This window comes from Malania oleifera, chromosome 5 (assembly GCF_029873635.1).
Source record: "Malania oleifera isolate guangnan ecotype guangnan chromosome 5, ASM2987363v1, whole genome shotgun sequence".
In the NCBI taxonomy this organism is placed as follows: domain Eukaryota; kingdom Viridiplantae; phylum Streptophyta; class Magnoliopsida; order Santalales; family Ximeniaceae; genus Malania; species Malania oleifera.
Genome location: NC_080421.1, coordinates 4,325,776 through 4,397,864, shown reverse-complemented (window position 1 = coordinate 4,397,864; position 72,089 = coordinate 4,325,776). Strand labels below are relative to the sequence as shown.

At 36.1% G+C, this 72,089-nt stretch overlaps 3 protein-coding genes across 4 annotated transcripts; all 3 read left to right on the top strand.

The window, feature by feature from the left end:
• The first annotated feature begins 23,197 nt into the window (after positions 1-23,197).
• Positions 23,198-42,960, top strand: LOC131156664 (peptidyl-prolyl cis-trans isomerase CYP21-1). Of its 2 annotated transcripts, none has more exons than XM_058110519.1 (7): positions 23,198-23,546; positions 24,929-25,010; positions 27,175-27,222; positions 40,766-40,789; positions 40,906-41,088; positions 41,244-41,319; positions 42,488-42,960. In XM_058110519.1, the coding sequence occupies exons 1-7, from the start codon at positions 23,448-23,450 to the stop codon at positions 42,648-42,650; spliced, it is 675 nt and encodes a 224-aa protein (XP_057966502.1). In that variant the 5' UTR covers positions 23,198-23,447; the 3' UTR covers positions 42,651-42,960. The 2 variants fall into 2 exon arrangements, with proteins under 2 accessions (XP_057966502.1, XP_057966503.1); XM_058110520.1 differs by having other exon boundaries at positions 23,215-23,546; positions 41,268-41,319.
• A 1,593-nt stretch (positions 42,961-44,553) lies between these two features.
• On the top strand, positions 44,554-51,990 carry LOC131156662 (uncharacterized). Its single transcript, XM_058110517.1, has 3 exons — positions 44,554-45,852; positions 51,026-51,371; positions 51,570-51,990. Exons 1-3 carry the CDS (start codon positions 44,825-44,827, stop codon positions 51,828-51,830), a joined length of 1,635 nt encoding a protein of 544 aa, XP_057966500.1. The 5' UTR covers positions 44,554-44,824; the 3' UTR covers positions 51,831-51,990.
• A 6,289-nt stretch (positions 51,991-58,279) lies between these two features.
• LOC131156661 (actin-depolymerizing factor 5) lies at positions 58,280-59,873 on the top strand. The gene is made up of 3 exons (XM_058110516.1): positions 58,280-58,403; positions 58,558-58,817; positions 59,564-59,873. Exons 1-3 carry the CDS (start codon positions 58,383-58,385, stop codon positions 59,712-59,714), a joined length of 432 nt encoding a protein of 143 aa, XP_057966499.1. The 5' UTR covers positions 58,280-58,382; the 3' UTR covers positions 59,715-59,873.
• Positions 59,874-72,089: the final 12,216 nt, after the last annotated feature.

Below are 72,089 nucleotides of genomic sequence, written 5' to 3'. Positions count from 1 at the left end.
GTGATGGTTATGTAATTTACAGTGATGCGTCTTTGAAAGGGTTCGACTGTGTATTGATGCAGCATGGTAGGGTTATAGTTTATGCCTTCCGACAGTTGAAAGAGTATGAAAAGAACTACCCTACCCTACCCACGATTTGGAATTGGTTATAGTGGTACACGCGTTAAAGATTTGGAGGCATTACTTGTACGGTGAGAGATGCGAGATATTCTCCTATCACAAAAGTTTGAAATACTTTTTCACTCAAAATGAACTGAACATGAGATAGAGAAGGTGGTTAGAACTTATTAAAGATTATTACTGCACCCAGGGAAAGCAAACGTGGTAACTGATGCTTTGAGCAGGAAATCAGTGGGACCAGCACTAGCAACTATGGAGGTTCATGTTCTGATCCAAATGGATTTGGAGAGACTTGGTGTAGAGTTGTTAAAGAGTGATCCCCAAGCATTTATTGCCAACTTGGTTTTGCAGCCTACTCTACAGGAAAGGATTAAGACAGCTCAAAGAGATGATGCATAACTAACGAAGTTGATAGCTAAGGTGCAGGACAGACAGAGAGATGAATTCAGTATTTCTGATGAAGGGGCCTTGAGGTTCCGTTTTAGGTTATGCGTGCCAGCAGATATTGACATCAGGAGGACGATCTTAGAAGAGGCTTATAGATCATTGTACATGGTTCATCCTAATAGTATGAAAATGTATAGGGATCTACGTGAGTCTTACTGATGGAGCGACATAAAGAGGGAAATTACCGAGTTTGTGCAGTTGTAACGACCCAAAAAATAATGATATTTAAATAATAAAGAGGGAGAGAAATGGAATCAGTAACAGAAGGAGGTAGCCGACTTCGTTGACGAATACAGGGGTTCGTTGACGAAGGTTCTTCAGGACCTCGTCGACGAGAAAATACCGAGAGAAGAATTTGGGTTACTCTGAATTTTGTCGATGAAGGGTAAAGTTCGTTTATGAATTTCATTAAGGACTCGTCGATGAGATGACATGGTTCTTTGACAAATCCCGCAGTATAAATAGCCCTAAACTGATTTTAATCGCCAAAATTTGCCGCAGTCTCTCTCTCTCTCTCTCTACCACTACGGCCCCTCCCTCTTCCTCCTTCGATTTCGGCCCCATCAGTCGCCGAATCGACAATCTGAGGTCGCCACGATGTTCCTGGAAGAGTTCTCTTCAAGTCTGCCAGAACGAATCGTTGGTGAAACGAAGTTGGAATTCATCCCAAATCCAAGGTAAGGTCTTTTATTCAGTTTTTGGCTTTCTGGAAGTTGTAGGAAATAATGTAGGCCAAGAAATATTGATGATTCGTTCTGGGATTTATGGTTTTCAGGGTGTTGAGTGGAGAACCCTGTAGGTGTTGGATCCGTTATAGTAAGGGATTTTTAGCAGGAAACAGGTAAGGGAAATATGCTATGCTAGGTAGTTCTAAAATGATTTCCAGTATAAAATGTATATTTTTGTCAGTTTATTATTCACAGCAAGACATTATATAGATTATTAATTATGAATACTATGTATTAAATCATTATGTGGCTTGAGAATATAAATACAGTACACAAGTATGTTTTACAGTATTTTCAGGATATGATTTATAGAATGCCATGTTTATACAGTTTATACTACCATGATTATACAGTTTATAGTACCATGATTATACAGTTTCCAGTACCATGATTTACAGATTACAATTCAGTTCAGAAATACAGTTGACACAGTTATAGTTTATTTCAATATCATGGTTATTACAGTTATTTCAGAATCATGGTAAATTAGATAGTTGTATATAGAGATATATTATATAGTATCAGACCCTGTTGGACCAAACAGTTACAGAGCACGGTACCGTAGTTACATATAGTTTATAGAGTGCAACCACCTATTCAGATAATACGTGGTATAAAGGTCGATAGCATAGAGCCCACGAGTGGACAGACTCCCCATCAGACATGGGTTAAGGAGGGTTGATCAAACTATGGAGTATAGTGATTTATTCCTAGTCGGCCAGCCAGGGTAAATCCCGCCTACGGGCCGCACAACCCTATCATGAGGGGTTAAATCATGACTGTAAGAACCCGAATCGTGATAACTGGGTTTAAATAAATAAAAGAGGGGCAAATTGGGAATTTGGCAGATTTCTTCGACGAAGCCTTTGTTCTTCTCGTCGACGAAATTCAGGGACTCGTCGACGAGGAGAAGTCGAGGAGTCTCAAAAAAATCGAAGATGCTAGATTCGTCGACGAAGTCAGTGAAAGATTCGTCGATGAAGGCACCATTTTGTCGACAAATTGGGTCGGGTCAAAGGGCTATAAATAGGAAATTTCATTACTTTTTCACTAAGAAACTTCAAATATATATATATATCTCTCCCTCTCTCTCTAAACCTCTCCCTACTCTCTCTCTCTCTCTAGATGTCTTCGCCGATCGTTGATGGAATCGAAAATCTGAAGTTACCACGAGGATCGTGAAAGGATTCTCTACAATTTCTACAGATCGAAATCTCGTTTTAGAGTTTTCGGGTTTTTGGCGTAAAATTGAGGCAAGGCTCGATTTTTATTTTTGATTCGGTAGTTTTGTAGAGGATGGTCTTGTGAGTATATTTATTACTATGAATTGTAGGTTTTGGAACTCGGTTCGCTGTTTAGGGGCCTTGGAGTTCGGGATTTGGTATCCAAGGAAAAGGTAAGAGGAACTATGTTTATATTGGTTATTTTTGAAATCGGACTCGGTGGAACTGTGGTCCATGGTCCTGTGTGTGTTTTGGCTACTCATTTGGGAGGATCTAACGGGGAAAACTATGGGTTTTTCATTATTATAGTTTTGAAAAAAAGGGGGTGACAGGCTGAATCCCGGGTTTTGTTAAAAACCGAGGATATGTGTGATTTATACTATGATATTGGGATGACCGTGTCTTGACTTGTTTAAACTGTATTTGTTTGAAAAGCCATGATTTAGATTACCAAATGGGTGTGGTTTGTTTGGTTATATGAGCATGTATGTGTGTGTGATATGTTGAAATGCTAGTAGAAACCGAGTTCTGAACTATTCCAGGTACTAAGAGTGTCCAGCTCTATATTTGAGGGCGTGTGTTTATCGCCTGCCACATAAGCAAGAGTGTCCGACTCTATATCCAAGGGCATAAGCCTATACCGGTAGATCAGGCCGAAGGGTGTGGATCCACCAGTTATGCGCTGGTACGATGCCATGGGAGTCGGGGACAAGCCATATGTCGGTGGCGCCGTGCTTCGCGGGTTGGCCAGGCCAACGCCGGATTGTCGTGGACCGACTTTGGGCCGAAGAGTGTGATAACACTGTGGATTAATGATCATGTGTATGTGTGTGAGTGCGTGTATGCGCTGTGGAAATTAGTATTGGAATGCATTTAATTGCGTGTATGTTGTATCATGATAACACTCAAATGTCACACACCGATATAACCTATGTTCTTCCTTACTGAGAGGTGTCGCATCCCTATTGTACGTACATTTTTACAGGTCCTTCGGGTAATCGGAACCAGCGTCCTGGTGTAGGGAGAGTAGTGGCCGGTGTACCGCGTTTAGCGTTGGGTAAGTGCTAGGACTGTAATTTTGGTGGGTTGCCATTTTGGGATATGTTGGGCACCCGTTTGTACATTTTGATAGAGCATTGCGTCTGCTTTTGTATAGACTCTGGTATGATACTACATATATATATATATATATATATATGGTTTTTTCGTTGTGTATATGATTGTGTTTGGATGTGTTTAGGGTGCCTAAGAACCCCATGGGGTTGGACTCTCATCCTTTGTACTGTATCTGTGGATGATTTGTATGATATAGGGACAGGTTAGGTTACATTATCACCCTTGGGTCCCAATTCGGGGTTTGGGGCGTGACAATGACACACAGTTATCCATAAGGAGATTTACAGTTATTATTATGTTTATATAGTTTCACAGAAACAGAAATATATGTGTATATATATTAGCAGTATTTTGAATAGAAACCTAAAGTATAGAAATGTTAAGCAACAAGTAATAGATTTTCACAGTATTGTAACTCATTTGCCACACACTAGTAATAGCATATTTCATCTTATTGAACTTTGGCTCATCCCAGTGTTGGATTATTTTTTAGGTGAGCTAGTTGGGCGAGCAGACCAGGCTCGCAGATAGAGGGGTCACAGTACTACCCTGTCAGAGAGAGTGAGTATATTTTTGGGATTATTTTTGTATAGCCTTCACCAATTAAGGATATTTGGGGAACAGTCATATATGTATATTTTGGAAAACCTGTTAGCACTTTAATATTGTATATAATTATATATGGATATGTTTATTTGATTTCCGCTTCTCGCTGCTTAGGTTGATGATTGGGTTCAATCCAGTGTGGTATCAGAGCATGCTAAATGTTATAGTTTATAAAATAAAATAAAAAACCATTTAAATAGCAGGACGTTACAATTTGGTATCAGAGCTTAGGTTGCTAAGTTCTGTAGACTTTAGAATGCAGCAGAAGCAATACCAGAGTATAGGAAAATGATTTGAGGATTGTTCGGTTGTCTGGATACAGGATTTCCGTGGTGGTTTTTGCGTTTTTCCTAGGGTGACGATTTCAGGAAAACCATAGTAAACTATTGTCGGGTCGTGTGTCTAGGTGACAGAACTGGATATTGAGTTAAGGTCAGGGAAGGTAATTAATTTTGAATTGGTACAGGATAGGTTCATATAGGAGATAAAGTGCTTAAGTGTGTTTCTTGTTTTCAGGATGGACCCAGGAAGCAGTGGCATGAATGCTGGGGAGGATAGGCCAGGACCTTCCAGCATAGGTGGAGGAGATACAGATGTTGTACTGGGTAGCGTCACTCAGTAGGTGATGATTGAGATGGCCAGGAGTTATGGGGAGCGTAGCTGTTTGATCGAGCAGTTTACGCAGATGAAGCCCCCATCCTTTGCTGGAGGAGATGACCCGATTGTAGCTAAAAATTGGGTCTAGGATATCGAAGAGACATTGGCGGTACTTCCATGTTCGGATGAGCAGAAGGTAACATTTGCAACATTTGAGTTGATAGGGGAGGCAAAGCACTGGTGGAGAGCAGTGCGACTGATAGAGGAGCAGAGGCCGATTCCAGTGCCAGTGACTTGGGACTGATTCAAGGAGCTGTTCTTCGAGCGGTATTTTCCTGCGATCGTTCAGAGCGCGAAGGCAGCAGAGTTTCTGCATCTGGTACAGGGACAGATGACCGTATCCCAGTATGCAGCTCGGTTTATCGAGTTGTTGCGTTTTGCTCCACATATGGCACCTAATGAAGAGAAAAAGGCAAGGAAGTTTGAAGAGGGACTGAGGCAAAATTTGTTTAAGCAGGTAATTGGTTTCAAGGCTCAAACATTCACAGAGGTTGTAGACAGAGCTGCGATTATTGAGAGTGGCATTCAGAGGGGTATAGCGACTCAGAGTCAGCGGAAGAGGCCCGCGCCTCAGGGTTTTCAGGCTGACTCCAGTAAGGGTCCATGGAGAGGAGGTCACGATATGGGAGACCAGAGGCAGATGGTAGGACCTCTGGGAAATTAGGGTGCGCTGATCGTCCCGGTGTGTCAGACGTGCGGGAGATGTCATCCGGGGGAGTGCCGGGTAGGGAGTGATGTATGCTATCGATGTGGAAGGCCCGACCACATGGCACGTGCATGTCCAGGTCCGTCAGACCAAGTCCCAGCTCCCAGGCCCTATCGAGGAGGATATCAGGCAGCTCGAGGAGGATACCAAGCACCTCGTGGTGGCCAGCAAAGGAATGTGGCCCCAACACGAGTATACGCTCTGACGCCAGGTGATGCAGAGGCTGCTACAAATGTGGTGACAAGTACATTTACTGTTTCATCATATCTAGTTATTGTTCTTTTTGACTCAGGTGCTACTCATTCTTTCATCTCTGCATCTTATGTTAAATTATCTGCGAGTAAGACCCATTTATTAGATATAGCTCTGTCAGTAGCTACACCATCAGGGTCAGTGATCAGATGTTAGAGGGTATTGAGGGGCTACCCGATAGAAATTCAGGAAAAAGTGTTACCAGCTGACTTGATTGTGTTTGATATATGTGGGTTTGATATAATACTGGGTATGGATTGGTTGGCTGCCAATCACGCCAGCATCGATTGTCATCAGAAAGAGGTAATTTTCAGACCCCCTGGTACGCAGGAATTCAGATTCGTTGGTTCACGGGTACATGCTCCAACACAGCTGGTGTCAGCCGTACAGGCGAGCTGATTACTCCTGGACGGAGGTCAGGGGTTTATAGCGTTTGTGAAAGAAGTACCCGAAAATGAATTGAAGATTAACAACACCCTAGTGGTACAAGAATTTCCAAATATTTTTCCAGAAGAGTTACCTGGATTGCCTCCTGTGCGTGAGGTGAATTTTCCTATAGATTTACCTTCAGGGACTGCGTCGATCTCTAAGGTCTCGTATTGTATGGCTCCAGTTAAGTTGGGAAAATTGAAAAAGCAGTTGCAATACTTGCTAAATAGGGGATTTATACAACCCAGTGTATCACCGTGGGGAGCTCCAGTGTTGTTCGTAAAGAAGAAAGACGAGTCTATGAGGATGTGTATCGATTACAGAGAAATCAACAAGGTTACTATTAAGAATAAATATCCTCTACCCCGCATAGATGATTTGTTTGATCAGCTCTAGGGTACACGGGTGTATTCCAAGATCAATCTCAGATCCGGGTATCATCAAGTGAGAGTAAAAGCAGAGGACATCGCGAAGACAACCTTCAGGACCAGGTATGGGCACTACGAATTCCTTGTTATGTTTTTGGTTTTACGAATGCCCTAGTCATGTTCATGGACTTGATGAACAGAATTTTCCACTAGTATTTAGATTAGTTTGTAGTAGTTTTCATTGATGATATATTGGTGTATTCGAAGAATTTTGAGGATCATGAGGTGCATTTGAGGCAGGTGCTGCAGATACTCAAAGAGGAGAAACTTTATGCCAAGTTTAGTAAGTGTGAATTTTGACTTGAGAAAGTTGCATTTTTGGGCCATGTAATCTCATAAGACGGTATAACAGTGGATCCTAGCAAGATCGATGTAGTGGTAAGTTAGGCCAGGCCGAGGAATGTGCAGGAGGAAGTTAAGAGTTTTTTAGGACTGACAGGTTATTACCGTCGTTTTGTTGAGGGGTTTTCAGCTTTGTCAGGACCACTCACACGATTGACTTGGAAAAATGCCAGATTTGTGTGGGATGAAGAATGCAAGCAGAGTTTTCAGGAATTAAAGCAACGACTCATCACTGCACTAGTACTGACGATTCCATTGGGAGGTGATGGTTATGTTATCTATAGTGACGCGTCTTTGAAAGGGCTTAGTTGTGTACTGATGCAGCATGGTAGGGTGGTGGCATATGCGTCTAAGCAGTTAAAAGAGTATGAAAAGAACTACCCTACTCACGATCTGGAATTGGTTGCAGTGGTGCACGCACTAAAGATCTGGAGACATTATTTATATGGTGAGAGGTGTGAGATATTCTCTGATCATAAGAGCCTAAAGTATTTTTTCACACAAAAAGAGTTGAACATACGACATAGGAGATGGTTGGAACTCATTAAGGATTACGATTGTACCATCAGTTACCACCTGGGTAAAGTAAATGTGGTAGCTGATGCTTTAAACCGTAAATCAGGAGACACAGCACAGCTAGCAGCGGTAGTTTAGCATCCGATTCAGATGGACTTAGAAAGACTCGGTGTGAAATTTGTGGAAGATGATCCTCAGGCGCTTATTGCCAGTTTGGTTGTACAGCCTATGCTTTGCGAGAGAATTAAAGCTGCTTAGAGGGATGATCCAAAATTAGGAGAAGTGATAACAAGAGTACAAGATGGTCAGGGGGAAGAATTCAGCATTTCTGATGATGGGGCTCTAAGATTCCACACCAGATTGTGTGTGCCTGCAGATGACAACATCAGGAGGACGATTCTAGAGGAGGCACATAGATCTCTATACACTGTTTATCCTAGCAGTACGAAAATGTATAGGGATCTGCGAGAATATTTCTGGTGGAGTGGCATAAAGAGGGAAATAGTAGAGTTTGTTCAGCAGTGTTTGACGTGCCAGCAGGTTAAGGCTGAGCACCAAAGGCTGGTTGGTCAATTGTAGCCACTTTTCATTCCCGAGTGGAAGTGGGACCACATATCCATAGATTTTGTTACTGGACTGCCGCCAGCGTTGCATGGTCAGAATGCTATTTGGGTGGTGGTTGATAGATTGACGAAGACAACGCACTTTCTGCCTATTAAGGTTAGCTACCCTATGAACAAGTTAGTAGAGATTTATATACAGGAGATTGTTCGACCCCATGGAGTCCCAATGTCCATAGTTTCGGACCGTGATCCATGTTTTACATCACGGTTCTGGAGGAGCTTGCAGGAGGCATTGGGGATTCAGTTAGCATTCAGCACTGCTTTCCACCCTTAAACAGATGGTCAGACTGAGAGAACAATCCAAGTATTGGAAGATATGCTTCGTGCCTGTGTGTTAGACTTTGGAAGTTGCTGGATTTAGTTTTTGCCGCTAGTTGAATTTGCTTATAATAACAATTATCAGACTAGCATCGGCATGACACCCTATGAGACATTATATGGTAGGAGATGCCGATCTCCTCTTTTCTGAGATGAAGTAGGTGAAAGGCGAGTTTTTGGTCTAGAGATAATTCAGCAAGTGTGTGATAAAATCTGACTTATTCGAGACAGGATTAGTGCAGCGCAGAGTCGGCAGAAAAGCTACACAGATATTCGCTGCCGAGAACTGAAATTTGAGGTGGGTGATTATGTATTTTTGAGAATAACTCCACTGAAGGGGATCTTGAGGTTTGGGAAGAAGAGTAAGTTGAGCCCTAAATTTATTGGCCCATTTGAGATACTTGAGAAGATTGGGTCAGTAGCCTATTGGCTAACTTTACTGCCATCTCTATTTCGAGTTCATGATGTATTTCATGTTTCTATATTAAGGAAATACGTCCCAAATCCTTCTCATATTATCAGTCATGCGGAACTAGAAGCTAGTGATGTAACACCCCAACCCCGAGGGGCCTGGGATATTAACTTTTTACCATTGATTTACAGCGGAAGCAAATAAACTCAATTTTTATTAAATCAGAGCGCTAATTATCCATATTACAATAACTTATTTTAAAAGAAGAAAATTACATAAGTATAAATATCTGGCATCATACTAATATTTCTAATAAATCTTTATTTTTTTAATCCCCACCCGTATGCTTGCTAAGCTTGATTTCCGACATGCCCTTCAGAGTTATCTGAAATAAAAATATGATTGGAGTGAGACGATACTCAGTAAGTAAAGAAGATTATTATTAGTGTGTGGCCAAAATGAGTTTTTTAAAAAATTTCGTAAAACAATATTTAATACTATAACTTCAAAATTTCTTTTAGAATGAATATAAATTTAAAAATTTCTGCATAAAACTTTTGTCATTAATTACAACAGTAAAATTTTATAATTATATACTATAACTGTTAAATTAAACTTTTAACTTTAAAACTGTAAAAATATTTAATGATAAACATACATATACTTTTCCTTATACGTTTTCCTTAGATCGTCATTTAAGCACCAAAATGATCCTTTTCACATAAACTTACACTTTTCCTTCAAATCATCAATAACTTTGTACACGTAATTAAATATGTATAAACATATATTATAAAAATCACCCTTAGGCCTGTTTGCCATAAGTCATGTTTACCCCCATGACTGGGTTGTGCAGTCCGAAGATTGGACTTAGCTGGCTGGCCGACCAAACTAAATCAATATACGTAAACTTTAAGTGAGATTTTCCTTATTAAGTCTTGGTCTGGAACCAGGTGTGCACTCAGGAGAAATCCACTAACATAAATAACCACTCTGTAAACAGTGTGGGTGCACTCTAATCTATATAAACTTTAAGCTGCGGTACTGAGCATCTGTAACTTTGAACTTTCGTTACCATAAGGGGTTTAAAATCATCTTATTATAATTTATGCAATTTAAAATAATATCGTGAAAATCTCATCTTTACTCATATTTTCATAAAAAATGTAACGTAAAAATAAACTCATGCCACACAATTTTTGTATTAAAAATATATATAATTTTATTTTTGAATAGAAATAAATGCTGAAAATTTACCCGAGGGGATTAGAACATTTCTTAACTTAAAAATAGATGCAAGTATATTAAAGATAGAACTGGTATAATCAAATACGCGTAAAAATAAACTCATGAAAATTTTGTGGAACTAATTAACATAATTAAAATTTACTTATAAAATAAACTCGGGTATGAATTTTAAATAAAAAAAAACTAACATAATCAAAATTTACTTACCTTCTTCCTTACCAACACTGTAACTATCTCTAAGAAATGAGATCGGAAAGAGTGGGTGACTGAGAACTTATTCAAAAATTCTCTCTCCACCACAAATTCTTTCACTCACTAATCCTTCTCTTCTTTGGAAAATTGTTGTGAAAAATGAAGGTTGAGAGCTCCCTATTTATAGGAAAATTTTGGGGAAGAAATGAAATTTATAAAAGTGTGAGGAGATGGATGAAATTATAATTTTTTAAAAATTAAAGAATGGGCAAGGTATGGGTTGAGTATGGGATGGGGATGGAGGCCATGTGAGAGTGCTTGCCACCATTCCCATTAAATAAATTTTTAATTAATCACTTACCTAATTAATTAGTCAATTAGTTAATTAATTATTTTATTATTTTTCTTAATTATTATTATTATTATTATTATCATTATTTTTACTTTTAAACTATTTTTAGTATTTATTTATTTTATTATTTATTTTTGAATAAGAATTAAATTTGAATTTTGAAAACTCATGTGGGCCCCACATGGTCTTGTGGGCCCCACACAACTTGGAGACCCGAATGGATCCTACGTAATTCGAATAATTCTTATACAATTTTATGCATCCTACATAGCTTTGAGACTCGTGTAAACCTCCATACGGCTTCGGGACTCATGTGGGCCCCACACAGTCTTGTGGGCCTTGCATAAGATACCTATATTATTATTATTTTATCATATATTTCTACAAATTATATCAGTCAAAATATTATTTTATGTACTTATTTACGTATATAAACAGTGTCTTATGGCTCCGGGACTCATGTGGACCCCACATAGTCTTGTGGGCCCCACATATGATACCTATATTATTATCATCTTATTATGTATTTTTACAAATTATGTCTGTCAAAAACACCATTTTATGTATATATACTTATTTACGTGTACAAACAGTGTCTATCCTGTTTATACTATGAAATTCCATTTTGACCAGGCCGACCTCCAGGGAGCGACTGAACCGCAATGGTCTCTGAGCACTTGCTTAGACAAGATCTTTCTTAGGCATCAAACATGGAATCAAGGATCCTACAGAAAAACACTGTTGTATTAATATTAACTCAATGACCATTTTTATTATTTTATTATTATTGTACTTTAATCATGTATATATTTTTGGGTCATCATAAGTGAGGCTTTAGCATATGAAGAAACTCCAATGCAGATCCTAGATAGGAAAGAACAAGAATTGCACAATAAGAAGATACAGTTGGTAAAAGTCTTGTGGAGGAATCACACAATAGAAGAGGCTTCATGGAAGCTTGAAAGCAAGATTAGACAGAAATATCCCCACTTGTTTAGTGGGTCATAGTAGTGATGTATAATTAAAGTAATAGTAATTTTATTTTATTTAGTATGGTGGAATTGTAATATAGTGTATAGGATAGGTAGTATTTCGGTTTTGGGAGAATTTTATTTTATGGTTGTAATCTCCCATAACTACCTATGTAACCACGGTATTCCTCCACCATAAGTGAGGGCAGGTAATAAAATAAGTAGACAATTTTCTTTACTGGATAATGGAGTGTATAGATAGAGATACAGATAGTAAATTTCGATAACGAAATTTTATAAGGGGGGGGAGAATGTAACGACACGAAAAATAATGATATTTAAATAATAAAGAGAGAAAGAAATGGAATCAGTAACAGAAGGAGGCAACCGACTTTGTCGACGAATATAGGGGTTTGTCGACGAGAAAATACCGAGAGAAGAATTTGGGCTACTCTGAATTTCGTCGACGAAGGGTAAGGTTCGTCGATGAATTTCCTTAAGGACTCGTCAACGAGATGACATGGCACGTTGATGAATCTCGCAGTATAAATAGTCCTAAACTGATTTTAATCGCCAAAATTTGCCACAGTCTCTCTCTCTCTCTCTCTCTCTCTCTCTCTCTACCACTAGGACCCCTCCCTCTTCCTCCTTTGATTTCGGCCCCATCAGTCGCCGAATCGACTATCTGAGGTCACCACGATGTTCTTGGTAGAATTCTCTTCAAGTCTGCCGGAGCGCATCGTTGGTGAAACAAAGTTGGAATTCATCCCAAATCCAGTGTTAGGTCTTTTATTTAGTTTTTGGCTTTCTGGAAGTTGTAGGAAATAATGTAGGCCAAGAAATATTGATGATTCATTCTGGGATTTATGGTTTTTAGGGTGTTGCGTGGAGAACCCTGCGGGTGTTGGACCCGTTATAGTAAGAGATTTTTAGTAGGAAACAGGTAAGGGAAATATGCTATACTACGTAGTTCTAAAATGATTTCTAGCATAAAATGTATATTTTTGTCGTTTTATTATTCACAGAAGGACATTATATAGATTATTAATTATAAATACTATGTATTAAATCGTTGTGTGCCTTAAGAATATAAATACAGTACACAAGTATATTTTACAGTATTTTCAGGATATGATTTACAGAATACCATGTTGATACAGTTTATAGTACCATGATTATACAGTTTATAATACCGTGATTATACAGTTTCCAATACTATGATTTACAGATTACAGTTCAGTTTACAGTTGACACAGTTATAGTTTATTTCAGTATCATAGTTATTACAGTTATTTCAAAATCATGGTAAATCAGATAGTTGTATATAGAGATGTATTATATAGTATTAGACCCTGTTGAACCATACAATTACAGAGCACGGTATCATAGCTACATATAGTTTATAGAGTGTAACCACCTATTCAGATAATACATGGTATAAAGGTCGATCGCATAGAGCCCACGAGTGGACAAACTCCCCATCAGACATGGGTTGAGGAGGGTTGATCAGACTATGGAGTATAGTGATTTATTCCTGGGTTGGCCAAGCCAAGGTAAATTTCGCCTATGGGCCGCACGACCCTGCCATGAGGGGTTAAATCATGACACACAGTTATCCACAGGGAGATTTACAGTTATTATTAGGTTTATACAGTTTCACAAAAACATAAAATATATATTAGCGGTATTTTGAATAGAAACCTAAAGTACAGAAATGTTAAGCAACAAGTAATAAATTTTCACAGTATTGTAACTCATTTGCCACACACTAGCAATAGCATATTTTGTCTTACTAAGTTTTGGCTCATCCCAGTGTTAAATTATTTTTTAGATGAGCTAGTTAGGCGAGCGGACCAGGCTCGCAGATAGAGGGGTCACAATACTGCCCTGTCAGAGAGACTGAGTATATTTTTGGGAGTATTTTTGTATAACCCTCACCAATTGAGGATATTTGGGGAACAGTCATATATGTATATTTTGGAAAACTTGTTAGCACTCTGGTATTATATATAATTATATATGTATAGGTTTATTTGATTTCTGCTTCTCGCTGCTTAGGTTGATGATTGGGTTCAATCCAATGTGGTATCAGAGTATGCTAAATGATAGTTTATAAATAATAAAAAAAACCATTTAAATAGCAGGACATTACAACAGTAGTGTCTGATGTGTCAGCAGGTAAAAGTTGAGCACCAGAGGCCTGCGGGCCTATTGCAGCCACTTTATATCCCAGAGTGGAAGTGAGATCATGTATCTATAAATTTCGTGACAGGTTTACCGTCGGCACCGTATGGTTAGAATGCTATTTTTGTGATCGTTGATAAATTGACGTAGACCACTCACTTCATTCCTATTAAATTCAACTACTCCATGGACAGACTGGCAGAATTATATATTCAAGAAATAGTATGATCACATGGTGTGCCAGTGTCTATAGTATCAAACCAAGACCCACGTTCCACGTCACGACTTTGGAGGAGCTTTTAGGAGGCTCTGGGTCTTAATTATCCTTCAGCACAACGTTTCATCCTCAGACGGATGGTCAGACTAAGAGGGTGATTAAGACATTAGAGGATATGCTACGGGCGTGCGTGTTGGATTTTGCGGGTAGTTAAACCCAGTATATGTCGCTAGTAGAGTTTGCATATAATAACAGCTATCAGGTCAGCATTGACATGACACCTTATGAGGCGCTCTATGGTAGGAGATGTCGATCTCCTTTTTACTAGGATGAGATTGGTGAAAGGTGAGTTTTGTGACCAGAAATTGTGTAGCAGGCTTTCGATAAAGTTCAGCTCATTAGAGACAGGATCAGTGCGGCCTAGAGTCGGCAGAAAAGCTACCCCGATACGCACCGCCGGGAGTTGGAATTTGAAGTTGGAAACCATGTATTTTTTAAGATAGCGCCATTGAAGGGAGTTATGAAGTTTGGGAGGAATGGAAAGTTGAGCCCTAGGTTCATTGGCCCTTTCAAGATTTTTGAAAGAGTAGGGTCAGTTGCCTATCGACTAGTTTTACTACTAGCTTTATTTAGAATTCATGACGTATTTCATGTTTTCATGTTAAGGAAATACGTCCCAGATTCCTCCCATGTCATCAGTTATGTCGAGTTAGAACTCAGTGATACTTTGGCTTATGAGGAAACTCCAGCACAGATTCTGGATAGGAAGGAACAAGAATTGCACAGTAAGAGGATTCCATTAGTAAAAGTCCTGTGGAAGAATCACACAATGGAAGAAGCTTCTTTGGAGTTTGAGGAAGAAATACGATAAAAATACCGAGATCTGTTTAGTGGGAAATAGTAGTAATTGGGAAGAGATACAAGTAGATATGTAATATTTCTTTTATGCAAGCTAGTTAGTGCACGTAATAATTTTCAGTTGTACGTAGTGTTTTGGTTTTGAGAGAATTTTATTTTATGTATTTGTAATCTCACAGAACCTTGAATGTAACTATGGTATTCCTCTGCCATAAGTAAGGGTAAGTAATAAAATAAATAGTCTATTTTCTTTAAAGGATGATGTCAATACGAAAGGTAAATTTCGAGGAAGAAATTTTTATAATAAGGGGAGAATGTAGAGACGCAGTGAAATATAGCAATTAAATAATAAAGAAGGAGAGAAAAAGGAGTTTTCTTAAGGGTTTCTGCAGAGACTCGTTGACAAGCGCATCGCGTTCGTCGACGAACAGACTTATTGGGATCATCGACGGGGTTATGTGTCTCGTCGACAAAGAATTACCGAGAGGGGTGTTTCGGGACCTGAAATTTGTCGACAAAGAGTAAGTGCTCGTCGACGAACCTCCTTCTTACGCTCGTCGACGAGATGACGTGGCTCGTCAATGAGCCTACATTTTATAAATATGCTAAACCTGGATTTGTAGCGAGAAAATTTTGCATGTGGAGTTTCTCTCTCTAAAATTTTCGCCCTCCTCACCTTTTTCTGGCCAGATTCTTCCTCAGATCGATGATCTGAAGCTACCACGCTACTCCTGGGAAGTTTCTCTTCATTTTTGCAAGAGTGGATCGTTGGTTAGGCTAACTTGGGAACCATCCCAAAATTTGGGTAAGTTAGTTAATTTCAGTTTTATTGGGTATTTGGAGTTTCTGGACTGAGGAGAATATGTTAGGGAAGATAATGTTGAAGTTTTGTTGGGAAAAATGTTAATTTTAGTGTGTTGTGTTGGGAACACTGCAGGTGTAGGATTGGGTGTCTTGGTGGCTTCTTAGTAAGCCAGGTAAGGGAATAAACTAAATAAAAAATTTTTATGAAATTATTTATTATTTTACAACATTAATTTTCAAGAAAATATGTATATTATAGAATTATGTTTGGGAAATACTATCATGAATAGGGATATGATTTAAATGTGATTTGTCAGAAATTATGATTTTAGAACAGATTTTTCATTCAAAATGTTACCCATTTCTGTGTGACATGAGTTTAAATTTCCATCTAATTATGTATATCAAAATAATATGTTTTCCTAGATTAAGCATGATATGATAGTTTTCAGAGCAATTATAAAATAAAACAGGAACCATGATTTTATGATATTAATATTAAACAGTACAGAGAAATTATGTTCAGTATATTATGATATGCCGGCGCAGATGCTGTGATTCGTGTTGGCGCAAATGCCATAATCATGTATGATAAGACAAAATTCATGAAATATTATCATATCAGATATTAGTATGAAATACGAAACATCTATGTTCAGTATATGAAACTTATTATATGATATCAAAACTCAGATGACATGATTTAGTTTAGTTTCAAGAGCACGATATCGTAACTATATGTTCAGAATTATGATAGTACTACCACACGATCAGTAGTGTGGGAGATGACAATTAATGTAGCTTCAGTGTAGAGTGGAGTTGTCCCCCTAGCAATCTGAAATCGGGGCAGGCCCATCGTACTTATAAACTTATGATTGATCTAGCATGGTCGGTCAGCCATTGCTAGGTCTTGCCTTCGCACTGCACAACCTAATCATGTGGGGGTAAGACATGACATCAACTAGCTATCCATCCTAGGTGTTATTTCAGTATTGTACAGTTACATAAGATGACTTTCATGTATAGAAATCTAGTATGCTTTATTATGACATGACAATCATGTTTTATTCAGTTTCGCTAGAGACAAATTTCACGTAATATGCTTATTATACTGTTTATATGTATAACACGATAATGCTTATAACGCCACACACTAATATTAGTTTATTTTCCTTACTGAGAGGTGTCTCACCTCAGCTATATATAAACATTTCAGGAAATCCAGGTAGAGGAGCAAATAGTGCTCTGCGATAGTAGAGTCCAACCAAGCTACCCTGTCGGAAGGGTGAGTTGTAGAGCTAGGGTTGGATTTATTTTTGGGAAGTGACTCTAGGCTACTTTTTGACTTCTGTGGATGGTTGTATATATTTAACAGTTTGAGTGGGACTTTGGTACTTGGGTTGGTTGTATGGTATGTTGTAATTTACGTTTCCTGCTGATTAGGTATCTGAGTTGTATTTTAGGTATATCCCTAGTACCCATGGGTCCAGGTTGATTATGTTATTCAGTTGTACATGATTATTATATTGAATGTATTAGGGAAAAAAATAACATATAAATTGGTAAATTAGGCAAGTCATTACACACTTGACGACTAGAGGAGGCATGTCGTCCTCCTCATACTAAAGCTGGTCGACCTCCTCATGCAGATACATCAAGTCGAGCAGCTGGGATCCGTCAGCCATCCTCATGGACAAGGTCCAATGCAGCACTCATCAATCGGTGGATAGCGGGATCTGGCTAGATCTAATCTGTCTCAGGTAGTATATCAGCCTGCAGGATACGAAAAAAATTAGTTAACCCATGCAGATCGTAACGTACACATAACAAAGGGAAGTGTAGGTTAAAATCTTCTTATGAGACTCAAATATATAATAGCAGTCTATCGACGAAGCAGCGTGTGATAGACCTATACTAAGTAAAGTATGGGTTATCTGGACGCATCAGATCGTCCTCCGCCATGCCTAGTACGATGTACTCTCGCCAATGCTCCCACGCAGTCATGAATATCGCGTGTGTAGTCGCCCAGTCCATGACCCCTGGACCGCGTCCATCCATGCCATGGAGGTCATCCGCAACTACATCTACGCCCGATGTCAAAAAGCCGTTGGGAATGCCCTTGTCTAACGCGTTGTTCGCAATGGCGAACAACGATCCTGAACCTTCTGCCAGAACATCTTCGCAACTTCCATGATCATCCGTGTGAAGAACAAGTATTTCGTATGTTGGCGACTCGGACGACGATCCTGGACATTTGTTGAAATCCACAACAGGCATCCCACCAACATCCGCACTTGTATATGGTTCAATACCTTCTTCCTCAGTCATATCATAATGACATGTCTGTTGGGTGTCTTTCTTCGCTTCAACCACATGCTCGGCAGACATCCCCATTTGCCTATTTGCGGCAACACTTATGTGAGGACATATAACTGCATAGTTAATATGTCGTACCTACATAGTGTGCATCCAACACAATGCGCAGACCGTAATCATCAGTTACGAAAACAGTCTCATAGAAGACTGTATCATTATGCCCTTGCATTGCGTATATTGCGGTCACCCGCAATGCATATTGATCTGGATCAATATGCAAATATTGATATATCTTCGAGTACACCTAATTTAATTTACACCTACGACCAATTTGAATTTTTCGAACCAACGTAGTATTATAACTAACACCCTATACTCTAGTGATAATTTCCTCCCATATACAACAATACCGTCACAGGAAGTGTTGCTGAATAATACTAAAGAAAAGAGGAAAAAAAAAAGCAAACAAAAGACTTCAATCAATTGTTGAATAATATAATTATAGATTTGCAAGTTTCACTCAATTAGAAATGTACACGGCATTTGATGAGTATATCAAAATTTCAAAGCCAATCAAACAAATTTTCTCGAAGTGTTCACATTGAGATCATGGAACTTCCCTACTTAGGCATCTGTTTCTACATGGACATTTGTTTCTACATAAAAGTGCATAAATAATCTTATAATACCATTTGATGTGGTTGGAGTTTTTAAAAATGTCGTGGGCTTCCTAGTTGGAGATAATGGACTTTCCTGTCAAACTGGTGGGGCTGCCACAGCTCACAGCCAAAAAGCCATCTCCCTACTCTTTTCCTTACTAATTTTTGTGAAGTTATTAAGTTATTCTAAGTTTTTTTTTAAGCCTAATTGCATGCCTAATGAATGTAGGTACTTTGTTGAAATGATTTTTAATATTACCTTCTAAAATTATTCTAATGTATGTGTGTGTGTGTGTGTGAGCGCGCGCGTGTGCCTGCCTATATATAAATATAAATATATATATATATATATATATATATGATGGAATAAACAAACTATAATCATAAAAACATATATAAAATATTTCACAGGGATTAAATAAAACTATTTTATAATTTAGTAAAAGTTAGTTGATAATACCTTTTTTCAATTTTTTTTTTGCTAATTTGGTATCTTTTATAGTATTTCATTATCATTCACTAAAAATTAGAGAAATGAGAGCGTAGCCTTTACTAATTAGAATTAGTATATAACAATAAAATGAGTTTTTGGAATCAATATTTAATTTTAGACAGTAATTTTTGTGCTTTTAGGAGTATTTTATTTTTATTATACTAGTTTTGTGCGCGTGCATCGTGTTGCACATGTTCCCTTCAAACTTGGGCTCATTAACAATCAACCATTTTTCTTCTAACCATTTTTGCCATTCTTTGTACTTTTCAAAAGCCTAAAAAGGAAAAAAAAAAAAAAAAAAAAAGCTTTAGGTGATGAATTCATCAGTTTTTGTAGGTTGTATTATGGACTTCATTTTTTGGCTTCTATGCTGCTGTTGTTATTTTAAGAATTGATTGAAAATTTATGCAAAAGTGGTTTAATTCTTTTCATTTCGAGCGTTGTGGATAACTTATTCATTGATAGTTTAGATTTTTGTAACATAGGCTGGGTTCTTTGAGATGGGTCTCGCTCTATGATTGTGCAAGCATACACAAGCTTCTAAATGATCTTCTGTATTATCTTTAATCATATGAACTAATGGGATAAGTTTGTAGTGTAGGGATGCTGCCTTTTGTTATCTCACCCATCATTACCATGCCTAGATTAGTAAGGATCTGTTGTAGTCTGTTCCCCTTTGTAATGTAGCTTTCAATATATTATCCAAGGGTGAGTCTTGACCCAATGGGAAGGGGGTTGCACTGAAAAAAGAAAGGGAGGGGACCAAATAATCAATCTATACCAAATCCATGTAATTACAAAGAACATATCATATGGAAATTGGGGTAAGTTGAAACTCTATAATATGATTTTTTTTTTGGGGGGGGGGGGGGGTTATAAATCTAGTGAGGAGTGGGGAAAAAACAGGGGGAGACAAAAAGGAAGTTCAGCATACCATATTCTAAATTAGTGGAAAATTTCTCATTGAATTGGAGAACATAGACACTAACAAGCAGAGGGCAGATGAACACATCAGTGATGCCACCAGAACCAATTCACAATCAAACCCATTTAGTGTGTTAATAGCATAAATTAATAAAAATAAGTCCACCATTTTCATAGTCACCAAAAAACTTGTTCACAATGAAACCAATTCAATAGCACTTTAATAACACATCTTGATAAAATAAGTCCAACAAATTGCAAGACAAAATTAATTTTACAACCATAAAAAAAAAAAAACCCTAGAATTAATCCTTTGTTGCATCATATTTACCCCCCCCCCCCCCCCAAAAAAAAAAGTTCATATCAAACTCTCACAAGCATATTATCGAATACATTGCGTGCATGAGGGTGGGTTCATTTGTGAGGGAAAAATAACTTATTAGCAGAATTGTATAAAACATTAGCACAAGAAGATGATGACAAACTAAAGTGAATCAAATCTGGAATTGTTCAAATTGGTTTAAACATGGAATTCGTAATCTAAATAAATATAAATTTGGTAGATGGCAACATTGTTGTTTGGCTTACCTGGAAATCGTTTTAGCTTTGCAATGGAGACCTCTGTTGAAATTAGTAATCCCAGGGAAACTAGTACCCAAAATCCAAGAGAAAAACAAAATATGTTGATTACGAATTTGTGTCAGTAAAAAAAATTCAACGATCAGCAGTGGTGTTGTCAAACTCTCCAATATCAATATATGAATATTAATACAGGTAAAGATAGCATTAAGGCACTTGGTTTGTGGGGGGGAGGAATTTATATTTATAAACAAGAATGGTTAGATCATTCGGGCCATAGGATTCCCGCAGGGTCGATTCCCAGACTCCCAGTAAGCAATTTAACGTTCTTTTTTTTGGGGGGGAGGGGGGAGAGGGTGTGAAGCGGCAGCCGAAGATCAAATGACAGGCGTCTCAATTATTAATTCAACGAGGAAAACGATTGTCAGTTCTGATGGATAGATAGGGTTTCCGAAGAGATGATTCCACAAGAAAGTTTAAGGTTCATCGGGAGGGGCAATGAAGCGGTAGTCGGTAGATCAAACAGCATTGTAAGCTAAACTTCAGATGAAGAAAATTGGCATAAGATCTAGTAGTATGTGTGCCATAAAGCCCAGCCCAGGATGCCCAGAAATTTGGTCCCAAATTGGGCCGTGCATTTTAAAGGCCCATAAACTGGCCCATCGCCTAACCCTAAAAAGTGAATATAATATGCCTGGCTAAATACATCATTAATTAACATAGGATCTAGAGGACAAAAATCTACCAAAGTTAGTAGCTTAGGGATGAATATAAATTCATATGATTATTTTTATTTTTATTTTAATTTAAAACAACTTAAAATGAATAATTTTAGTTTATAAATTTATTTTTGAATATTAAAATTTATATCAGCAAGTTATCCAAACAAATGAAAACCATAAAATCTAGTTTTCAATTTAATTGCAAACAACTGAAAACTAATAACATAAATAGAAAATTCACAATATAAATTAATGCATTTTTATGATATGTTTCTTCATTGTCTAAAAATAAAAATGGAATATAGAAAATAAAAGACAGATCTTAAAATGACAACAAATTTTTTCAAGTGTTGAAATCCCTTAATCAATTTATGATTTGCATACCTTATAAAAAAAATTATTAAGATAATTAGGGAAAGCAATTTGGCTAATCGATTAACCAACTATCATAATTCAACATGACATCCTACCTAATTCAATTAAGATGATGGTAATAGTTTGATTAAATTTTTTTTTATTAATTTAAGTAATGTATTGAATTAATTGTATTGGCTGAATGCTTAGTCCTATTTATAAAATAAAATAAAATTTTAATCATAATTCACAAATAATATGACGAGCAAGATAAAATTGCTACCTAAGATAAGTCAAATCTGCAATTTATAGTATATGCTTCCCATTAAAATTTTTTCTATTTGCTCTAATATTTCTTTGAGAATTAAAAAAAAAAATACACCCATCTCTCTCTCTCTCTCTCTCTCTTTTAATATTGAATTTTATAATTCCATTAAAAATTATAATAATTATTAAGTATAAATCATTCTAATTATTCCACACATTTTTAGTTGATCATAAGAAGGCGTGTATTCGAGTTGAGTTGAATCGATATGATAAAATACTCAAACTCGACTCAATTCGAAAATATTTAGGTCGAAACTTGACTTGAACTCGATCAATTTCATAATTGTTAAACTTGAACTCAACTCGACTACAACTTCGTAAAACTCGAGCTCCACTCGATTATAAATTAATATTAAATACGTATATAAATATATATAATGTACATGTAATATTAAATATATTTATAAAATATACATTATATGACATATAATATAAAAATAATAAAATTAAAAAACTTAATTAGACTTGAACTCGACTTGAATATTATTACTGAGTTCAAACTTGACTCAAATTCGAGTAAAATTAAATTGAATCAACTTAAGAGACGAGTCAAGTTCGAGTAATTTGCAAGTGAGCTTGACTCACCTACCCCTTTAATCATAACAACTTATTAAGTTCGTAAATAATTGATTCAAGAAAAAAAAAATTGAAATTTCATATAAATTGGTCATGATAAAGTCGAATATTTATATATAGGCACACATATGCACGTGCAAAAGCATAAATATATAAAATTAAATTTGCCACACCTCTAAGTACATATTAATTCATAATACTTAATAATATTAGTTTTTTAACATACAATATAAAGTTATTATTTTGAAGAATATATATATATATATATATATATATATGTTTCAAACATAAATAGGTTGATTTCTCTTATCCTTTTACCAGTGCAATGCTTATGTATTAATTTCATAACAGTTAATAACATTAATTTTCAACATATGAAAAATAAAGTTATTATTTTGAAGAATAAAAATGTCAGTGTCAAAAACCTCCAAGGTTTCTCCAATTTACACTTCGCACCAATTTTTCCCTTTTATAGTTCAGATTTACCCTTCAAATTTCACAAGAAGGTCCTTCATTTCGTTCGTCTGTGATTTTGACTACAGAGTGGCAGTAGAACGCAGAGGTCTCCCCTCCATTGTTATATGCGCAGAGCTTCTGAACGGCCACTGGGTCTGACAAAGGCGTTTTCGTCTTAAAATCTCCAAGGCGAGAGAAAGTTCAGGCTTCAGAGCCATAGAGAGAGAAATTATGGAGCGGCGAGGTGGAAGCACGTAGCGATCGCCGTTGATGAGAGACGAAGCAGCGGAAGATGCGTCGAGAGATCTCGTTTGTGCTGCAGCCGCGGTGCCTTCTTCTCGTCCTCGTCCTCACTGTTATCCTCATTTTCTCACTCTCCATCTCTCGCCGGGTACTTTTTGTTTCTCACCCATTTCGCCATGCGTTTCCCTTTTTTCCCACTTTGAAGAAAACTTCTTTGTCTCTGTGAATCTGGTGGAGAATTGTGATAGTTGTTTGTAGAATACGATTTCTCATGACGAAATTGCTGTCTAGGGATCTAATTTTTAGTTTACATGAATGCTTTTAAAGGATTTCGATTGATTTGTTTGTGCAATTTTGTTCATGTCGTATATCGTTGTTTATGTGGAATCCCTACGGAGATTAGTATTTCTTGTTTTATGTCTATTTAAAAGGCCCCAAAACACCCTAATTCCTTGCCCCTGTCTCCCTCTCTGAGTTTCATGGGCAGTGGAATTCTTGCACTTGTATTGTCTAACATTTTGGTTTCTCAAAATTAGGAAGGGTTACTTCGCTTCTATATTACTAAAGGCTGATGAGAATGCATAAGTTCCAGCAAACAATAAATTTGTTAGACTTCTTTCAAATTTATAGTGGTTTACAGGCACTAGAAATTGTTTTAGTTATTGTTCAAGTAAAAAGAAAGGGAGCTTGTTCCTTCATATCAAAACTGAATCTAGCATTTGGGAATTGTTTCTTGAACCAATTATTTATCCATTTTCCATTTTGAGGTGAAATGGTGAATTCAAACTTGTTCGAATTGTTTAATTGCCGGTCACTGATATTGGTAAATGACTAGCTATCTATACAGATCATAACGTTAATGCAACTAAAGAAACAATATATCCAAGAAGTAAAGGTTTAAAAACGAGAATGACAATATACATGAGCTGTATAACTCTAGAAAGACAAAGGAATAAACTCATCCATGAGAATCTATATGTAAAACTCGTAGACGATAAAAAGAAAAAGAGAAAAAGTGTGGTTGAAATGGTTAGGGCAATCAGGCAATGGCAATGTAGATCAAACAATACTCCATTGAGGAGTGATGATTTGGTTGTTGGAGGCAATAGGAGAGGAGGGTATATGTAAAATAACTTGAGACTTAGATGTTGAGCAAGGAATTGATGGCTTTCCAACTTTCAAAGATATTGCCCTAGATTGTGCTGAATGGTGGAAGAGTATTTAAATAGCCAGCCACTGTTCACAGAATTTAAGATTAGCTGTTGTTGTTCGCATCATAGCAAACGTCATGGATGTTTATTTTTAAGGTGTACTCATGTGCCATGAGCTATTTGATTTTAACATTGACTTGGCACTGTTTTTTGAATAGCGACTTGAATCTTGAGGACAAAAAGTATTGTTTTTTTCCCTTTTTTTAATCTTTTTTGTGGGTTGATTTGAATTTATTGAGCGATGACTTTTTCGGTGATAATGCTCTCACTTGCAACAATTTACAGTGGTTCTTGATTTGATGCCTGTACTCATGTTTAGGTGGAAGAAAAGGTGGAAGAAAAAGTGCATGAAATTACCCATAGAGTGTACTTCGATGTTGATATTGATGGTCAGCGTATAGGTACACCATTGTTATATGTATATACTATGTTATTACTTGTGATAAAATTAAATTTGTTGCACAGACTTCTTCTTCTTCTTCTTTTCATGCCATATATAAACTTGTCTTATTGCTTATGGAATCCTTGTCTCCCTTGTTTAATTTTATTTTTTCATATATATATATATATTTGTTTTTTTTCCTTGCATTGTATGAAATGCCATGCACTTCATCATAGAGGATGTTTATATTTATATATTCTTGAACTTGGTTTGTTATGAGAGAATCAAAGGGTATAAACTATAAAATAGCAAAGAAAGTAAAGCATTGTTGTAGATTTCACAATAGCTTGGCATTATTGATTTACGTTCTTGTTAACTTATTTATGAGGTAAATAATGGGTTTTAGTTTTCCATGTCTTCAAGAAGGTGGACGGTGTTGTCAACTTGTCATGTTTACAAATATCTGATGCCATCGTTGATAGGAAGAAGTGTCAAATCATAGTTTCTCTGCATATATAGTTTGATATCCACCTGGGCTTAATGGTTAGTTTTGGATCCTTGTTAAAATAATATTGATTGTAAACACATATGGTTCACAGCCTCACAGGTGTGTCATGGAATATGCATTTAAATAAGAGCATATGCTATGTGTGAGCAAGTATTAGACATTATTTTAATATTTTAATCTAAAAAATTTAATTTTTTTTGCAACTATGAGTAGCTTTAAGTGGTTATAAATGTTAATGTTTGGTCTTAATCTGACAAATGTGTAATTTCTTTTAATATTTATTTTTTAAATTACCTGTGTATCCTTTGAATTTTATTTTATTTTTTTGGAGTGGACATGTGTGTATATTGAAGGGATTTTTTGGAATATTATGACTGAAAAGTGCTGGTTGAAAACTGCCTAAAGTTCTTTTATTAATAGTTGAGATATGTTCCACTTTTTGTTTTGTTTAAGACGGTTAATAGTGGTGGCAAAACAAGTTCACGGGCCGGGTTTGGTCGGGTTGTAAATGGGTTGGATCATAAACGGACCGATGTTAAATGGGTTACAATCATGTAAATCCTAACCCGCCCGTTTAATAAATGGGCGGGTCACAGGTTACTTGTTTAAAAAATAATTATATATTTTAATTTTTTTAAATTTAATTTTTTAAAAAAACTCCTTATTATATTTATTAAATCTTTAAAAGAAAACATAAAATGTAAAAAAAAAAAATGCAACGGACTAACTATTGAGAGAGAGAGAGAGAGAGAGGGAGAGAGGGAGATTTAAGATCTGAGAGTGAGAGGGATGGGGCGACTGAGGGTGAGGTGAGATCGTGAGAGGGATTGAGCCACTGACGTCTGAGGGAGATGAGAGTAAGAGGGAGTGAGGAAGATGAGAGTGAGGGGGACTGAGGGAGACGAGAGGACGAGAGTGAGGTTGAGAGTGAGAGCACTGAGAGGGAGATGAACTTAGGCGATGGCATGCGGCAAGAGGATTTGTGGCAATGGCGTGCAGATTGCGGTGACGGCGTGCTGGTGGGCAGAGTTGGGCAGAGCTGCAGAGGGCAGTGGGTGACTGCTGATTGGTGTGGCCGTGTGGGTAAGGGTTCCTGGCGGCCGGCAGAGCCGCTGAGGGTAGTGGGTCTGTGGATGTGGCCTGTGGGTGACTGCTAGTGTGGGTAAGAAACTAGGGTTAGGGTTAAATGTGTATATGTAGGTAAGTAAACGGGTCACCCGGTGGGTGACCTGACCCAAAACAGGGTTGACCCCGAAACGGGTTGATTTTCATAAACCTGGACCCATTTTAACCAGGTGGATCATGGGTGACCTAACGGGTCTGGACCCGTTTTGCCAGGCCTAACTATTAGCTGTTCCTTTTTCTTTGTGTTTGGCATGCATATGCACTGCCAATTACTGATTTGGAAGGCATGTAACGTTTGCTTCACATTGTACCTGTCACGATATACTTTTCATTCTCTTTGATGCTTCGTCTCTCCTAATGCACTTATTTTTAGCAGCTGAAGAGTTTGGCTTTTGCTATTAACTCCAATTTATGAATAAATAGGCCATACATTACTGAACTGAGAAATCACTTATATTCTTTTTCATTTCATTTTTGGGGCACTCATTTCCTTATTTCTCCCTTTTAATATGTTTCATTAACTTTCAATCTTAACCCCGAATTTCTGCAGGTAGAATTGTTATTGGATTGTACGGTCAGGTTGTACCAAAAACTGTTGGTATGTCTCTTGTTTTCTTCGTGAATAATATCTAGACACTGAAATAAAATTATCTTGTTTGGAGATTTACGTACGTGTCTTGTTTTTTTTTTTTTTTTTTCTTATATTGATTTTAGTTTGCTACATCTTCCAAATGTGGAGGTATGGTTCTGTGTTTTTTTATAAACTAGAGGGGTGGGAACCTTGTACTTGCGGTAAACCTGAGTGTGGGAATCTTGTGCACTAATTGTTGCAATTTTTTTTTCCTTTACTTCTTTTACATGCTTAAAAAAGTGGCTCCTATTTTACATATGAAAATTGGACTGGAGAAAGCTTATTGTTTTACTAATTATTGAACGTGTTAGTATTCACGAATGCTTGCAACTGAACTTGGGCTGCAATAATAGAGTTAAGACAAGCTAAGCTTTAAGATGTTCTAAATGAGCTTCAAACTTCAGCTTGATCTTGATATGCTAATTAAACGAGCTTAAAAAAGCCAAACTCCGTACAGTTTGTGTTTAGCTCGTTTATTAAACAATCCCAAGTTGGGTAAACAGAAGACCTAGTCGCAACAATAGATCTCTCCTTCTATTTATAATACATGTCAAAGTATAGGCACATAATACCCTTACTAATTCACGCTTACTAACATAATGCTAAATGACCAAAATAACCATTAGCTCTCCCTATAAGTTGTAGCATTGATATCATATCCTCCTAGCATACAAATAAATTTAACACAAGCAACCCACTAAGGCTTCAGTTAATAAATAGGAAAATGCAATTCATACTTGACATAAGTGGTTGTAATAAGCTTTTGCACAAGTTTCTCTAGAAAAAAGTGGCAATCAACTTCTATGTCTTTTGTCCACTCATGGAAGATCGGAGGCAATATGAATAGTAGTTTGATTATCTGACATCAACTTTATAGACCGAGAATGTGGAAAACCTTGTTCTTCCAACATGTTCTTGAACCAAACAAGTTCACATGTAGTGTAAGCTATGATCTTAAATCCTTACTTAGCAGTTGACCTCACCGTCGTAGTTTGTTTCTTACTCCTTTAAGAAACCAAGTTACCACCAACAAAGATATAGTACCCAAGTGTAAATATTCTATTAGAGGGTGATTCAACCCAATCTGCATTTGTATATCCCTAAATACAAGTTTGAACCTATTCTTTATATAAGACACCCACTAGTGCACCTTTGAAATATCCCAAGTTGTGAATTCTTACATACCAATGACTTGTTGTCAAAGAATCAAGGAACTAGCTCAAAACGCTTGTTGTGAAAAGTATATGTGATTAAGTGATTGTGAGATAATTTAACTTTTTAACAAGTCCTTGGTACTGTTCTAGGTCGGGCAACAAATCGTCCATATCTAACACTAACTTATTGTTAGTATCCATGGTGTATCAATAGGTTTGTATTTTTGCAGGCGAGTCTCATCTAAAAAATCAAGAACATGCTTCCTCTGTGATAAAATGGTTCCTATATGAGGTCTGCCGAAGAAGTACTTTTATGGTCCTAAATCTTCGGCTTGAAACTTAGTTTGTAGAAAATGCTTTAGGCCCTAGGTACCTTGATCATCATCACCAGCAACCGCAATATTATATACATGCAGTATGAGCATAATCTACATCTAGTGGGCTAAACTCAAGTACTACAACATTGAATTGGCCAAAAACATGCTTTGGGAGACTATTTTAAACCGTATAATGGTCTTTTGAGCCAACACACTCAACTAAACTCCCCCTGAGCAACAAGCCTAGATGGTTGCTCCATATAGACCTCCTCCTAAAGATCACGATGTAGGAAGGCATTCTTCACATCTAACTAATGCAAAGGCCAATGACCATGGTGGCGAAGGAGATGAGCAAAGTTTGGCGACCAAGGAGAATTTGTTTGAATAATCCAAACCATACACCTGAGTATACTCCTAAGTAACAAGACGAGCCTTTAGAAGAGCCATAGAATCATCAATATTGATTTTCATGGTATATACCCAACAACAACCAACCACTCATTTATTAGGAGGAAGAGATACCAATTCCCAAGTATCATTTTCCTATAATGCACACATCTCTACAACCATTGCAATACTCCATCCAAAATGGGCTAAGGTTTTAGAAATATATTAGGAAGAGCAAAAAACAAACAAAATATGGGATGCCATGTACAAGTGTGTTTACCCTTCTAGACTGCAATTTGAGAATCAACATCGTGGGAATTGGGAAATGGGATTATTAGATGAGGAAATCAAAATCTTTGCAATAGAAGATGGAGGAGACTCTCCTTGAGTTGTCATCATGAATACACCTACAAATTAGGTTGATTGAAGTAATGAAAAAGACTCAAACTACGTCAAGTAGTAGGTGGATTACTAGGCAGAGATAATAAGAGGAAGAGACTTATTAAGTTAGAGCCATGCAGAGACTTAGAATAATGTAGTGTAGACTTAAAGAAGTTGGACAAAAAAGCAATGTAGAATAGGACTATAACAACGATATCCCTTTTGAGTCCGTGAAAAGCCTAGGAAAACACATTTTATAGCATGAGGATCCAACTTATCCTTCCTGGGATTAACTGATGAACAAAGGACACACACCTAAATATACAAGGAGTAAAGAGAACAAAGGAGCATTTGGAAGAGAACAAAGTAGTGAATTATCACCAAGAACAAATGGCATTTTGTTGATAAGAGAGTGAGCACAACATCACTCCAAAACATTTTACGAACATGAATTTGATAAACAAAGGTATGAAAGACTTTAAGAATATGTCTATTTTTCCTCTCTACGACCACATTTTGTTGTTGGGTGTGGGCACAAGATGACAGATGAATAATATCAAACTAAGTAGCAAATTGGGTATTGAAGTACTTTTTAGTATTATCCCTCCAAAGTAATATGAATAGGCAAATCAAAATAAGTGTTTATTTAAGAATTAAAGGCACACAAGATATGAAATAACTCAAAATGATCTTTTATTAAATAAAGCCAAGTCATCCTTAAATAATTTACAAAATATCGAAAACCAACTTGGACACACCTCAACTAGGATCCCAAACATCAAAGTGGACTAACATGAAAGGACAACCCATTTCTTGACTCAGGAAACAAATGGAACACGATGATGCTTTCTGAACTAACATGACTCACACTCAAGACCAGACATAAAACTCCGAGTTGGAACTGTCTTAACTTTTCCAATGAAGGATGACCAAGGTAATAATGTACTTGAAGTGTAGTAGCAACAATGCATAATACAAAGAGATGGCGACTCAAAGTGGTAGAGTCCACTAGCTTCATGTCCTCTGCCAATTGTCTTCTTGTCTTCAAATCTTGAGTGACCACAAAATCAGGAAAGAATGTCTTTCAACAATACATGGATTTTGTAATTTTGCTAATTGACATAAGATTGAATTGGAACTTGGGAATGGAAATAGAAATAGAGGAAGTGGGTTTTACTGTCCCTAACTCCTTGTTCCCTTAACGACATTAGTAGATGCATTAACAAGGTTAACACGAAATAAGCTTTTAGGACACTGAAGAGTAGAAAAAGAAATTAGTATTCTTATTTTGCTATAAAAAAATTGGTGGCAGCTCAATCTATGATCCAAGAAATACCAAACAATAGGCATTCTATAGGGTTATCTATCTGAGCAGGAGATGCAATGGGAAAGGAAACTTGTTAGGAAATAGGATGTGTTGTATTTGTATGTGCGGCTCTTATACTTGTTGGGGCTCATAAACAAAGAAAGAAGAAAAACATATGGATTCATTGGTACTTAGCAGCAGGGACTCGTCGACGAGTGTCCTGTGCTCGTCGACAAGTAGATGCCGAGAGGGTGAAAGTTGCAGAGTTTATGAGATAACGAGAGGAGGAAATCAGAAATGTAAAGACTCCTCGACGAGTGGCTTTCTATCTCTTGTCGACGAGTGTCCTATTCTCATCGACGAGTGCATCTGGGCTGCAAGAAAGAATTTGAATTTTGAATTGGAATGTTGGGGTGGTTGGGTATTTGGAGGGGAACCTCCGAGGGGTTGTTATATAGGCCCTTTTGGACATGTTTTGATATAGAGAGATCATTGTGTGAAGTGTATTGTGTACTTCCATATTTCTTAGTGAAATTCTTGTGCCGATTGCTCCTGTGGATGTAGGCTTTGCCGAACCACGTATATTGTCGTGTTATTTTCTTTATTTGCTTTCAGAATTCTGGTTGTGTATGAATTGTGTCTTGTGGTGCTTTATCATTTGCTGCAAGTTTAATTGTTCCGCTGTGCATCCTATACTCGATTTCCACAACAAATTGGTATTAGAGCGTTGTTATCATGGTGTCGGGTACATCTTCTGCAAGATTTGATGTCGTCAAATTCGATGGAACCGGGAATTTCGGTTTGTGATAGAGAAGAATTAAGGATATAGTTGTGCCACAAGGGATGGTGAAGGCTTTACATGGTGTTCAACCAGACGGCATAGATGAGGCAACTTGGATATGATTGGAAGCAAAAGCTGTATCTGCAATACGCTTGTGTTTGGCCGACGAAGTTCTCTATCATGTGATGGGGGAGGATTCTCCAGCGGCTCTATGGCGAAAGTTAGAAAGCAGGTACATGTCCAAATCACTCTCTAATAAACTTTTTCTTAAGCAGCGTCTATATTGACTTAAGATGGTTGAAGGTTCGAACTTAAATCAACATATCAATGCATTTAATCAAATCATAAGTGATTTGATGCGTGTTGATGTTAAGTTTGATGAAGATGATAAGGCTTTGATGATGCTAAACTCCTTGCCAGCGACTCATACTTATGAGAATTTAGTTACTACTCTTACATGGGGAAAAGAGTCTCTTAATTTAGAAGAGGCAACAAGTGCCTTATTAAATTTTCATCAAAGGTTGAAAATATGTGATGAAGGAGAAGAACTTGTGGTGAAAAGTAACAATGAGCGTGACAAAGGAAAATCTAAATATGGATCGAGTAAAAAAATTCCATACTCAATCCAAGAAGAAAAAGGATATCCGGTGTTATAAATGCGGTAAAAAGGGGCATGTTAAACCAGAGTGTCCGAATTGGAAGAAAGAAAATGTTAAAAAGCATGAGGGTACTTTAAAATCTGTGAATATGGTTCAAGAAGGAGATTTAGTTTGCAGTGATGGTGATGTTCTTTCAATTTCGTCAGGGTCGGATAACCTTACGGACTCATGGATACTTGACTCGGCATGTTCTTACCATATGATTCCAAACAAGGAGTGGTTTAGCACCTACAGGTTGGTAAACTCAAGTTCGGGTAATGATGTTTCTTGTAAGATCATTAACATAGGAAACGTTAAGATAAAAATGTTTGACAGTGTTGTGAGAACCTTGAGTAATGTGAGACACATACCGGAGTTAAGAAAAAGTTTGATTTCACTTGGCACCTTGGATTATAATGGTTTCAAGTACAAGTTCAAAGGTGGGGTTATGAAAGTATGGAAAGGAAATCTGACGGTAATGAAAGGGCAAAAGTTAGATGGGAATATCTACACATTGCAAGGAACTATTATTGTAGGTGGAGCTCCAACCATAGATGTTGAATATGATAAAATAGTCTTGTGGCATATGCGTCTTGGGCATATGGGGACATGGTATGAAGGAATTACACAAGAGGAAACTCTTGAAAGGTATAAAATTATGTTAGCTGGACTTTTGCAAGATTTATGTTCTTGGAAAACAAAATAGAGCAAAATTCAAGTCAGCTATTTACAAGACGAAAGGTATTCTTGATTATGTGCATTCCGATGTTTGGGGCCCGATTAGAGTAGCATCAAGGGGTGGACATGTGTATTATGTGAGTTTTGTTGACGATTACTCACGGAAAGTCTGGGTTTACTTCATGTGGCACAAGTTTGATACGTTTGTTAGGTTCAAGTTGTGGAAGGCTGAGGTAGAAAACCAGATGGGGAGGAGAATCAAATGTCTAAGGTAGGACAATGGGACCGAGTATGCTGATTCTTGGTTTATGGAGTTTTGTGAGCAGCAGGGCATTAAGAGAGATTTTACTGTTTGCCGGACGCCTCAGCAAAATGGTGTGGCTAAAAGGATGAACTGAACTCTAGCTAAAAGAGCTTGGTGTCTCAGGCTTAATGCAAGGCCACCGAAGAACTTCTAGGCCGAGGTAGTTAGTATTTTCTGATAAACCAATCACCAAGGGCATCACTAGAGAGTAAAGTGGCAGAAGAGGTATGGACGAAAATGTAGTAGACTACTCCGAATTAAAGGTATTCGAGTGTCTAGCCTATGTTCACGTGTCTAGTAAGGAGAGATCGAAGCTTGACCCAAAATATCAACGTTGCATCTTTTTGGGATATCAAAAGGGTGTGAAGGGGTACAAGTTGTGAGATTCAGTAGCAAATAAGGTGGTGATTAGTAGGGATGTAGTCTTTGATGAGAAGGCTATGGTGAAGTGTACTCAAAATTGTGATGAACAGAAATAGGAGTTAGAAAACTAGGGCAGTAATGAACATGTTGTGCAGGTGGAGTTGGAAACTTAGGGCAGCGACATTGATCATGGTCCTTTGGTTGCAGGGAGTTCTAGTTCGGAAAACCAACAAGTCGACAATCTTCCTATATGGAGATCTAGACGCACTATTAGACCTCCGCCAAGGTATGAATTTGAAGAGTTAATGTCCTATGCTTTTCTTACTAGTTGCAACGATCCAACTACATTTCAAGAGGCAATGCACGGCCAGGAGAAAGGTAGGTGGGTAAGTGCAATGATTGAAGAAATGAAATCATTACATAAAAATCAAACTTGGGATTTGGTGGAGCTTCCAGATGGGAAGAGACCAATAGGTTGCAAATGAGTATATAGGAAGAAGGAAGCAATTTCAAAAAAGGAAGAAGAAAAATTCAAGGCATGGTTAGTGGCAAAAGGGTACTCACAGAAGAAAGGAATAGACTATGATGAGATTTTTTCACTTGTGGTCCGATACACTTATCAGGATAGTGTTGGGGTTGGTAGCCCATTATGATTTTCATTTGGAAAAAATGGATGGGAAGACGGCGTTTCTTTACGGTGACTTGGAGGAACAAATTTCTATGGTGCAGCCGGAGGGATTCAGTGAACCAGAGGAGGAAAACTTAGTTTGCAAGTTGAAGAAATCTTGTTATGGGTTGAAACAGTTTTCAAGGCTATGGTATAAAAGATTTGAATCTTATATGATGAAAATTGGCTACAAAAGGTGTAAGTATGACTGCTGCGTGTATGTGAACAAGTTTGATGATGGTTCTCTTATTTTCTTGTTATTGTATGTCGATGACATATTGATAGTCGCAAAAGATTTATCTAAGGTAAATCAGTTAAAGGAACTGTTGCATAAAGAGTTTGACATGAAAGATCTTGGTTCAGCCAAGAAGATACTTAGGATAGAGATTCGCCGGGACAGAACTACAGGGAGGTGATGATTATCTCAGGACAATTATACACAGAAGGTGTTGGAAAGGTTTAGCATGGCTGATGCAAAACCGGTGTGTACACCTCTAGCGAGTCATTTTAAGTTGTCTACTGCAGATTGCCCAAGTACAAATGAGGATATCTGGGACATGTCAAAGGTTCTCTATGCTAGCGCCATGGGGAGTTTAATGTATGTCATGGTGTGTACGAGACCAGACTTGGCACATGCGGCGAGTGTGGTGAGTAAGTTTCTCTCTAGCCCATGAAGACCGCATTGGGAAGCCCTCAAATGGATCTCCAGATACTTACGGGGTACATTGGGATATGACATCATGTTCGGCAAGTAACATGGTAATCCTTCAGTTATGGGGTTTGTAGATGCTAATTATGCAGGAGATATGGATGATAGAAGGTTTACAATGAGTTATGTTTTTACCCTTGTAGGAGGACCTATATGTTGGAGATTCATGGTTCAATCTATGGTGGCATTATCTACAACTGAAGTTGAATATATGACAGTTTCCGAAGCTGTAGAGGAAGCCTTATGGCTAACCAGTTTGGTCAAAGAGTTGGGCTTTCTTAAGATAGGGTTGTGCTGCGTTGTGACAGTCAGAGTACTATTTACTTAGCAAAGAATCAAGTGTACCATGCTAGAACTAAGCATATTGATGTGATGTTCCACAGGGTTCAAGAGTTGATTACATCGGGTGAGCTTGTATTGGAGAAGGTTCACATGTCTGAAAACGCAGCGGATATTTTGACAAAGTCGCTCACTGGTGAAAAGTTCAAGCAATGCTTGAACTTACTCCATGTGTCCAAGTGATAGAAGGGAGACAAACCCAACCGAACGTTCCAAGTTCAAGGTGGAGCAGTCATATATGTTTTTTGGGTTCTCCTAAGGGGTGTATAATCACCAAGGTGGAATTTGTTGTATTTGTATGTGTGACTCTTATATTTGTTGGGGCTCACAAACAAAGAAAGAAAAAAATCATATGGATTCATTGGTGCTTAGCAGTAGGGATACTCGTCGACGAGTAGATACTGAGAGGGTGAAAGTTGCAGAGTTTTTGAGATACTGAGAGAGCAGGAAATCAGAAATGTAAAGACTCGTTGACTAGTGTCCTATCCTCGTCAACGAGTGCATCTGGGCTGCGAGAAAGAATTTGAATTTTGAATTAGAACGTTGGGGTGGTTGGGTATTTGGAGGGAAACTTTCGAGGGGTTGTTATATAGGTCCTTTCGGACATGTTTTGATATAGAGAGATCATTGTGTGAAGTTTATTTTGTACTTTCCATATTTCTTAGTGAAATTCTTGTGCCGATTGTTCTCGTGGATGTAGGCTTTGCCGAACCACGTATATTGTCGTGTTGTTCTCTTTATTTGCTTTCAGAATTCTGGTTGTGTATGACTTGTGTCTTGTGGTGCTTTATCATTTGCTGCAAGTTTAATTATTCCGCTGTGCATCCTATACTCGATTTCCACAATAGGATGCTTAATAATAATATTGTTAGAATCTGTAATACTCTTCCTCTGACATAGATATAGTACACTGCACCCCACTCGAACCCAAAGTGTGGAATCTTTGGTGGATTAGCAATGTGAGACGGTTTATCATGAAGATCCCAACACTGCTCAGTCGTAGGACCTGCTTGTCCACAATGAGTGCACTTGCGAGGAGAGCCTATACCTTATCCATCTTTTCCACCACAAGCACTTGAACCACTTCAAGAACTTTTGTGGTTGCTTGGTTGGAAGCTAGAATCATCTTGTTTAAAAGCCAAAGGTTGAAACACTAGATGCAAGGGCTAGGGAATGTGTGCTAGAGGAAGCACGAAGAATGTGAGCATAAACATCAACGAAGGATGGCAATTTTGCACTATCAAGAATCTAGGGCCTTTTCAACCTTGGGTTTCAAACCCGTGAAAACCAAAGAACGGTCATGTGCTCCCTTCGCTTTTGCATCTTGCAAAAATTGGTGGTTATGGGTTGCTTGATATTAAGTTCCTTATAGATATGCTTCATCTCTGCAAAGTGTTCGATGCCACTCTTGTGGATTAATTGTGCATACATGTAATGTTGAATTGTACATAAATGTAATGTTGTTAACTAGAATATAGGAGCTTGACATAATCCCAAATCTTCTTGCGTACATTGAGATGCATGCACATCCGTGCAATCTGGGGTTCCATCACAAGAGGAAGACAATCAATGCATCTTCTTGAATCTACACTTCTTTCCTTGTCTAGAGGGCCAAATTAGAACAAATGTTCATAACTTCATATTTACCCAAGCTTGTCAAATAGATCTTGATAGCCTTAGACCATTGAACATAATTCTTTCCATCCAATTTTTTGGTTGTTATCTGTGGCAATGATGAAGGGAACAAATTTTTGGGATTCATGGACTCCATCCCAATGCTCACAAACAAGACCAAATATAAACATGGTGAATGGCCGGAACAACTACAAACAAGGTGAACAGCTGAAACAACCATGAACAAGTCACCTACAAACTGACATAACACTGCCACAACCCTAAAAAAACTAACATACAAATACAACCGCTACCCCAAGAGACTAATCGATACCAAACAGTCACTATCAGATTGCCACGAGTGAGCGATTGAAAAAGGTTATATCTTTAAGCAAAATTCATGATTAACAATTATATATTATGGTATATGGAAGGATTTAAGTCATTTTGGAGGAAATTGGAGGAAAAACAAGCTGGGTGGATGTCTCACACAATGGTGTGCGGGGTTGGAGCTGCCAGTAGTTGGTCAGCATGTGGAGCTTCCTCCAGTGATGAGATTGGGTCAGCAGTAGTCAGCCGGTGCATTAGGCTTTGTGCAACAATGAGATTTCACATCCTTTTTGGTTAAAGGGTTTCGTGACTATATTTGGGGCTGATTTTGCAAAATATGAAGGTGTTCTTGAGACTTTCAAAAGGGCAGCATCATCCAGGAAGTTTCTGCAACTGGTGTGTTTTTTGGTGACCCTTGGACTTGTTTATAATTTCTAGAGGTGCTGTTGATCGCCCTATAATAGGATATTTGCATAGGATGATCAGGTTTAGGGTTTGGTTTGGTAGTGGCTATGCACTTAGGGTTTAGGTTGGACCTTCATGGGTAAAATGGAAGACTTAATCACAACAATAGGTCTCTCCCTCTATTTATAATATATGTCAAGTACATTCCAAGGACCATAATACCCTTACTAACTCATGCTTGCTGACATGACACTAGCATATATTAATAATGCTAAATGACCAAAACAACCACTAAGAAGTCCAAACAAGCCAAGTCTAATTTTATTCAAACTTGCATTATTTGTTAATGAGCCTTTAAATTAAACTTGGAATCGCTTCATAATGTAAATGAACAAAAAGTTTAGTTCATTTGCAGCCCTAGGTGTAGTATCTTGATTTTCTTTTATGTGGTGCGTTGTGAAAAATTTTTTTTGAAATAATAATAAAAAGATATGATTACTAATGACTCTGGAGAAAATGTTTCTAAAGAATAAGCATGTTAAAAATGACATCAATTTAAAATGAGTTCTAAGCCGAGCTTATAGACATGCTTCTTTACACAAAGTAGTCAAATTATGAGGCCTGTATATGAACAAGTTCACAAGCTTATTTACTGAGTTAACTTGTGAGGCTATTGAACAAGTCTATTGAGCCTCAAGCTAGTTAAACAAGCTAGCTCTCAGAATTGGGGAATCAAGTATGATCTAGCTTGAGGTTGGCTCATGTAGGGGAGCATTTGTTAGCATAGTCAAAAACTAGGAAAACAGAAACTAAAAACATAAATTGGAAACCCGAAACAGAAATTAAAAACTAAAAACTAATAATATGTTAATATTTCTAAAACTAAAAGAATTAAAACTTAATTGAATTCATGTTAATCTTTGTTTTTGAATCAAAGAACAATTAGAAAATATGATTAAAATATAAAAATTCAAAAGAACATAGGTTAGAATAACATTATGGTAATTTTATTTACTTAATATATTTTTAAATCATTTTTAGTGCTCCAAGAACAATAATATCATACATGACAAATGAAAAATGGTAAAAAAATAGTTTTTTTGAATGACATTATTTATTTCAAAATTTTAGAAATTTTATAGATACTTATATTTAAATTCATTTTGACACTTATTTTTTTTTAATTTTAATTTAATTTAAAAGTTTATATAGAATGAAAGATTTAATTCACAGAAGTTATTCTAAATATTAAAGTAATATAGCAATATGTTGGCACATGTCACAACCCAAAGGTGGAGGTAAGGTTCTGTGTTCTTTGTAGATCCCTGAAATGGTGTGGGCTCCTATTTTACATATGAAAATTGGATGGGAGAAAATTTATTGTTTTATCTAATTAAATAAATTAACTGGCAGAAATAGTGCAGAATATTGCTCTGTTAGCTTTTTCAGAAATTCCCATAAACCTGGTTTGCAGTAATAGCGCTGAGACGAACCAAGCTTTACTGTGTTCTAAATGGGCTTCAGATTGAGCTTGAGCTTGATTTGGATATTAAATGAGCTTAAACAAGCCTCTCAGTCTTGTTTTTTGTGTGTTCAGCACGTTTATTGAATAACTCCAAAATAAGTGTAAACAAGGCAAGTTTAATTTTTTATTTTTCAAACTTGCGTTATTTATTAATGAACCTTAAAATTAAATTTGGAAACGCCTGTTAATGCAAATAAACAGTCTTAGTTCATTTGCAACCCTAGGTGTTGTGTGTTCAGCACATTTATTGAATGACTCCAAAATAAGTGTAAACAAGGCAAGTTTAATTTTTTATTTTCAAACTTGCATTATTTATTAATGAGCCTTAAAATTAAACTTGGAATCGCCTGTTAATGCAAATAAACATTCTCAGTTCATTAGCAACCCTAGGTGTTAGATTTGGTTTATTGTGGTGTTTTATGAAAAAATAAAATAAAATATAACTAATAATATATGCTTAATAATGACTCAGGCAAAAATATTTTTAAAAAACAAACATGTGAACTGACATCAATTTAGAATGAGTTCTAAGCTGAGCTTATAAACATGCTTCTTAATGACCCCATTGACTAGTCAAATTATGAGGCCTATATATACACACATACATATAAGTTCACAAGCTTATTAACCGAGTTAACTCCTGAGGCTATTGACCAAGTTTATTGCGACTTATAATGAGCCTCAAGACAGTTAAACGAGCTAGCTCCCAAATTTGGTGAATCAAGTATGATCTAGCTTAAGATTTTCATTTAGGGGCTTGTTTGGTATCATTATAAAAAAATTATGAAAACAAAAATTGAAAACTTGAAACAGAAACAAAAAACTGGAAATCAATAACATGGTTAATTTTTCTAAAACTAAAGCAAATTAAAATATAACTGAACACGTTAATCATTGTACTTGGATATTAAAAATGCAAAAGAATATAGATCAGAAAAACATTATATTTATTATATTTTAAACTCAATTTAGTGCTCCAGAATGATCCTATTTTACATGACTGTTGAAAAATGTAAAAAAAAAAAAAAAGATTTTTAGAATGACTTATTAATTTTTTCAAAATTTTATAAATTTATGTATATTTTACTTGATTATGTTTAAATTCAATAAAGTCAGTTATGGATAATTTAATGTTGCAATAGGTTGTTGCAAGTATTGAAAAGGAAAAACCATAAATCTGGTTTTTGGTTGCAAAAGCTACCAAGAAATACAAAACAGAAATGATACCAAAAACCCTGGCAACTTTCAAATCTTAGGGAATGAGTTTGAATGAGCTATGTCATCAAGCTGAACACATGGTAGCTGACAAAAAGATTGGCTCGTTTGCAGCCCTACTGAAGAGGAATTTCTTGTTACACTTGTTTAGAATGGTTCATTGTCTTGCACAATGAAATTATGAATTTTTAGTTATTATGATTGATTTAAATACTTTTGTTCTCCTCCTATGGTATAAGGTTTCTTCTTGGCATATTAAATAAACTGGTAATTTTATCTGTTACCAAATGTTTTAATCATCTACAGAAAAATTTTTAGAGTTGATTCATTTGGGTGAGCAACTGTCTAATGCAGGAAATCTTTTGTTTTTCTTTTTTCTTTTCTCTTCTTTTTGCAGAAAACTTCAGGGCTCTTTGCACAGGTGCTTGGGCTCATTTCTTTTTAGTAGTTCCATAAATCCTCAAATTATTATATAATTAAAAGATGCAATTTAATTGTCAATGCCTGCTGATTAGGGTTATGAAATGAATAATGCAGGGGAGAAAGGCAAGGGTGTAAGCGGTAAAAAACTCTATTATAAGGGAATACCATTTCATCGTATAATATCTGGGTTCATGATCCAAGGTGGAGATATCATCCATGGTGATGGGCGAGGAAGTGAGTCTATCTATGGAGGCACTTTTCCTGATGAAAATTTCAAGATAAAACATTCACATGCAGGTCCTCTATCGTGTACTTATTTATTTATTTGCTTTAGTTAATGATCCATGAGCATAAATTTCTGTAGCAAAAAAGAGTTCTAAGGTTGTTCCTTTTGTCTTTTTTGTCCATTTTTTTTTGAAAAAAATATTTTCACATGCTCATGCTTCTTTTAGGTACTGTTTCCATGGTAAATTCAGGACCTGATTCCAATGGCTCACAGTTTTTCATTACGACTGTCAAGGCCAGCTGGTAAGGTCTTGTCCAAGATTAGTTTGTATCATTATTCAAAATATTTAAGTGGAAATTTGAAATTTGAATGTGTTCAGAAGATTGGAAATGTAGACATTTGCAAAGTTTTGTAGTGGAAGAAATATTTTTTGACAGGTATCTAGGGAGGGGAAGGGGATGGTGAGGCTCTAATCATGCTCAAACATGAGGAGGGATGAGCCTGTTACAACTGGACCATCCCATTTACTCTAAAACTTCTTGTTACAAGACTTCAACAAAGATTAAAGCATGCTTCACTGTCTGCCATTTTTGTAACCATTCACAGAAAGAGCTGTGCTCTAATGCTAATGCAGTTGCATTGATATGATACAAGTGAGGTTCTTGAGAGATGTGATACTGACTAGCCAGTTGTGCTGCCAAGTATCTCTTTTCATTTTCCATTTTATTGTCAAGAGTCTCCTTCAATTTTTTATTTTTTATTTTTTCATTTTTTAACGAGGAATACATTATTTTTTTTGTCCATTTTAATTATACCTTTGGTCTCTCTCTCCCCGACTTACTCGACTTTCACTCCCTCTTTCCTCCCACTATGCTCTTTTCATTTCCTACCCTCTCATTTTCATTTCCCATTTACATTTCTTCTTTGATTTCTCTATTTAGCAAATATACCTGTCACCGCCTAGTTAGCTGTAATGAATGCAACCCCATGTTTAGGAGCTTGGAGCTTGGAGTTTAAGTAAATCATGATTTGGATTTGTATAAATTTAGATAATATACAATATAAAATTGTACTGAGTTTCATCCCAATTTAAATTCAAATCCAGAGCCTGAAATCCATGCTCCCAAAAACACAACCTAAATATATTTTATGGTCCCAAAAACACAACCTAAATATATTTTATGGTCGCATTCCATTCTTCCTTTTTCATTTTGTTCATTAGTAAAGAGAAGTTAAAATCTCAATTTTCAGTACTAAAGTACCCAAAGCATCATGTATCCTTTGAACCATTGCTTATTAAAGGCTAATTGTAGATGAGTCTTGACTTGGATATCTACATACAAAATATTAGGGTGGCTTGGATCACTTTATGAGCATATTATTTTGGGCATGAGGCTCAGATGCTTGTCGATCCAAGGGTGCTCTGTGAGAGGTTCTAATTTTATGATATGTGCTGTTACAATTTCTCAGGTTGGATGGGGAGCATGTCGTCTTTGGCAAGGTTATTCAAGGAATGGACACAGTTTATGCAATAGAAGGTGGTGCTGGAACCTACAACGGGAAACCGAGGAAGAAGGTTATCATTGCTGGCTCTGGAGAGGTACCCAGGAGCAAGTGGGATGAGGAAAGCTAATGCCTTTCGTCAAATTCACTGTTCTTTTTTTTTTTTTTTTGGCTTTTACTTATAACAATATAGCAAGTTCATCAGTTTTGAGTGTAGTGATATCATTTTTAGATGATCGATTCATATTCTGTTCCCTTGTATTTGTCCATTAAGTTATGATAGTCATGCCCCAGTTTTCAGAACATAACTATTATGGGCTCTTTTGGAGACATTCAACTTAGTCTTGATTTTTTTTTTTTGGGTAACTGGTTAATGTCACTGATACATAAATGTTAGCTGCAGATGAAGTTATAATGGAAAAAATATGTTTTGCTTTTCCTGATTATGAGTACTGTTAAAACATGAAATGGTTCAATCCTTGAGGAATCTAGAGACAGCCATTGGAGCATTGGGAGGAAAGAAAAATACATTATTTGAGTTGAATAGAATCAGTAAATAGATAAAAAAACTGGATTTACTCTGCTTCTTTTGCCACTGTTTAAGGAAAAGGAATCAGAGGGTGTTTTCTTTCTTCTTGAATATATATATATATGTTTGATCTGTAAAATGGAATTGAATAAACATTTTAATGGTGATCATGACTAATTTAAGTTTTAAATTTGATTTCATTCTGTCCAATTTCATTCTATTCCTATATTATAGAATGTGAAGGGAAAGAGTTGTAAATCAATGGAACTATGAATCATTTTAGTAGATAGTTGATGATTTGGATAGTTAATAATTTAGAAACTATGTTTGTTTTGTATAATGTCTATTCTGAAAAATAAAATGATTGCAGGGGCGTGTTTTATAATTTACGAAAAAAAAATATTATCGAGATAAAGTAAATGACAATTTCCTATTTCAAAGTAGGCTAAATGATTATTCTCAACTTTTACTTTGAGAATGTCTTCTTTTTTTTTTTTTCTATTTTATGTTAAATAAAACATTATCACTTGATAGACGATCATAACACTTTTGTGGGAATAAGTGAGAAAACTTTGTAGTATAAAAATTTGAATAGACATTTTGTAAACCAAGCTCATAGGAATTGCACTTTTGATTAAATATATGAAATTTCACATACGGAACAAACAAATAGATAATTAGAACACGTTAGACAAATACAATTGAGCTGCTAAAGATACTTATAAAAATTTCCAAAAAAAAAAAAAAAAAATCAGACAAAATTGAAGATATGAACTCTAAAATTTTATGATTTATGTTACTTTTATATTGGTGAATAGAATTATAGTATAAACTACAAAAGGTTATATTTCATGTTTCTTTTTATATTGGTGAACAAAATTATTGTTGTACTCTGCCATTTATGAAGTACTTGAAAAATATTCAATTATACATTTGTTTTGAAAACTTATTTTAGTTATATATGTTTTGATGCCCTAAGTCAATTATTCATATCCGTTCAGATAAAAATTTAAAATTGTAAATAAATTAATATTCTGTAATCAACCAATTGACTCAAAATACTTGATTTGACCTATCTAATAATTATTTGAGCACAAATGTTAGTTTAACGAAGTTAAGAAATATTTAGATTTTTATCACTTCTTTAAATCATTCGCATGTTGAAATGAAAAATAAATAAATAAACGTGATTTTTTAAAGGTAAATTTCACATGAAATGAATTGTTATGTATAATTTATGAGACACTAATCTCGTTGCTCATTGCACAATATATAAAATTTTTATATGATAAATTGTATTAAAAGTCGTTGAAGTTTAACTGAATGTACACTTTATTTCTTCAAATTTAAATTATTTATTCCAAACACAACTTTATAATATCATTTAGTAAAATGATATAAATATGAAATTTGTGAGTGAAATTCAAAGTTTGCCAAACAGGGTATATATAGATACACGAGAATTTCACTCACATAAAGTCTTAAAGTACCAAAGCGGCGCATAGGGATTAGTTGGCGGACGGTTGTCGCATAGGGATTAGTTGGCGGACGTTTTTGGGGGAATTGAAACATGTTTGGTGCATACGTGGCGGCCGCGGGGCCCACCGCCCACTGGAAATGGCCGGCAAGAAAAGCGCGCACTGCGCAGGAGTTCGGAGTTCCTCACCCTCTTCTTCTTCCTCCGTCGTCATCATCCCTCCTGCTCTGCTTCTGACCTTCGAACCATTTTCTGCTCTGCTTCTTCTTTGAAATACCCCTTTCTCTGTCTTTCTCTCATGGGCAGCACTGAAGATCCCAACAAACCCTCGAACCTGCAGGACCCTTCCTCTCCCTCCCAGCCTCTGCTCTCCAAACCCTACCCTTCCCCTCCAATCGAGGAACCCCAACCCGACCCGCCTGACTCAGATCAAACCCAGTACCTCCAGATCTCCTACGCCTCCGGTCCCCGACCATTCAAGGACCTCCCTTTCCTCTTCCTCTTCGCCGTCCTCGTTCTCGCCACTTTCGCCTTCGGGATCTTCGCTGCCGTCAATCGGAACCCCAATTCGTCCCACGTCTCAGCCTACTACTACGACTCCAACTCTACTTCCTGCGTCAAAGACTCCCTCGGTCGAAGTTCGCTTCTCGATTATACCTCGTCTTCGAGTCATCTTGTCAAGGATTTGGTATGGACCCTTGTGATTACTCTGATTCTGAGCGTACCCTTTGGTTTGGTGATTCTTTTATTGCTGAAGCATTACACCAAACAGTTGGTGTACGTTTCGATTCCTTTCTTCATTGTAATTCCCGTGTTCTTCAATGTGTATTGGTTTGCTGCGTGTACTGTTAGCTCCAGTTGCAGAGATTCCTTCCCTCTGGCTTATAGGATTCTATTGCTTGTGTTTGTGTTCTTGATAATTGGTGTGATTGTGTGGCTAGTTGTGGTGAATTGGCACCGAATAGAGTTAACTGTGAGGATAATTGGGGTCGCATCGGATGCGCTGTCGAGGAACTTGGGATTGTTTGGGGTTATTCCGTGTATGAGTTTGGGACTAGTGGTTTATTTTGCACCTATTGTTGTGTTTTTGGTGTTCGCGAGGTTGAATGGAAAGATCGTGCCGCACAAATCTAGTGGAGAGTATAAATGTGTTTGGAAGCAGGATAGTTGGGTGCCTGCCTATTATGCATTGGCTATTCTTACCATGCTGTGGTCTGCCACCGTGATGCTCGAAGCACAGGTTTTTGTGATTAGTGGGACTATTGCACAGTGGTACTTCTCCAAGGATGAATCCACGCCAAAACGAAGTATAAGAAGTTCTTTGAGGTAATTTTTAGCTATTAAACTCTTCTCATTGGTGTAGCGATATAATTTTTTACTCATTTATAGGCTCTTCAGAAGCATGCATGGGCACTAAAATGTTGAATGTCCACATGTTAAATGATTGAGGATGTTCAATCCTGTGGCTTAATGAATGGTGCACAATTTGAAGTATTGGATATGTATATTATATGCTTAGGGGGATGTTCATTTGTACTGCAGCTACTGCTAGATTATTAGTAATTATCCTGAAATGAATGGCTGTATCTGCTGTTTTTTCTCCACAAACTTCTTGTGGTTCTATATGTATTTTAATGAAATTTTGATGTTTATTATAAGCTTCTAGGAGGAGTTTTTAGCAATCTTCTGGTTACTTGAGGTTGCATTATGAATGTTTCAAGTAAATTGTGGGCTTAGAAAGAGCATTAGGATTACTTAGAATGATGGGTAAATCTTTTTCGAAAAAATTAGGAGAACTAAGACTATGATTTATCTCATGCAATGTGGTATTTGTAATACTAGCGTGTAGTATGAAGAAAATTTAGGGTGAAATGTCTGATTGTATTGTGGAACAATCATTAATGGTGACTAAATTTGTGCATGGATGAGGAAGGCGTTCTAAACCATTGCCCCTCGAATTAAAACAAGGTAAGCAAGGTGGAGAAAGTTTCTGAATGTTGTGTCATTAAGCTGTATGCATATTTATCAATTTGGAGTGAAAATTTGTACCCATTGGGCCAGCTATGTTCTATGGTGGAGGATAGTGTGCTGTCGAGGGAAAACATGTGTATAGAATGAATATATCTAAAGTAAGGGTGTCAAGATATCAGATAAGAAAGGATGAGTAAGACATCAGCTTATTCATGAAGAAAAAAATGCCACTAATTGTTCACTGAAGGTTAGAGATGGGTTGACCATGTACAACAAAGACCCGTGATTGCATCAGATTCGCAGCTATGTGGATCATTTTTCATTTTTCTTTGTGCTTGCAGGCAATGCTAGATCTATATATTGAGGTTGAAATTCCTGGCTATCTGCAAATTCTTCTTCCAACTGTATGCTGATTTTGCTTCCAGCAGGTGCTAGTTTTGGTTGCCTATCCTATCATTCAATCCAAGCAAAAAAAAGCAAAAAGTTAAATGGTGTTGAAAGGATGAGAGAAAGGAAAAAATCGCTGTGGATTGAGATTGGGGATTTTTGAATACCTACGGTTTAGTAAAAGACACGGGCCCTATATAGAGCACAATAGCAACAGCAAGTAGCATAGAAAGTGTGATCCTCGCACACAGCAAGTATTTTCCCTCACCCGCCCAAAATCTACTGCTTTTTTCTTAGTTGGAACTTGGTTGCTGAAAATATGGTGCTGGGTTAATCTAGTTGAAAAAGGGCAATTTTGTTTCGGCTACCTCATAAAAAGTTTAGGGTCAGGTCTGTCAACTAGTGGAGTAATATTATGTTTGAGGTGACATGTATGATTGAATAAAACTATTGGATTTTTTTCTTCCCCCTCAAATGGTTGGATGCTTACAGTTTAATAGGAGATATGGGCCTTTCTACGGGAGAACTTGAAGAGGCCAAGTTTTATTTATTTATTTATTTTTTATGAGTTAGATGTCAACATTAGTTTCTATGGTCCTTACACAGTCTAGATGTTGGGAAAGGCACCAATGCGGTTATTAAGTTTTTGCATTGATGTTTGTGTCTGACCACTATATGGTATTTAGTTTTTATCTTATTGCCAGTTGGTAAAATTAAAATTTTGGTTGTTAGCTATCAGCTCTAGGTGGTATCAGTATTACAACTAGCAGTTGATGAACTACAATGTATAGTGTTGGGGTGTGCCATGTAGTACTCCCAGTTTACGAAACACAAGACAATTCAGTGTCCCCTGACCTTGAGATAAGATAGAAATGTCTATTTCCAAGTCCTCGTTATGAAATTCAAGTTTCTGCTTTAGATGCAGTTGTACTTGACTTCCAATCTTTTCCTTTTGGTAACTCATCAAATTGTAGTTTCTTGAACCAAGCCAGTTCTTGTATGTTAATTTGGTTACATAATGTTGTCAATCAAAATATGGGTGACGTAGGATTGCAACTGCTTAGGCATCTTGCTATCTGATTTTCTCACTAGATTACAACTCTTGTTGGGTCGTGTTCTTAATCGTTAGACTTCTTCTGGTAAGACGAATTATGCAATGTTGTATCATTTGCAAATCATTTCTTAGTTGCATGGTTAGAAGGTTGGAATGACTGATTTATTCTCCTAATTTTGGAGATTCCTGCTCATACTGTCTTGCTGTCAAGTTTGTTATGCACTAGGAAACACTGACACTCCTGGAAGCCTTTTGAGTCGCTATTGGACTTGTGTCGGAACATGTTGGAAATTAACTTAATTGTTTTTTTAAAAAAAAATTTCACACATTGGGACACATCCTTGGACCTAAAATGCTGCATTTTGCTCTCCCTGTGATACTGTCATCATATAGAGCACACCCCCACCCCCCCCAAAACCCAAAAAGAAAAAAAAAGGAGAAGAGAGCCAAGAGACACAAAGACTATATATTTTGAGCCCTAGCCCCTTGCTTCCTTGCACCACTGGACGTTCCAAGCTTCACTTTTACCCAGCCTTACCAGGGATGAAGACGTTTCGCTGAAACAGCACTAGTCCTGAGGGGCAGTGGGAGTGAGTAACCAGGAAGATTTTTCTTCCTCAGTTCGAGCCTACTGGTTTGACAAGCTTCCTTCTTCTCCCTCCCTCCCTTCACAAGAATCAGTCACTTTCTGTTTCTTTCATTCTTTATTTATTTATTTATTTTTAAAAATAATAATCTTGAGGAGCCATTGCCTAGCATTAGCCATGTGCAACAGAACAGAGCAAGACCTCTCTATGTTTCTTTTGTGTGTGTGTGTGTGATTTTTTTTTTTGGGTGGTTAGAGCTAAGTTTTTAATGTTGATGATTCTCTAATATGAGTGTAGCTAATGAATATATAGTTGTATTTTATATATGGAATTTATTTGTTGAATGTGCATGAATGATGGCTATATTAAAATTTCCTCAATATTTTTTTGATAGAAAAAATTTATATTTTTTATTTGAAAGGAAAAACCATGCCTAAACAAGTAAATAAATATGTGTACACATTAATTAATTAATGTTGTTATCGTGTTGTATCTGTGTCCTATTTTCTGTTTTCAAAAGTGCCATATAACAGTGTTGTTATCGTGTTGTATCTGTGTCCAATATCAAGATTGGTGCTTCTTAGTTTATGCACAAAAAGTTAGGTTATTAATGAATTAAATATGCTTATTCTGTAGTCTTCTTGAGGTCAATAATGAATGTGGATTCTAGAGAGCACTTTGCGCTTGTCCAAACAATTTGGCACTGCTATTGCAGGATTCTTGTTTGCAGGGGTTGACTGAACAGTAAATGTGCCTGCCCTAAACCCAATATGATCCCCTCACTTAGGATTGGGACCTGCCCTTTGAAAGCATGTTTGTTATGCCATGTTTTGACAGGTTAAGCATGCTGTATTTAGAAAACCATGGGTAGAAATTAGTTGGCCATTTTCATCAGATTTCAAGGGCCTATATTTATTGGAGGCAAGGTAATAAAATAAAGGTTGAAACAGTTGTGGCATGTGAGTCATGTGATTCCGAGCTGTCATGGTGATGGATTATGATTTGTTATTCCATTTGCTTTCCGCATGTTACATATAAAAACATAATTCCTAACTGGTGCCCTCAGCTGAATATTTTCTGCTTTTGTCCGTGATTGACTACTTTGAATTTGTGAGCTTTCTTTATTCAAGTGTCTTTCAAAGGAAGCGGGTAAATGTTTTTTTTTTAAATTTTACCATTAATGATGTAAGTTCTCAAATGAATTTTGTGAGATTTCTTTATTCAAGAGTGTTTTTTAAGTGATGTGGATATTTTTTTTTTCTTTTTTTAACATTAATGATGTGAGTAAGTTTGCTTTAATTGTATTGTTTTAGTATTTTATAGTTCTTTGCTCATTTTTAGTAGATTTTAAGTGTCACTTCACACTTTATTTCAGTAACTAATATTTCAGCTTCTAATTTTTGCTTTACACGTTCCCTCATTGACAACACAAACACTTGCATCTTACATCACATTTTTTGAGCCTGCTTGGACATAGTTGTTAGAATCTTATGATTCACAATTTGATTCATACGATTTGAATCACTTCTACACCAAATCAATTTGAATCTTACTAGAAAATCGGAAAAAAAACTAAATCATTAATGAATCAATCAGTTCAACCTTGTGAAACTAATGATTCAATCCAAATCTATCAATTCACATGATTCTGGACCTATCATATACTTAAAAACCAGAGCAGTTTGAAACCCTAAAACAATGTTTCTTTCTTTTTTTTTATTGCTTTTATTTTACTCTCTCTTCCATTCCTTGTCTGTTTCAGTTTTGTGCTAAAAAACGAGGAGAAAATAGAGCTTTAGGTCTTATGTTGTCTTCACAAAATCATTCTTCACTATTGGAGGAGTATATTGTTCTGCAGTGGGAAGAAGCAGCAGAACACTCACTGTCTAAGGTGGCACGCTTGTTTCGTTGTGTTGATAAAATTCAGAAGTTGATTTTTTAAGTGGTTTGTTCAATTATTTTCATTTTTTTATGTTAATTGTTGTTTTTCTTTTTTCAATCTGAGAAAGAATAAGAATGAAATATCGTTATTATTTTTAATTGTTTTTAAACACCAAATGTTCATTTTATTATTTTTTCTTGATTCCTTCCCTCAAACAGCATAAAGTTCATTTTTTTTATTAATATTTCCTGACTTATTCTCTTACTTTTCATTTGTTTAGGGAAAGCATACACATGAAATATGATTTTTTATTGTCAAAATTTAAATGTATTTTACTGTTTTGCTTGCTGTTTTTATATCAATATATGCATGTCATTTAGATTTGATTTTGGAAATTCATACTGAATCTTATGATTCTAGATTTGAGTCTCGATTCTCAAATCCCAGAATTGGAATTTCAATTCACATTCAAATCTTGATTGACAACTATGCACCTGGAAAAATACATAATTGCTGGCTGATAGAGAGAGATGAATGCTTTGTTTTTTCCTTTTCAGTGAAATGTCGACAATCATTATGATTTCTTGCCCCCTTATGTTCCTTCATAAATTCTTGCAGAAATGCATTTGGCCCCTCCTTTGGCACAGTCTGTCTATCTGGATTACTTATTTGTGTTGTCCGTGTGGTGCGTGCTGCTGTTGATAGTGCCAGACAACAGGACACTCCTGGGATTGTGAACCTTGTACTCCGATGCTGTGTAAACACCTTACTGACAGCTGTTGATTTTCTGAACAAGTTCACCATTAACTTTGCAGCAATAACTGGTGAAGCTTACTGCATTTCTGCAAATATGACATATGAACTTTTAAAACGTAATCTTCTCTCGGCTGTTTTTGTGGAAACTGTATCCACACGTCTATTGGCTGGAATTGTTTTCATCTTCTCTGCAATATACGCAATTGTGGTGAGTCCCTTTCTAATCATTTTAATTTTCAATGAGTATTGATTCAGAAATGGTTTGGGATGATTCTGTCAAAACTGAGTGCTCCAAAGAGCCATTCTCGCACTGCGCATACCGTATACTGTTTTTGTTCTCTTTTCTGACTGCTGTTGAAACTTCTTTAAAGATTCTGGCTTCTAATATTTTTTTTCCCGTGGGCAGGTATGTGCCATCTTAAAGGGTGCAACCAACCTTGGGGCAGATTCATACTTGGTGGCTGCTCTGGCATGGGTACTGCTGATTGTGGTGCTGGCTTTCTTCGCCCATGTGCTAGACAACGTGATTGACACAGTTTACGTGTGCTACGCCATAGATAGGGACAAGGGGGAGGTTTGTAAACAGGAGGTTCATGAGGTATATGTTCACCTCCCCATCAGTAGGAACCACACACCATCTCTTGCCCCAAGAACACTTGATGTATAATTATTCCTTGAATTCTTGTGTAGTTCTTCTCTGCCCAAAATTTGTTGTGTATTAAATTAGAACTGCTGTTGGCAACTTGTGCATACATCATGTGCTGCATTTGTACAATTTTGATGTTTGTTCAATAAAAGAGGTTAGACCCCATGAAACTTCCTGAGCACCTCGGCTGTTCATATCAGACTTCTTCCCCTCATCCTCCTAATGGTGTTGGCAAGAATCTCTTCAAGTATAGAATTCTCCTGCAAAAACCCTGTTGTCCCTATGTTGCAAACCGCATGGAATCATCCAACTGAGTTTTTGAGCTATAACATTTGTGTTCCTGTCGAGCCTTCTCTTCTCTAGAGGTATGAAAAAACAATTCTATGTTTTCAAGAAGCTCAACCCTTCTCCGTAGGACTAATCAAAATTGTCAAATTCTTCTTGCCCCGTTTTGCTGGCAGCTAGAGATTTATCCATGTTTGGTACACAGGAATCAATGAATAGAAATGTAGCTAAGCTGAGGACAAAACCCAGATTACCATTTCCAAAATTTGGATTGAGAAACCCTGGTGTAGTGGTGTGTGGGAATACCAATCTGGGAGTTCCATGCCTCAATAGTATTATTCTTACTATAGCAGCAAACAATAGAAGTATCTTATCAATAATGCTTTTGATTTCTACTCTAGTAATTCAAAAGCAAGCATAGGAGTGGATCATTCTCGTTTTCTAAGAAGAAGAGGCACAGCTGCATCGAGATTTTCAGTTTTGAATTTATTTCAACTTTGGTTCCAAACAAGACCTAAAAGGTAACGTAAGTGGTCACATTCAAATGAAAAGCTCTACTTTAGAATTACTTTTAGGGAGATCACTTTGCTAAGCAAAATTGCATTATATACAAGCCAAACTACTCAACTTTGAGCTTAGCCCACGTTGAGTGATACGAAGTTTTATGAATGATATCTAAGACTGTTAATCCATTATTCCAATGGTGTTAACAAAAAAAGGAAAGAAGATTTAGATTGAAAAAGACTTGAGCCCTTTTCCTCTTTTTTAAGAAAAAAAAAAAAAAGGAGTTTTGAGCTGGGATAAAATTCGCCCTCAAACTTGAAGGTAAGTAGGGTCGGGCCTTATCTGTTGATGACCATGCTACGATACAATATGAAAAAATTAAAATAAAAGACATTGATCACCCTTGAAATTTCAAAAATCTGAAATCTTAAAGACCTATTTTAAGATTTAAAAATTTTTTAAAATATCTTTTAAAGTTTGTTAAAAGATATAGATCTCTCCTTATATTTAGTAAAAAGATAAAATTTTGAGGGATATATGTGTCCGAGAAATCAAGGTCAACTTAGAAAATATGAGGGAAGGGAAAGGAAAATATAAAGGAATTCAATTTCTCATGTTTGGTTATCAAGAAAATAAAATATATATCAAATCAATGAACAAAAATTTGGTTTTATACACCATTCATGTTTAGTTTTTTTTTTTTAAATTTTTTTATTATATTAGAATAAATTTTTATATTTACTAGTATATGATATAAAGATTTTTAATTACAGTAAAAAATAATTTTCCTACTCATTTTTCTTTTCTTTCCTTTCTCCACTAAAATTCTTCATCCAAACAAACCCAAATGTCAGTATATGAAAATTTTGAAATCTTTAAAAAGGTTTATGAGATTTTTGAAATAGGTTTCAATCAGATGAGTATTACATTTTAGATTTTATGAGGATGAAGTAGCACCATCAAGGTTGCGAATACTTCCATTGGGAAGAAGTCCAGGAGCTGCAGGTACCCTTTTTCTCTCACAACCACATCCCTCAAGGGCCCGGCCCAACACATTTGTCACAGGGCCGCACACCCTGATTGACGTGGACATCAATCGTTGGGGGCCCATCAGTTCTCAAATAGGGCCGGCCCATCTCCATCCTCATCTCCCCAGACTACACGTGCACTCTGTTCCCTTCCTCCTCCTCCCTTGATTTTTGTGTTTGTTAACTCTCTCCTTTTGCTCGATTCTCTCTCTCTCTCTCTCTCTCTCTCTCTCTCTCTCTCTCTCAAATTGGACTTCGATTTTTTATTTTTCTATTTTTTTTTTGTCATTAGACTCATTAAATCCAAACTGCATCAGAGCCAAGTTATATGATGAAAAATAGTTAATTAATTTTTGTGTAGAGAGAGTTCATATATTAGACACACATATTCGTTATATGAATCTTTCTTTCTATATTCATGTATGTTCATATATCCTTGAACCCCATATATAATATTATATAGATAACATCAAAACTTAAATTAGACTCGTGTCTTTTTCTTCTTTTTTTCATTGTGTATTATAGACTCATTAGACCCGAATTACATAAACAGAAATAATTCATCTTGTAAAAATGAAGACTAGAGATTTCAAAATAAAAGTTTGAATGTTATCATTAGAGTGTCTCATCTTCTGTCTCAACAATATATTATAGAACAAAAGATACTCATCTCCCATGAGATTTGAAAAAAGACAGAAACTTTCTTTAAAGTTTTGAAAATGCTATATATTTTTCTTAAGATTTTATAAATGTCACAAACATTCCCTAAAATTTATCAAAAAAGAGAGAGACCTCCTCTCAAAAAATTTATCTTTTTGACAAATCACATAGGAAGTCCTTTGAACTTTTAAAACTTCAGAAAAAGTTATTATCTTTTTGCGAAACCTTAAGGAAGGTTGATATCTTTTGTTTCTATATTATATTATTAAGTAAAAAATGAAAAAAAAAAAAAAAAACATTATATTATACCATTTTAAGTAACTATATATATAAATTGAGGATATTGATCCCCTTTGCCACGTGTCAATGGACAATTCTATGGAAAAACTCAAAGCTTCGGATCCGGTATCTTGAAGTGACTAATTATTCAAACAAAACGAACAAATATTATTAGAAAATTAAGCTATGCACATATTTACTTATTCACTTGCTCATTTTCTTTTATTTGTTTATTTCTTCATTCAAATCGAACACATCAAATGTTGTTCTTAGCATATATTTTTATGGGTAAGATTTAAGATTTTCATCTCACAAAATATTCAGCTTTGTCTTGAGAGACAAACTAATTAATTCTACACGAAAAGTCAAATTTCGATTTATCAAAAAGAATTATGGAGCCAGGCCAACCATGTTCTTCGTGATTAATATCGTCTGGACGAATGAACGAATTAAAATTTCGGATCATCACATATGTGTGTGGGTATGGGCGTCTGCATGTTAAAGATAAACAAAGAATAAGGTGGCAAATGCCTTATTCACTATCTCCTTTGCTTTGACGCAAAGCAAAGACTGTATCGAAGAGCTCAAAGAGATGAGAGGGACACAGATCGATGAGGCCCAGGCCATGGCCAGGGGATGTCTATTCCCCATATATATATATATATATATATATATATATATATATATATATATATATAGTATGAATGTCGTCTTTTCAAGGGCACCGTACAAAAGTTCACACCCAAGGGGCGGGTCGGATTGGGCAAAAAAATAAATGAAGAAAGAAAAAAATTAGAAGAGAAATAAAATAAAGATATCCCTCTTTCATATGATGCATGTGAATAGTGCAATTGCGGTCCATCGAAGAGGTTTTGTTTGGGATATGGCAATGAATACTTTGTACCACTTTCAAGTTACGAGGTCCCCATCATCTCCTTCCTCTTTAATTAAAATTTCATTCCCCCTAGCTTCAATTTGTATGGTCAGCCCATGCTGGAATTAAATAGTGCCAATTGTTTTTTTTTTTCTAAAGAAGGAAATAAATCTTCAGTTGTGTTGGGATGCGTATACATTAATTAATTTTAACTCAGGTAAAATTTTCAAAGTAAAACTTGCACTTGCCTCTTCCCAAAAGGGTATATCTTTATTAAAAATTGCACATTTAATTAAATTAATCAATCTAGTGCTTGAATTTAAATCTATATTATTAATGAATGAGATGTTATTATTATTATTATTATTATTATTATTTCTTCTCTTTTTATCGGAATTTCAACCTGCACAAGTGACAGCCCTTACAAAAGCACTCGCGCAACACATGGGTGAGAACCAACTTGACCAAAAAGCTTAAGTCTATTGGGTCTTGAGCTCAACTACGTATATAAGCATTCATCATCCACTCAATTTTTTCAATGTGGTACAAACTCACATGTGAAATTATCAACAGTTGCAAGTGTGGACTCGAACCTAGGATGGGACCTTAAGTTTACTAAAACTCAACTTTGCCCTTACCACTTAAACAAACCTAGTTGGATAATATTTTCTCTTCTTGTAAATAAATATTTCTTAATTTGTACTATATATATATATAAAACTCCCAATTTTATTTAGATCTTTTTAGCATATTTCACTTTCAAACAAATTTGATATTCCATTGACACTTCAAAAATATCTTTTTTTCTATGAACGACTAGGTTGGTGAGAATTCTCACATGTGATTTGCCCTAAAAGAACATCGAGCAACTTTTTACTAGACACTAAGGATCAATTTTTTTTAACAACTCATTTAAAAAAAAAAATTTACAATAATTTTTTGAAATTTGTTTCTAAATATTAATATGAATAATGAATTCATTAACTTTTTTAATTACTTGCTACTTTAGACTAAAGATTATTATAGTTCATGGGAAAAAAAGGTAAACTAAGTAAATGGAGTTATGAACTATTTTTAGTCATATTGATCTTATTATTTTATTAATTGTTTATGGACCGATTCCTCTAAATTAAGAAAAAATCGAACACTTTTTTTTTTCTTTTGATTACATAAGAATTTCAGCCACCAACAAACCCTTCAGACCTCTTGGTGCGATACCAAATCTACAAATCAGCGTCCTTCGCTCCCAGGTCACGCTGATCAGGGTAAAGTCCGGATGCGGACACGAATTCCGTACATTAGTTGAACATTCGGTCAACCCGACTACACATCTCTATTACCATCCAGAGTCCCCGCTAGCACACAGAGAACTCTCATCATCCGTGGTCCCTGCTGGTTCACAGAGCGAACTCTCACTATCCACGGTTCTCGCTAGCTCACAGAGTAAACTCTCACCATCCACAGATACCGCTGGCTTCGTGAGTGTATCTACCTGGAATTGAACCCTCGATGTTCCTTCTTACTTGCTGATGTCTTTTCACCGCACCATGTCGTGGGGGCAAAAAATCGAACAAATTTTACTTTTTGACCTAAGTGACAAAATAGTCAAAGTCCCACAATTTAATTTATGCTATTTAGCAATAAAAATATTTTAATATTAAAAGTCAGACACATTATCAATGTGAAATTAATATCAATAGTTTCAAATAGATTTATTTTCTATATTAAAAATTAACTCATTGCATGTATCTCTACAAATATAAATAAACAATAAATATATGTATGCATGTGTGTGAGTATATAAACAAAACTTTATTTTATATTTTTCATTTGTTCATAACTTCATAATGTGTTGATGTCATTTTATTTAATATTTATCTATAAGTAAGTTTAGGATTTATCAACTATATAATTATATTAAAAAAAGATAATTTATTTCATTCTAAAAATATAAAGACATAGGTGTTAATATTTTTTTAAAAAAAATTATGCATTTTTTTATAGTTGATGGGATATATTCGAATCTCTCAATGATGCGAGCAGGGGTTGCATATAATGTTTCAAATGAGGTTCAAGACGGTGTAAGTAGGGTAGATTTTAGTACTTGTCTTATTTACATTTTAAAGATAGGTTCAAGTTACACTTTTCTTGTTTCAAATTTGCTTGATTTACATCCTTAGCTCAAATTCTAAGACATAAAACACAAAAAAATAAAATTAAAAATATTGAATACGAGCTAACTACCACATCATCATCTCAATTGGTACGCACCATTCATCCAATAACTACTATCGTTCTATTTGTCTACCATTTTTTACAATTTGAGAAATGTTGAGTGCTACTGTTTTAATGCTGTATAAATGTGACTATCTCAAGATAATAACATGCACCAAATTAAAAGAGATCTTATTCAGTAAGCGGTATTTATTTCTTTTTACAATAATATAATCAATTTAAATAACATATTTAGAAAATTTCTAGTCCGTATAAGCTCGTGATGTCATCGTCGAACATAGCGAACATATAAAAAAATAACCTTACAGAATCCTCGTGTGGACCCTACTCTGTCTACTCGCTACGTCGGCTCGTAACAAGCATGATCCATGATGGAAGAGAAACAAAAATGCATTTGTCTTTAATTTAATTTAATTTATTGGGAAGAATAAGATTTCCTTCCACAATGGATAAACATAGGGTTAGTGTTAGACTTGTACACATGGGCGGCCAATACCCCGACTGTCCCTAATTACAAAAGCAAGCCCCATGTCCCAATCGAGGGTAATGTGGTCATTTCACTTAAAAACGCCCATTCAGATCTGGGGCAGACAAACTTGTAATATAAGCCATCTTCGATGGCGTTTAATTCACCTCCATCTCTATATAACACTCCCACCTCTTACCTGAGTCTGCTACTACTACTGATTACCTTTCTCAGCTTCAACAATGGCGATGGCTTTCAAGATGGTACAGTCCGAGCTTCCCATCCTCTCAGATTCGATCGATTTCTCGCAGAATTTCAATTAATCGCTCGATCGTGTCATTTTTTCTTGCAATTTCACGAATTACGGTTTCGTTCTTGATGAAATTCTGCGAATTCGGTTTTTGAAATTTTGTGCAGGCGACGACGGGGATGTGGGTGACGGACGAGTGCAAGAACTCGTTCATGGAGATGAAGTGGAAGAAGGTGCACAGGTACATAGTATTCAAGATCGACGAGGGATCGCGGCTAGTCACCGTTGACAAAGTCGGCGGCTCCGGCGAGGGATACGACGACCTCGCGGCGGCGCTGCCCAAGGACGACTGCCGGTACGCCGTCTTCGACTTCGATTTCGTCACCGTCGATAACTGCCGGAAAAGCAAGATCTTCTTCATTGCATGGTCCGTCCCTCGTCGCATCCTTTGTTTTAACATTTCTCTTAATGTGAATTGACCGTTCTGACCCTTTCATTGTGGAATTATTCAAAAACATTTAAAAACTCGAATCAATAATCCAACATGAACTGAATTAGATTTTTTGTTAATTATTTTTGGAATTTGATTTTGATTTTTAATGTTTAAGAACTAATTATTATTGAAATCCAATCGATATTACGAAAGAGTAGATACGGCTTCTTAATCTTTTGAGTTCTGTGATTGCATATATTAAATTAAAATTAAAGAAAAAATATTTAATTTTTTAAAAATTTCAATTGAACTGAGTCATAGTTCGTCAGATCATTAATTAATCAATGAATTTGTTTAGATTTCAGATCACAAAATAAATGAATTGTTACATTTGGTTCGATTTGATATTTGATTCCATTTCTTAACCTATGTGTGAAGACTCTTAATAAGTATGGACCCACCTTGTATTCGTTGCATTTGGCAAGGGTAGTTTAGACATTAGGCAAAGTAATTATGAGGGGTAGGATGCTATTTGTCTACTTCTCCTTAGGCTAATAAAAAAATGTGACATAATAGCTATGTACATGTTTTTTAATGACCAAATTACCCTTGATATGATAAATTTGATCAGTTGTGTGAGCAGCTCATTTTTATTTTTGTCTCATAAGAAATAAATTTTATATGTCACTTATTTATTTTTCACATTCAAACTGACAGGTTAGTATTGATTTACATTTTAGGTCTCCGACGGCTTCGAGAATTAGGGCAAAAATATTATATGCAACCTCTAAAGCTGGGTTGAGAAGGGCATTGGATGGAATTCACTATGAGCTCCAAGCTACGGACCCGACGGAGATGGGGTTCGATATAATTCAAGACCGGGCTAAGTAATTATATCAAAAATAATGAAATCCGGTTTTTTGGTATCTAAATTACTTACTTTTAAATTAATAACTTTTATTTGGAATTTTCTCATTGTACTTTTGTGATCTTTTGTAGACTAATGTAAGTTGATCCTCTAATTTGTAATAATAACAATAATTATTGTGATGTGTGTTGTAATTTATGATAAAAGTGTCTTCTAATGTTTTTCAAACCCAAAAGAAAAAACATAAATTTTACATCATTTTTAGATGCCAACTTGCTATTGCACTTTCTGCATTTTTTCTCTCTTATTTTTATCGGATTTTAGCTTAAATATTTTTCTCGGTAAAATTGTTTAAATCAAGAATTTCAAGCCTTGGTGCCCGTTTAGTATTCTTTTTTTATGCTTGATGAAAAAAAGAAAAAGAAAAAGAGACAACTTGTTGCACAAAACTCCCGTAAATGTGGGGTTTGGGAAAGGGACGACTACAATGGCTCGATAAATTTTTTTTTTTTTTTAAGTATAGACAAAAACAAGCAACAACTAGAAACAAAAACAAAACAAGTTACGTTAAAAATTGGTTAATGACTAGTATAATTAATTTGATTGGCATTATCCCGTTTAACGAATACAAAATTATCCAAGCATACACTCCAAAATGCTCTTGGCATTGGGCTATTGGACTTTACTAATTGATAAAGTGAAAAATTAATAAAGTAGAAAATGATTAGAGAGTAATAACAACTAAACCATGTCATTTTCTTCTTGTTTGGAATCTATCAAATATTCCTTTCTTATTTTGATTGCCGTGGTTATGATGATGTCGAGTTAAACGGAGTTCAAATCTTATGATATGTTTGTGAATACGAAATTCAATTTTATGAATTAAACTATTTATTTTGTATAATATTTATAATTAAATGAAGTGGCAATGTAAGTATGAAATATAATTAAAATAAAATATCCATAGATTTTATGACTTGAATTTTGAAAAAAAAATTATAAAAAAAATTCAAAAAATATTTTTTACCATTTTATATTGTAATGTACAATATGATTGTTCTTAGAGCACAAAAGGATCAATTCATATTTATACTATTTTTATATTATTTTATATTTTATTATTTTAATGATTTTGTTATTTGATTTAAGGACAAAAAATAATATTAGTTTAATTATGTTTTTAATTTGTTTTACTTTTACATATATTAAGATTGCAAGTTTTTAGTTTAACCTTTTGTTTCTATTTTTCAGATTTTATTTTTGTTCTCATTTTCATAATTTTTTTTATCATAGTAATACCAAGCAATCCCTAAGCATTTAAATGAAAACCTAATCTACACATTTTAGTTTCCATTGAGCTCTAAAATAACATGATATGCCCATTAATGACCCTATAAGCCCATTGGACTTAAATTGATTTTGACAAAAATTTATAGTATATATATTTTTTATTTTTACATATATAATATATGCGTATCAAAGTATAATTACATGCCCTTAAACGGTAAACAACTTGTTTGGCTTGGTAGAATATTTATTCTTGGAATAAAAATAAAGTATAGTTTAAATTTTGAGAATTGAGAGAATAGTTATTCCTTATGTTGGAATTGGTGTATTCCTAAGAGAGGATGTGAATTGAAATTTTGAAACTTGTTTAGATTTAATTCGAGTCCATAAGCAGTATATTGCAACCTAGGGTCTTTCTCAATAGATTCTAATACCCACAATATTCAAAGCATGTATGAGAAACGATCAAAGTAATAAATAATTAAGCATACATATGCATATATCAAAGTGCGGAAATATAAAAAGTATAAGGAAAAGAGAGAATGACACACAGTATGATATTGGGGTTTGGCCAGCACTGCCTACATCCCCGCCTCAAGCTCATAAGTAGGAGGATTCACTACCTTTGCTCACTTACGAATGGAGTGACACCGTTTACAATACGCTCTCCTTACTGGGCGAGGGAAACCCCAGGTCAAATTCACATGGCTGACCACAACCTTTACAACCTGATCCTTACGGGTTAGATCAACATCTCGTCAGGCCTCGCCTGGAATACAATCAGATAATATAAAATTTGTGTACAATTGAGATGCTTCTTACACTAAGTAGATATGTACCACAATAAGCACAATACAACCAATGCACTCAAATATGATAAGAGTTAATGTTCAAGTGAGTATATTAAATATATCTCTCAATCAAATAAATTATATGATTATGTGAGAGATGCTAATGTGAAGTTATATCACTGCAGCTAACTCCAAATCATGCACAAGATAATTTTTCTCTTATTCTTTAAGCTGTTTAAATGCATACGCAATAACCCTGTCGTGCTACATCAATTCGCACCCAAGTCCCTTCAGGGACGCATCACTGTACATCACAAACTCGTCCTTCCCTAATGGAATAGCTAGTACTGGAGCTGAAATTAACCGCCACTTTAATTCTTGAAAACTCTACTCACAGTCATGAGTCCAATCAAACTTCACATTTTTTCTCGTAAGTCATGTTAATGGACCTGACAACTTGGAGAAGCCATCCACAAAGCGTTGGTAATAGCCTGCCAATCCCAGAAAACTCCTGACCTCCTAGACATTTCCTAACCTTTCTCAACTCACCACTGACTCTATCTTATTCAGATCAACTAAGAAATGTGATTTATACAGATAAGATAATTTTTATATTGAGATTACTGTGGAAATTGTGGAAATGAGAATCCTGATGGACTAGTGATGTAATTGATAGCACGGTACCATTGCTAGGAAATGAGTCAGTGCAACCACACTTCTTAGGGAGAGCATTGGTATTGGAAGTCAATTAGGCCTGCGAAGAGATGTTGACTATCCCTGGGTCCGGACCAGGCTGCGGTGGGCCAATCGTACTACAGACGAGAATTGTTTTGACTTAACCTGGTGGGCCAACGTGGCTAAGTCCCACCTTCCGGTCATGTGGGGTGATTACATGATGGTGATATATGGATGTCCACTCAAGTTGGTTCCTTATTACAAACATGATGAAACTATGTTTATAGACATGATGGGTTTCGAACATAGGAAAACGTATTGAGCACATACATATTTTTTAGAAAAATATATGGTTGCAAATGTATATATATGTATATGGTTATGAGTACAGATTTCATGATTACTCAGTTAAATTATTTATTAAATGAACTTGTTTTGATTCATTTAAACTCATGTTGTCACACACTGACAATAATTTATTCCATCTTACTGGGAGGAGTCTCACTCCTTAATATTTTAATATTTCAGGAAATCCAGAGAGACCAGTTTAGAGAGCTCTAGGCAGGATTAGTGGTTTTGGGGATTGAAGTTAGTGTCAGTGAGACATTGCTATTTTATCTGTGTACGGATATGTTTATGTACCTTGGGTTATATAGGTAGTTTTAGGAGACAGATACTTTTGTATTATGATGGTATTAGTACTCTACTATGTATTGTATATGGGATGTATATATATTATGCTTCCGCTGTATTGTAATATAGCTTTTGGACAGTCGTACCTGGTAACCCACTTGGGGTCAGGCGGTTTATACATATGGTATTAGAGTTTCATGCATATAAAAAAAAGTTGTAAAATTTTCGTTTCGTCACAAAAACTTAAATTTTATATTAATAAAGTGACATTTTTTCTCTTTTTCTTTGTTGAGAAAAAATATGTTCTTGTATATTTCCCTTTAAGCTTTTAAAAAATGACACTTAAACTCTTCAAACTATCTTTTTTATTAAAAAATACACATTCCATTGGCCCCTACGGGCATGGCACGGTGGAAAGGCATCAGCACGTAAGAAGGAATTCATAGTGACCATATCTCGTTCGGAATGCAGTCTTTGGAACATCTTCTGATTTGATTTTCACTTGATGGTACCCTGATCGGGGGTCAATTTTATTGAAGACTTGTGCTCCTTGGAGTTGATCAAACAAGTCATCTATGCGAGGTATTGGGTACTTGTTCTTAATGGTCACTTTATTTATTTCCCGATAATCAATACACATTCTCATCGATCCATCTTTCTTTTTAACGAACAGTACTGGTGCTCCCCATGGTGACACGCTGGGTCTGATGAATCTTTTGTCCAGCAACTCTTGTAATTGTTCCTTCAGTTCTTTCAATTCTACTGGTGCCATTCTGTATGGAGTTTTAGATATCGGTGTCGTCCCTGGTAGTAGGTCGATAACAAACTCGATTTCGCGGTCAGGAGGTAGCCCAGGTAAATCCTCAGGGAATACATCCGAGAATTCCCTTACTATTGGGATATCCTCGAGCTTCAATTCTTCCTTTGGTGCCTCCACCGCGCATGCTAGGTACCCTTGACATCCATTCAAGAGTAATATCTTTGCCTGGATAGCCGACAATATTTGTGGTGAAGGGTATACACGAGTTCCATTGAACTTGTATTCTTGCTCTCCAGGAGGTCTAAACACCACCTCCTTATTATAACAATTTATACTAGCATAACTAGAAGTTAGCCAGTCCATCCCAAGAATTACGTCAAACCCGTGCATATTAAATACTACCAAGTTAGCCAGTAGTATTCTTTCCTCAATACAAATTGGGTAGCCTTTAAGTATTTTTCTACATACTACCGAGGTTCCCGTTGGTGTACCCACTGTAGTAACCGGAAAAAAAAATATAATAATAATAATAATAATAAAATAATAAAATAAAATTAATTAATTAAATTAATAAGTAAAATGAACAGTATGATAAGGAACAAATATATATATATAAATATTAAAGCATGTATATATATATATATATATATATATGTGTGTGTGTGTGTGCGTGTGTGTGTGTGTGTGTATATATATATATAAAAGGTATGAAAGCTTCTTAAAGAAGCTTTACTTTACTTTACTTTACTTTACTTAAGGTTTATTATATATATATATTATTAAATTAACACAAGCTTCTTTAAGAAGCTTTGAAAGTAAAATCCAAATTTAATTGGATTTTTGGTGGATGTGAGTTCATTCTCTCTCTCTCTCTCTCTCTCTCTCTCTCTCTCTCCTACGACTCTCTCTCTTCGATTCCGGGCTAGTTTTACGCCGGATCGACAAACCGAAACCACCACGATGCTCCTGGCGAAGTTCTCTACAAGTCTGCCGGAACGGATCGTCAGGAAAACGAAGTTGGATTTCATCCCAAATCCAAGGTAAGGCTTTATATTCAATATTTGGATTTTTGACAGTTGAAGAAAGTAATATACGCGTAAAAATACTGAACTTTAATACTGAAAATTTTCAGTTCCAGGGTATTGTTTGGGAACGTTGGGAATCATCCCTAAGTTGAGGTAAGACTTTTTAAGTTGAATTTGACTTAGTAGTAGTTATAGAAAATATTGTACGTACGAAAATACTAAACTTTAATTCTGCTAGTTTTCATTTTCAGGGTATTGAGTTGAGAACCTTGTGGGTACGGGAAAGATTTTCTTATGGGCTTTTCAAGAATCAGGTAAGGGGATAAACTAAGCTAGTTTTGTTTTGAGAAAATGTATGTATATATATATAGCATCTGGTTTCAGGAAAATAAATATATTTATATATATGATTTATATTTGGAAAATACTGTTTAAATGATGATATGTTGAATACGTAGAAAATTTATTTAGTGTGGCATGAGTATAAAAATGTTGTGAAATACTGTTTTTTTTTAATGGGGATGATATGGATTTCTATGATGGAAAACCGGCGTACGGGCCAAGATATTTTTATATGTATATGTGATTTGCCGGCGTATGGGCCGTGCTATGTGGATGAGATTTGCCGGCGTACGGGCCGTGCTATGTGATTTGCCAGCGTATATGTGAAATGATATGATTGATGTGAAAATAAATGATATGAGATATTTATGTATCACGGTTTTAGTATATGTATATGATATCAGAACCTAGTTGGCTTGGTCTAAGCTAGCACTTGCACGGTACCGTTGCTATGTGTCCATGGTCCTCGTGATCATGATATCAGTGTTAACACCGCTGTACGGAGTAGTGTGAGATTGGATGGTCGATGTGGTTATTTTCAAGAAGTGTGCTGTTATCGCCCCTGGTGTACGGACCAGTCTGGGTAGACCCATCGAACCTACAGACTACTGTTTGACTTGGCAGTGGTCGGCCAACCATTGTCAGGTCCCGCCTTCGGGCCACACAACCCAGTCATGTGGGGGTAATACATGATAACAGCCAGCTAACCTACCAGGGTTGTTTTTATGTTATTATTATTATGATATGAGATGAGAAATGTTTATGAAAAGGCAGTATGTTCTACCATGTTTTGATATGCATATGTTTTCCCATATTTGATAAACAGTATTAAATATGTTATGTATGGTATATGTAGAACACAGAATACTCATGTTGCCACACACTGGTATTAATTTATTTCCCTTACTGAGAGGTGTCTCACCCCTAAATCTTATACATTTTTCAGGAGCCCCTGATAGGAGAGCGGGAAAAGCCCCGCTGATCTAGATCAGTTGTTTGCCCTCTTTGGAAGGGTAAGTTTTTGGTAGGGACAGTTAGGTTTTGTGGGGGATTGTCCCTAGATTTCATTTTTGAGATGTATATACTGTGAGATAGTAATTGTAGTGACTCTGGTATGTGTTATGCACATTATGATGAGATGTATATGATTTTATACTTTCTGCTGCGTAGGCTTCTGCTGTATGTTTTGTTATATCCCTGGTGCCCACGGGCTCAGGTGGATTGTGACCTACTGAGCTGGGATGTATGATGTGATGATAATTTATTTATATATAAAAAAAAATATAAGTGAAAAAGGAGCAGGTCGTTATACCCACAGATAACTCAGTCTCTAATGGTTGAGTCTCTACCCCGCATATTTTAACATAAGCTGTAGATATAAAGGAGTGTGTGGCTCCAGAATCAAATAATACTATTGTTTTCTTGGAGAATATGGGAATAATACCTGTCACCACATCACTAGTATTTTCGGCATCTCCTAGAGTGAGGGCAGAGACACGTGCCTGAGTGGTGTTCTGTTGATTGTTGCTTCGAGGTTCCTGGTTGCCTCCTCTTTGTTAATTTGGGTTGTAGTTGTTTTTGTGGGCATTCTCGTTGCATGTGACCAGGTTTACCGCACCGATAACATACCCCTAATCCGGCTCGACACACTCCCCCATGTAATTTGTTGCATTTTGGACAAGGGGTGCCTTGTGCATTGTTTGGGTTTCTCGCTATTTGCCCTCACCCCACATCGCTGCTGCTACTGTTGCTATTGTTGTTGTTGTTGTTGTTGTTGCTCCTTTTCTAAGGTTCTTGATTTCTACCAGGGTGAGACCCTTGTGGCATGGGCCTCTTTCTCTGCTCGGATATCTCCGCACTCCTTTGTAGATTTTCTTCTGCCTTCGTTGCTTTGTTCACCAATTGAGAGAAGTCTTCGAGCTCGAATACTGTTACCATCTCATAAATCCTTGAGTTCAATCCTTCTTCAAATTTTCGAGCTTTCTTTGATTCGTCCGGAACCAAATAAGATGCAAAACGAGATAATTCAATGAACTTTGCTGCATATTGTTGTACATTCATATTTCCTTGTTTCAACTCCAAAAATTCCCTGGCCTTAGCATCTCTGGTGGTTTTGGGGAAAAATCGTTCAAAGAATACTTCCTTAAAACGCTCCCACGTAAGGATGGTTGGATTTGGTCCTTCCTCCAAGAGTAACTTTTTCGAGTTCCACCAACATTTGGCCTCACCGATCATTTTATAGGCAGCATATAACACCTTCTGTCCGTCCGTATAATGAAGGACTCATAGTATTTCCATTGCTTGCATCCAATCTTCTGCAGCAATTGGATCGGCTTTTCCCTCAAAAGTCGGAGGGTGCATTCGATTGAACTGTTCAACCGTACAACCTTCATGGGTTGGTGGATCATTCCGATCCTTGGAGTTCCGCAGGAGTTCCTTCATGACTTGTGCCACATCACGCAACACTGTAGTAGCATTGATGTCTTCTCCATTGCAAGTACTCGTATTATTCTCGTTTCCTTCAACACTTACGTTGTTGTTCCTTGGGTCCATTCTGAGGGAAAGGACTAAAGTTATTTAAAAATCATAACCTTATTTTTAAAATTTAATCAAAGTTATAGGCAAAAGAAAAACATTCTAATTTACCCGTTCTTACCCACATCATGGTTATGCCTATGCTCTGGTAAAATTATTTCTTAAAGTCTACAAAACCTATAACCTATCTCTCTCATACCAAATGTAACACCCCAACCCCGAAAGGTCTGGGATATTAACTTTTTACTACTAATTTACAACGGAAGCAAAATAAACTCAATTATTATTAAACCAGAGCGCTAATTATCCATATTACAATCATTTATTTCAAAAGAAGAAAAATTACACAAACATAAATATCTAAAATCATACTAATATTTCTAATCAATATTTATTTTTTCTAATCCCCACCCGCATGCTTGCTAAGCTTGATTTCCGACATGCCCTTCAGAGTTATCTGAAATAAAAATATGATTAGAGTGAGACGACGCTCAGTAAGTAAATAAGATTATTATTAATGTGTGGCCAAAATGAGTTTTTTTTAAAATTTTGTAAAATAACATTTAATACTATAACTTCAAAACTGCTTCTAGAATAAATATAAATTTAAGAATTACTACATAAAACTTTTATCATCAATTACAACAGTAAAATTTTATAATCATATACTATAACTGTTAAATTAAACTTTTAACTTTAAAACTATAAAAATATTTAATGATAAACATGCATATACTTTTCCTTATACTTTTTCCTTAGATCGTCATTTAAGCACCAGAATGATCTTTTTTATGTAAACTTACACTTTTCCTTCAAATCATCAGTAACTTTGTACGTAATTAAATATGTATAAACATATATTGTAAAAACCACCCTTAGGCCTGTTTGCCATAAGTCATGTTTACCCCCATGACTGAGTTGTGCAGTCCGAAGACTGGACTTAGCTGGCTGGCCGACCAAACTAAATCAACATACGTAAACTTTAAGTGAGATTTTTCTTATTAAGTCCTGGTCTAGAACCAGGTGTGCACTCAGGAAAAATCCACTAACATAAATAACCCTCTGTAAACAGTGTGGGTGCACTCTGATCTGTTTAAACTTTAAGCTGCAGTACCGAGCATCTGTAACTTTGAACTTTCGTTGCCATAAGGGGTTTAAAATCATCTTATTATAATTTATGCAATTTAAAATAATATCGTGAAAATCTCATCTTTACTTATATTTTCATAAAAAAATGCAACGTAGAAATAAACTCATGCCACACAATTTTTGTGTTAAAAATATATATAATTTTATTTTTGAATAGAAAGAAATGCTTAAAATTTACCCGATAGGATTAGAACATTTCTTAACCCAAAAATAAATGCAAGTATATTAACGATAGAATTGGTATAATTAAATATACGTAAAAATAAATTCATGAAAATTTTGTGGAACTAACTAATATAATTGAAATTTACTTACAAAATAAACTCGGGTATGAATTTTAAATATAAAAAAAAACTAATATAATCAAATTTACTTACTTTCTTCTTTTACCTTGTGCTACGAACACAATAATTATCTCTAAGAAATGAGATCGGAAAGAGTGGGTGAGTGATAACTTACTCAAAAATTCTCTCCACCACAAATTCTTTTACTCACTAATCCTTCTCTTCCTTGGAAAAATTGTTGTGAAAAATGAAGGTTGAGAGCTTCCTATTTATAGGAAAATTTTGGGGAAAAAATGAAATTTATAAAAGTATAGGGAGATGGGTGAAACTATAATTTTTAAAAATTAAAGAATGAGCAATGGATGGGCAAGGTATGAGTTGAGTATCGGATGGGGATGGAGGCCATGTGGGAGTGCTTGCCACCATTCTCATTAAATAAATTTTTAATTAATCACTTACCTAATTAATTAATCAATCAATTAATTAATTATTTTATTATTTTTCTTAATCATTATTATCATTATTATTATCATTGTTATTACTTTTAAACTATTTTTAGTATTTATTTATTTTATTATTTAATTTTGAAAAAGAATTAAATTTAAATTTTGAAAACTCATGTGGGCCGCACATGATCTTGTGGGTCCCATACAACTTTGAGACCCAAATGGATCCTACGTAACTCCAATAATCCTCATACGATTTTATGAGCCCTACACAGTTTCGAGACTCGTGTAAACCTCCACACGGCTTCGAGACTCTTGTGGGCCCCGCATAAGATACTTATATTATTATTATTTTATCATATATTTTTACAAATTATGTCAGTCAAAATATTATTTTATGTACTTATTTACGTATATAAATAGTGTCTACTCTGTTTTATCCTATGAAATTCCATTTTGTCCAGGCCGACCTCCAGGGAGTAACTGAGCCGCAATGGTCTCTGAGCACTAGCTTAGATAAGGTCTTTCTTAGGCATCAAATATGGAATCAAGGATCCTAACAGAGAACACTTTCGTTTTAATACTAACTATTATTATTATTCATTTTTTTTTCTTGGGTTATTACAGTCCCACCCTAGGGCTTTAATTTTGGAGAGAAGAGTGGGAAAATGGAACTAAAGAAAGTCGGAGGGCACAATTTTCCCGTAAACGATGTGCCGCTTGAGAATTTCATTTTGATAGCGATGGGCGGCCTATGGAGAGACGAAACGGGGGTCGGATTGTGCGGGGGCAATCGGAGGAGGACTAGTGGGAAGGCAATGAGAGGAGCCTTCGCCGACCTCGGTTTGAAGGTTGCGGCGCTTGGGTCTTGGAGCCATTGAAGGAATGAAAGGGAAAGAGAGAGCTGGAAGAGATTGTGTGGAGAGCCGAGGAGAGGTGGAGAGTGGAGAGGGGAGGCTTGGAGAACAGAGGAGAGTGGAGGCTTGGAGAGCCGAGGAGAGTGGAGGCTTGGAGTGCCGAGGAGAGGTGGAGGCTTGGAGAGGATGGAGAGGGTGGAGAGGGTGCACGGGACAATTTGGAGTAAGAGGGGGAAGGGAGAGAGAGACAGAGCGGCGAGAGGAGAAGGAAAAACTGAAAGAGGAGGGCTAGGGTTTGCAAAAAGAGAGGGTTGTGCGAGTGGGAATATGAGGTTCTCGACAGTTTTCATCGATGAGGCCCTATGTTCGTCGACGAAATTAAGGCAAATTCGAACACAAAACCCTTGTGTTCGTCGACGAATTCTTTAGACTTCTCGGCGACGAATACCCTATGTTCGTCGACGAGAGCAGGAAGAAGGAGAAAAATTTAGTTAATCGTAGGATGAGCTAAATAAAGGGTAAGAACAGACATATGGGTCCTATGATATATCTGAAGGAGTACACATGCCTAGGACATGTCGGATTTTGTGGAATCTTTCTTCATTGAGTGGCTTAGTTAGAATGTCGGTGAGTTGATTTTCAGTAGGAACATAAACCAACTCAACGTCTCCTTTTTGAACATGGTCTCGAATGAAATGGTGCCTAATTTCAATAAGCTTAGTTCTAGAATGGAGGCACGGGTTTTTTGAAATGTTAATGGTACTAGTATTGTCACAATGGATTTGAGTACCCTTAACTAAGATTCGGAAGTCCTCAAGTTGTTGCTTCATGTATAAGGCTTGAGCACAGCAGCTGCCGGTTGCAATATACTCAGCCTCGGTGGTTGAGAGAGTTACGAAGGTTTGTTTTTTACAAAACCAGGACACAAGAGAGTGTCATAGGAAATGACATGTTCCACTAGTGCTTTTTCTATTGGTTTTGCAACCACCGTAGTCAGCATCAGAGTAGCATGTGAGGTCGAAGGGCGCATTCTTAGGATAGAAGATTCCTAAGTCATGAGTGCTTGCTAAGTATCTAAAGATTCTTTTAACTGCACGAAGATGAGATTCTTTGGGACAAGATTGGAATCTAGCGCATAAACAAACACTGAACATTATATCAAACCTGCTAGAGGTAAGGTACAAAAAACTACTGATCATTCCATGGTAGAGTTTTTGGTCAACATTCTTCCCTTTTTCATCAACGTCAAGCTTTGTTGTGATGCTCATGGGAGTTACTTTAGACTTACCCATTTCAAGACTGAATTTCTTTAACATGTCTTTAACGTATTTAGCTTGATTTATAAAGATTTCATGTTTCATTTGTTTAATTTGTAATCCTAGGAAGAATGTTAGCTCACCCATTGTACTCATCTCAAATGTTTCCTGCATAGTTTGAGCTAAATCTTGACACAAAGTTTCATTGGTGGCACCGAAAATGATATCATCTACATAAATTTGTATGATAAGCATATCATTCTCCTTGTGTTTTAAGAAAAGAGTGGTGTCGAATTTTCCTCTTGTGAACTCGTTGTCTAGGAGAAATTTACTTAAACGCTCATACCATGCTCTAGGT

Bases quoted from the DNA above. Each gene is read 5' to 3' on its own strand.
- LOC131156662 (XM_058110517.1), top strand. From the start codon at position 44,825: ATGGGCAGCACTGAAGATCCCAACAAACCCTCGAACCTGCAGGACCCT. The intron at 45,853-51,025 runs GTAATTTTTAGC...AAATTCTTGCAG, and splicing joins AGTATAAGAAGTTCTTTGAG to AAATGCATTTGGCCCCTCCT. The intron at 51,372-51,569 runs GTGAGTCCCTTT...TCCCGTGGGCAG, and splicing joins CTGCAATATACGCAATTGTG to GTATGTGCCATCTTAAAGGG.
- LOC131156661 (XM_058110516.1), top strand. From the start codon at position 58,383: ATGGCGATGGCTTTCAAGATG. The intron at 58,404-58,557 runs GTACAGTCCGAG...AATTTTGTGCAG, and splicing joins TGGCGATGGCTTTCAAGATG to GCGACGACGGGGATGTGGGT. The intron at 58,818-59,563 runs GTCCGTCCCTCG...TTTACATTTTAG, and splicing joins AAGATCTTCTTCATTGCATG to GTCTCCGACGGCTTCGAGAA.
- LOC131156664 (XM_058110519.1), top strand. From the start codon at position 23,448: ATGCGTCGAGAGATCTCGTTTGTGCTGCAGCCGCGGTGCCTTCTTCTC. The intron at 23,547-24,928 runs GTACTTTTTGTT...ACTCATGTTTAG, and splicing joins CACTCTCCATCTCTCGCCGG to GTGGAAGAAAAGGTGGAAGA. The intron at 25,011-27,174 runs GTACACCATTGT...GAATTTCTGCAG, and splicing joins TATTGATGGTCAGCGTATAG to GTAGAATTGTTATTGGATTG.